This window comes from Cololabis saira, chromosome 14 (assembly GCF_033807715.1).
Source record: "Cololabis saira isolate AMF1-May2022 chromosome 14, fColSai1.1, whole genome shotgun sequence".
Classification (NCBI taxonomy): domain Eukaryota; kingdom Metazoa; phylum Chordata; class Actinopteri; order Beloniformes; family Belonidae; genus Cololabis; species Cololabis saira.
The window spans coordinates 37,125,764-37,197,852 of record NC_084600.1 but is presented as its reverse complement, the minus strand read 5'-3'; the positions used below and the strand labels follow the sequence as shown (position 1 = coordinate 37,197,852).

The 72,089-nt window shown below is 37.5% G+C and overlaps 2 protein-coding genes across 3 annotated transcripts; both read right to left on the bottom strand.

Annotated features, from left to right (window-relative positions):
• Positions 1–25,953: 25,953 nt before the first annotated feature.
• ponzr2 (plac8 onzin related protein 2) lies at positions 25,954–27,807 on the bottom strand. The gene is made up of 3 exons (XM_061739187.1): positions 27,694–27,807; positions 27,350–27,507; positions 25,954–26,129 (listed from the first exon to the last, which is right to left on the bottom strand). Exons 1-3 carry the CDS (start codon positions 27,797–27,799, stop codon positions 26,007–26,009), a joined length of 387 nt encoding a protein of 128 aa, XP_061595171.1. The 5' UTR covers positions 27,800–27,807; the 3' UTR covers positions 25,954–26,006.
• A 17,705-nt stretch (positions 27,808–45,512) lies between these two features.
• ap2b1 (adaptor related protein complex 2 subunit beta 1) lies at positions 45,513–71,528 on the bottom strand. 2 transcript variants are annotated; one of them, XM_061740580.1, is made up of 22 exons: positions 71,406–71,528; positions 65,540–65,594; positions 65,260–65,365; positions 63,981–64,116; positions 63,548–63,793; positions 63,097–63,287; positions 62,270–62,491; positions 61,999–62,119; positions 61,608–61,703; positions 60,591–60,706; positions 60,294–60,459; positions 59,358–59,456; positions 58,849–59,108; positions 57,679–57,871; positions 56,984–57,025; positions 54,331–54,483; positions 51,341–51,486; positions 51,083–51,212; positions 49,727–49,811; positions 49,357–49,443; positions 47,985–48,139; positions 45,513–46,639 (listed from the first exon to the last, which is right to left on the bottom strand). In XM_061740580.1, exons 2-22 carry the CDS (start codon positions 65,574–65,576, stop codon positions 46,565–46,567), a joined length of 2,862 nt encoding a protein of 953 aa, XP_061596564.1. In that variant the 5' UTR covers positions 65,577–65,594; positions 71,406–71,528; the 3' UTR covers positions 45,513–46,564. The 2 variants fall into 2 exon arrangements, with proteins under 2 accessions (XP_061596564.1, XP_061596565.1); XM_061740581.1 differs by lacking the exon at positions 56,984–57,025.
• Positions 71,529–72,089: the final 561 nt, after the last annotated feature.

The window sequence follows — 72,089 nt, the reverse complement described above, 5'->3', positions numbered from 1 at the left end:
CGTACGTGCAACCATAAATCAGGCTGAAGCGACACCAAGTGTACTGTTTAAGAAATTGATAACTTAAACAAAGAATTTGGTTGGTGTGTTCCCGGTAGCTTTAAACGGACAAGAATGTCATGGAAAAAAAGAAGAATCTAATCATCAGACGAGAGCTTCAAAGCTTCAAGAGCATCAGTTCAAATGTTACAGTATACGCATGAGCTGCATGGGAGACGCCACATTTGGAAAACATATAACTCAGGTTAGGAAATTTAAACAGAGTCAAAATGAAAAGAAGGTACAGAGCCCCTCTGGTGACATTTGAAAAAAATAAAATAATGCGTGGCCACGAGTTATCAACGCGTGGCCACGAGTTATTAATGCATGGCCAGGAGATAATTAATGTGTGGCCAGGAGTTATTAATGCGTGGCCACGAGTTATTATTGCGTGGCCACGAGATAATTAATGTGTGGCCACGAGTTATTAATGCGTGGCCACGAGATAATTAATGCGTTGCCACGAGTTATTAATGTGTGGCCACAAGTTATTAATGCGTGGCCACGAGATAATCAATGCGTGGCCACGAGATAATTAATGTGTGGCCCCGAGTTATTAATGCGTGGCGCATTAATAACTCTTGGCCACGCATTAATAACTCGTGGCCACGCATTAATAACTCGTGGCCATGCATTAATAACTCGTGGCCATGCATTAATAACTCTTGGCCACGAGTTATTAATGCGTGGCCACGAGTTATTAATGCATGGCCAAGAGTTATTAATGCGTGGCCACGAGTTATCAATGCGTGGCCATGAGTTATTAATGCGTGGCCACGAGTTATTAATGCATGGCCACGAGTTATTAATGCGTGGCCACGAGTTATTAATGCGTGGCCAAGAGTTATTAATACGTGGCCACGAGTTATTAATGCGTGGCCAAGAGTTATTAATACGTGGCCACGAGTTATTCATGCGTGGCCACGCGTTAATAACTCTTGGCCATGCATTAATAACTCGTGGCCAAGAGTTATTAATGCGTGGCCACGAGTTATTAATGCATGGCCACGAGTTATTAACGCATGGCCACGAGTTATTAACGCGTGGCCACGAGTTATTAATGCGTGGCCACGAGTTATTAATGTGTGGCCACGAGTTATTAATGCGTGGCCACGAGATAATTAATGCTTGGCCACGAGTTATTAATGCGTGGCCACGAGTTATTAATGCGTGGCCACGAGTTATTAATGCGTGGCCACAAGATAATTAATGTGTGGCCACAAGATAATTAATGCGTGGCCACGAGTTATTAATGCGTGGCCACGAGATAATTAATGCGTGGCCACGAGTTATTCATGCATGGCCACGAGTTATTAATGCGTGGCCACGAGTTATTAATGCGTGGCCACGAGTTATTAATGCATGGCCACGAGTTATTAACGCATGGCCACGAGTTATTAATGCGTGGCCACGAGTTATTAATGCGTGGCCACGAGTTATTAATGTGTGGCCACGAGTTATTAATGCGTGGCCACGAGATAATTAATGCTTGGCCACGAGTTATTAATGCGTGGCCACGAGTTATTAATGCGTGGCCACGAGTTATTAACGCAAGTTATTAATGCGTGGCCACGAGTTATTAATGCGTGGCCACGAGTTATTAATGCGTGGCCACGAGTTATTAATGCGTGGCCACGAGATAATTAAAGGAGCTTGAGGCTCCTTTTAAGAAATGAAACTCTCTAGCGCCACCCTTCACCACGACGGCTGTTGGGGGTACTGCAGCCAACAGCGAAGCCGGCACGGGAGAACGGGGAGAACGTGCATGCAGCGTCATGTGACGTCACATCCGCAGCCCAGCGCGGGAAATTTGGGCCAGAATTGCAGCACATTTTGCAGCACACAGCCTGTTCAAGGCAACGGAGAGATACACTAGAGGGCTCATTCTTTTGGGTTTGGAACGCTTCATCTGACATTATTACTAGAAAACTTAAAACGTATAAGAATTGTTTTCATAAATTCTGCCTCAATCCGGCCTCAAGCTCCTTTAATGCGTGACCACGAGTTATTAATGTGTGGCCACGAGTTATTAATGTGTGGCCACGAGTTATTAATGTGTGGCCACGAGTTATTAATGCGTGGCCACGAGATAATTAATGTTTGGCCACGAGTTATTAATGCGTGGCCATGAGTTATTAATGCGGCATTATGCGGCATTATTTAATTTTTTTCAAATGTCACATGTTATTACTACACCAGCCATGATAATAATCTTGCTCTTTAATATAAATAGACTATAATTACCATTATTAATGATGAATAACCATCCCACCAAGGAAGTTGCATCCACGAAGTCCAGACAGTAGGTTATAATGCCATCCACGAGTAAAATAATGCGTGGGCACGAGATACATAATGCGTGGCCACACATTGATTATCTCATGGCCATGAGTTATTAATGCGTGGCCACGCATCATTTTATGTTTTTCAAATGTCACCAGAGGGGCTCCGTAAGAAGGTGAAAAGAGGTTCAAAGATCTTACATTTTCATAGATGTCCACATTCTTACTATGAAAGAGTAACTAACTGCAGTATCAAACACCCTGCCACTGGACCTTTCACTAAAGATGTTCCAGTTCATGCACTGGCTGTGGAAAGTCATCATGCAGTCACTTCAGGAGACAAATGCAAATAGACATCGGCTGTGCTGCAGAAGCTCACTACATGTACACGCAGCTGGCCTTTCTGCAAAACCACGATCAAATAAAGAAACATCACGATCAAATAAAGAAACATCATGGTCCAGAAGAGGACTGGCTTGTTTTTAAAGGCCTCACATGTCAATGTTTAGGGAAAAATTTGCTAAATTTAAAAGTTTTTTTTATCTGATTGTCATATTTTAAATCATATTTGAATCATTCCTGTTTCCATTGCCTCAATCTTTTTTAGATCACTAACTCAATTTATCCAATTCAGCAGTCCACGCATGAGGTCCAAATGCATCTATTAACAAAAACATTCCCACTTACCGAAGGCTGAAAACACTTTAGTTGTTGAATGGATCGTATAGTTTAATTTGTCGTGAGGTTTTCAGTGTGGTTGTCTGTTTGCTTGTGTTTTGCAACTCAGATGATGTTTTCTTGATTTTCATCTCAGGCGTTTATTTGCATTTCTTTTCTTCACACCTCCAGGACACTTGAACATACACCTAAATACATCCAGGAACAAGTGCCCCTCATTAAAGCCAGTGTACGGTGATGTCATTTTTGTTGTTTTTGGTCTGTAGCTGTCTCCAATGTAGACAGGTTTTTTTCAACCCCTACTGTAGTTTGCTGCAGCCGTAGCCGCTGATTTTGTTCCACTGACAAGGCCAGCTCTGCCTCCGTCGACTCGCTTACACCAGTCAGCTTTCATGAGGGAAGTGGATGTAACAACCATGGAAACAAGCAAAGAGTTGAGTAGATTGGCAGAAAAGATGACAACTCATTTCCAGCACCTTGAGTAAAATAATTAGGGCGCAAGCACTGACAGTGTGAAGGCCCTATTGTGTCTGTAGGAATTACATTTTTTTTTTCCTTCTTCCGACGAAATGAGGTCCTTTTTCCCCCCCTAAACGTGCCCCAAAAGTCACCAAATTTTACACGCAAGTCAGGCCTGGTGAAAAATGTGATATTTAATGGTTTGCATTAATGTGCATGGCCTAATGGCTCAACAGCGCCCCCTAGAAAACTTTGTGCCTCAAGCCCCACAATACGGTTTGACGTACATGCACGAAAATCGGTACACACCTGTATGTGGCAAATCAAAGAAAAGTCTCTTGGCGCTATGGTCGAAACTGAACAGGAAGTCGGCCATTTTGAATTAATTGTGTAATTTTGGCGCAATTTATGCCATTTCTTCAGCCGCTTCTTCACCCAAACCGTAACGTGCACCCAGGTGTGTTATACATCAAAATGTGCATCTCGATCCTGCGACGATGCGCATTACTTTTCTATCAAAAGCGTTAGCTTGTTGGCGCCAGATGGGGTGGGGAGGATCCGGCCAGAATAACGTGATCCTTCCACGCGCTATGTCCGGCCGGAGAAGCCCTACCCTGTCTGGTGAAAAGATGCGGCCTGCTCACTCCTCAGGTTAAGGAGGAGACCTGAGCTCAGTGCAGGAACTCCCGGGGTTTGTAGAGGATGGCAATGCCCAGGACTGTTAGGTAGGAGCACTGGGTGATGAAAAATGGGGAAAAAAAATCGGGGATAAAAGTGTTACCGTGGTGAAGATAGATGCCAAAAAGCGCACCCACCCTTCTTCTGATTGGTCCATATTAGATAGTTTGTACTTTCTGCCATATTTTTTTAATGGTTTGACATAAAGAGTCATTGGTGGCGTCTTCGGACTTAGTTTTGAGTCTTTGACCTTTATTTGTGAAAATTGCACGCGCGAGGGCCCGTTAACTGGGATTGTTTTTGTTTTTTTTAAACAGATACCCAGTCTCCTCAGATATGTTTTTTTTAATAATAATCTCAGAAAATCAACACAAAAAAAATGCTTCTTGAGATGATTACTTGAATCATCATTCAGCTCTTCTCATTTTCTTGTACACCTGTTGAGTTCAGTAGAAACCAGTGAATCTACCTGTAGTCTGGCTGAAAGGGAGAGAGTGCATTGTCCCAAACCAGAGTGTGGAGGGTTGTCCAGGACGGCCGTGGATTTCCTGACCAAAAACAGCTTCACTGAGAGCTGAGAGTTCGCTGGAATGTAGTCACGATGAAGGATGCAACATTTTTCAAACAGCTGTGGCCTCTTTCTCTGACCTTTTTTCTAGAGCTTGTTTGTAATGCTGCTGGTATATTGAAGAGCATTTTTTTCACTCAAATCGAGTTCCAGCGGCATCTTCTATATTGTGTTTTGATGTAAATGTACTAAACTAACACTGAAAACGCTAAAAAAACGCTTAAAAAAATCATCAGTGTTATGTTTGTCACTGTGAGCTTCTATTTATCATAGTCTGCCCTGTTTGATTCATTCATGTTCTTCTTATCTGTACTGTCACTGAACTCTCAATTTCCCCTCATTATAACATTATTGTGGAATAAATACAAGATGCTCATGTACTCGAAATAACTAGAAATAAAGAGAAGTTCCACAAAACACTGAGTTGTGATAGAACATGACATTTCAACCGAGTTTTGTTTGAGAAAACAAATATGAATCCACTTAACACTGATAGATGTGTTTGTGCAAAGCTTTGAAACGCACAATGTACAGTCGTCCAAACCGGAGCTCATATTTTATTACCGAATGGATCTCATTTGATCGGATCGAGGATGTCGGTTAGCGAAACGAGTTGAACTCAAGTGCACATCGTACGGAGCTGCAGCAGTGGCCAGTTTTTTTCTGTTTATTTCAGCTCCGTGTTGCCGGCCGGCTGGGAGAGACATCAAAGCGGAGGCCAGCGTCTGAGACAGATCGATGTAGGTTATTTCATCTTTCTGTCTTTTTTCCCCAATTTTTTCTCCTCGGCACTGCGTCTCTGTATTTCAGGGGAACATGGAAGCTGTGTGACCCTGGATGATTAATCTAGACATTTCCTTTTTTTTTCTCTCCTCAGTTAAAGTGAATGACTGGTATGTAGAAAAGACTCTGGAGAGTCGAGAGGGGGAGCCGCTCTCCCCCCCCCCCCCGAAGCTATTAGGCCTCCCTCCGCCTCCCCCTGCGGAGAGAAGAAGATAAGGGAAAATTGAAAATGAAGAGGAAAGAGAAGGAGAGCGACATCTCTGTATCCACAGGCTGGCCTCCTGTTCTCCTCCACTATCTCTCCTTTGCTCCCTCCTTTGAGCTTGATTAGCCGCCAAGCTTAAGAGCCTTGTTATCAACCTTGGAGACGATAGAAGTTCATCGGCCACAGGACTTGACTGATGGAGACGGGGATGGGGGGCTTTTTCTGACCATGTGTGCATGGAGGAAGTGGCGTATATCTTTTTGACTGATGTGCAGTCTAAGTAGAATGCGGTCAGCTCATTCGTATCCAGGGCCACAGGGACTCCAACATGTCTGCTGGCTGGTTCTCATTCAGTCACATGACTCATCTGAACGCAGCCCAAGGAAAACTTTTTTGGCTCAGGGTCAACTCAGTTCTCCAAATCTTAATTTGTGGCCAATAATAGAGTTTTTCCTCTCATTAAGCATACGTTAAATACAAGGGGAAAGAAAGTTTGACCAAAACTCTCTACTTTCCGGACACAAGAGCCCACTTGCAGAATTTCCTTGCGGCACTCGGCGAAATGTTATTTTATCTTATCTCACTCAGAATGGCGTAGTGAAACTATCCATTTTGAAGCAAGTGGCTCATTGAGTCAACCACAAAAGGCTGAAATGTCTAAATGCCTTCCTGCAGCAAAGACATTTCATACTTTAAGCCTGTTGTCTTAAGTGCCAGACACTTTTCTCATCCACCTCAATATCCTCTTACTACATATAATCTCCTCTGTTGTTTCTTGAGGTATTTGTTATTTTGTTTTATTTTTCTTCCTTTATTTTTGTTTCAGGTTGGAAACTCAAAAATAATTCCATAAAGACAAGCAGTCATATGTAAACGAAACTTTGGCAGTTAAATTGACCTTTCCATACAAACATATATTTAAACGATAGTTTTTGCAATCTAAACCTTAATGACAGATAATATTGGGGTTTTTTTTGCTTTGTTTTAAAGGAATAAATTATTCAGATAGTTTACAATTCATGCTATATATTTAAAAAAAAAGTAAAAAGGCTAGGTGAGCACTTCAGTCTGCATATTCAATCAAACTAATCAAACTAAAGACTTGTGTTCTTGTCTGATAACAGAAAAATAGCCAAAAGCAGAAAAAACATCATAACAATATAGCTAGGACCATTGTAGTCTGATTGTCAGTAAAATAGTACGGTTAACATCAAGAGAACTAACTTGAACAGATGTATTCCTCAACTCAAACAGCAGGGCTTCAAAATATTGGTGCTGTGTTCAGGAGTCTGGAAAGTACCTGTAAAGGTTTATATTAGAATTTGAGATTGTTGCCTGTGCAGATGTTGGCAGAATGCAAAAGTCAGAAATTCAGCTGGATTTACGTGAAATATGAGCGTTTCAACCAAGATCAAACAATAATTTATGTTCCCTGTTATAACCTGCAGCGCCGTAAATGTCCAATTTATTCTTGTTAACTCGCACCCTTTCCAGCTGATTTCCATATCGTGTTCTGATAAATTCCTACATGTTCCTTCAATTTCCCAGACTTCTGCATTTAACTGTCAGCCACAAGATCTGACTTTGTTTCCATTTAGCTGCAGCCGTAAAACTACACTTGATTAAATTGGATGAAGTATAGTACGTTGCATGTTTTCACCTGAGAGATCAAGAAAAACTAAACTGAGGTACATTTGAACTTTTTGCGTCCACCACTTCAAAGCAAGCCCTGAAAGTTCATAAGATTTTATAGATGATTTTTATTTTGAAAAGGATTGCAGGCTCAAATCATACTGAAAGGAACAACACAGAGTGTTGTTCTACACTTCCCAGAATGCACCAGTAGCAGCAAGCAGGCTGCTGGTCAAGAAGAGGTAGACTTGACAGTAAGAGGCTTGTGAATGACATTGTAGACTAAGACATTTTAAGACATTAGATACATAACATTACTGGCTTCAGCAATCTAATCTGTGGATATTAATCTACTCAATAAATGTGTGACTTTTCAGTTAATTTCCTTTCAGGCGTGATGTAGAAAGTGATGGAGGGAGCACCAGTGTACAGGACTGTCTCAGAAAATTAGAATATTGTGATAAAGTTCTTTATTTTCTGTAATGCAATTAAAAAAACAAAAATGTCATACATTCTGGATTCATTACAAATCAACAGAAATATTGCAAGCCTTTTATTATTTTAATATTGCTGATTATGGCTTAATATTCTAATTTTTTGAGATAGGATATTTGAGTTTTCTTAAGCTGTAAGCCATGATCAGCAATATTAAAATAATAAAAGGCTTGCAATATTTCAGTTGATTTGTAATGAATCCAGAATGTATGACATTTTTGCATTACAGAAAATAAAGGACTTTATCACAATATTCTAATTTTCTGAGACAGTCCTGTATATCACTGGTCTCGTCATTTAGTCGATTTGCTGTTTTTTTGTTGTATTGCCGTGTCAAACACACAGTGGTTATGTAATGTATAGTGGCAGTGGACTGGAAAAGATTGAAATGACATGTTTCTACATATTTATAGTTATTTAACACTAAATTTCATTTGTAAGGAAGGATTTAGTTGTGCTACATTGACAGTGAAGCTCACATCAGCTTGAAAAATGCCTGATCTTACATGTCAAGTCAACCTCGACCTCCAAAAGCTCTGTAAGTCTGTTTAGAGTTACAGTTTTCTCTAACATGTTTGTATGTTTGTTTTACATTAAAAATATCCTATAAATCTAACACACATGAGTTCATATAAGTCTGTAAAAGCAATAGATGGAAGCTTTTTAAGAAAATGTTACAATCAGACAAAGAGCAGAAGCTCCAGCTGCAGCTCAAATGCATTAAAAGTGTTTTTTTTCCCGGTCCATTTGGCTCAAATCCTGAGTTTGAATAAAAACAACAGCAATTATTCAGTGCTGCTCCGAACGGCTGGAAGTGAAAAAACAGAGGAGAGTTTAGACAGCACTCAGACTGCCGCACAGATTTGCACTGTTTGGGGAGTGACGTGTACAAGTTACTACATCTGACTAAGTCAGACTTCTGTTACAAAACCACCGGGGGGCTGATTTAGACAAGACAATGACACATTCAGATGTCATCAGATTAATAGCGAGCAGTGAATGTCTGAGGGTGGATTTTCTGACGAGAACTAACTCAAGAAAAGGAAAAAGTTTAGAAGCTGACTCTTGGTTTCAAAAGATTAGAATTCCCGATGTAGAAACAGCTCCTGGGAAAAGATCCTGCCGTCATCTTTTCACTCATAAAATCTGTGATGGGTTTCTAGTCACTGTCTCAAGTTAAAGGCTCCTCTCATATTAACTCTCCACAATGAGAAGAACATGGATAAAACATCAATTTATGTTGCAGGGCTGCTAAGAAATACTCTCTGCTCTCCGGAAACGACAATACTCCCCATCCGGATCTTGACAGATCACTGGAACAAGCCAGATCATTACATTTTCCTTTTGTGAACAAATCAGACCGAAACAAGGTTTCGTATAAGAAATGAAAACTGCACTGCCGCTTGACAAGATCCCCCTCTGAAAAACACGGCAGTGGTGGGATCAGGGCTTTGGCTGGTTTTGTTGCATGTGGATTTGAGTGCCATCATTGTCACAAACGTAAATTCATGATTACCTATATACTAAAAGTCAGGATGTCTGTCTGTGAAATGATTCTCAGCAGAAAGTGGGTCATGCAGCAAGACGATCACTTGGAACACAGCAGCTGCAGACTTTTGAAGCCAAAGAAAACCTGACATACATCCCTTACAAACGTGGAGAAAGGACTTGAAGGAAGTGGTTCATGTGAGGAAACCACCAACATTCAAGAGTTGTAGCTGTTCTTCTACAAAGATTTAGGGTCTGAAAACAATCCATAGAGGGTTGTTCTTCAAACTGTCCTTGGGTATAGTTGGTTGCCGCTACGAACAATCAGCGTAAAGAGCAAGGTGACGAATTCAGAGCGACAAAAAACGAGTCAGTGGGAAAGTGTGTTGTGTAGAAGAACAAACTAAACCTTTTTTGTTGCCTGTTGGCAAAACAGCAAATACCGGTACATCTAACTTTTAAAAAAGGGATGACTTGAGTGCCATCATCTGTTCAATATTCGAAGAAAAAAGTCTGCATCTTTAACTGTCGCTTAACGACCGCTAATCCTCAACTGCAGCGAGCTACAGTACTGTTTACGTCCAGATTAGGTTGCTGCTCGGTCGTGATTGTGTTAAACCCGCCCAAAGACCCTCGCTACAAGGATAGACGGATTTCATTGGCTCTCGAAGATTTTTGGGTAAATCTAATGAGCTCCAACAGATGGTAGCCAGACGCACTATATGTATATATACTGTACATACACATATGCATATATATATATATATATATGTATATATATATATATATATATATATATATATATATATATATATATATATGTATATATATATATATATATATATATATATATATATATATATATATATACTATACTATACTATATACTATATATAATACTATACTATATATACTATATATAATATATATATATATATATATATATATATATACATATACACATACATACATACATACATGCATACATACATACATACATACATACATACATACATACATACATACATACATACATACATACATACATACATACATACACACACACATACATACACATTTTTTCATTCATTTAATTGGCTTCTCATTGTCTATTTTTTGGTCTTAGAAGCAGCAAAAAAAGGAAAAAGTTCATCTAATTCTATCAAAATATAATCATTATTTTAACCACACTGAATTTGACTTCAGATTTTATTTTAAGAAGAATATTACATTTTCAGTCATCTACCATTGCATTTGCATTTACATAAAACTGGTTTTTAGATTACAGCGACTGCTAACAATCAGTCATTCATTTTTTTTGCAAGATCAAAATCCATGTTCATGAAATTTGACATAACGATTAATATATATTTCGATATATATATATTTTCGATTCCAGGCGATGAGGCACAACATGGTCATTATTGTCATGCTGCTGACAAATGCCATTTCAAGTTTCTTCAGTCCACTACCATAATATATTACATACGGTAATCATTGGGGGTTTGGCACACTTACATGAATTTCTAAAGCAATATGCCATGATTTTGTGACAAGAAACGGATTATATTAGGACTTCAGTGATATAAACTGCTTGATATAATGTATAATCTTTTGTAATAACATGCATGTCTTTTAATTTTAAGAAGAATATTATATTTGCAGTCATCTAGTGATTCAGTGCATCAACTAAAAGTTGGCCTTTGGATTGAAGTAAGAGCTAATGATCATGCATTCTTTCATACATAATCTTTGTCTTTAGATTTCAGATGCTGAAGCGCAATGCGGTTTTTATTTTCATCACTTTGAGGAAAATCTGTTTAAGTCAGTCTCTCCTTTTCCCATAATTAGAGTCATTTTCTGATCTGTTCTCATTACAAATCACCTTGTTGAATGTAAGCAGCTGTGACCATGTCACTTACATGTGTAGATGCATAGAATAGGAAGGAAAACCATTCAAGCTGCATCTTGAAAGAAAGTGTTTGGCATATCGTAAGTTGCATCAGGTTCAGGGTTCTTTTGAGTATGAATGGGATCTGTCCATTTTTTCTCTTTCCTGCAAAAACGGTCTGAACTGCATAAAAGAGATGGGAAAAGTCGGAACTGTGGATTTGTTATGAAGACATGCATGTTATCAGAGGCGGTATCAGTTCAAGTGTATGACTTGATGAACATTGTCTCTTAGACATTTTATCTCCTCTCCGTTGTCTCGGCCCTGGATGAGGCCTCAGAGTGCGACAGGACCGTGTAAACATTCCCAGCTTTCCGAATCTGTCTGTCTGCCGAGGGTGATGCATCTGTCCGGTCCATTTGTTTACTAGCCAAAGAATGTTAAGAATATAGGCTTCAGTGTGTGTATGTATATGTGTGTGTGTGTGTGTGTGCGCGTGCGTGTGTGTGTGTGTGTGTGTGTGTGTGTGTGTATTTGTGTGTGTTTGTGTGCCTGTAATTGCATGTCCATGTGATTGTGCACTTAAAATAGAGAGTGTGAGGTCGTATGGGTGTGGGGGTGGGGCGGGGTCATGAGTTTTGTTTCCTTTTGTATCGTCTTAATGTTTGTAATGATCCAGCGGGATGTGGATCTGGTGAATATTGCATGCTGTTTAGTCTACCAATCACCACGGTGACAAAGAGTCTAGGTTTGGGGGTGGAGGTGGAGGTGAGGGTGAAGGTGGGGGCCAGTGGGTGGGGGTAGAAAGTGTTGGTGTAGGTCAGGAGGACTGCACTGCAGAAATATACCTCCATATATATAAAAAAATACACCGCTGCAGCAGAGAGAAGTTCTCCTCAAACTGTGACAGTGTTGTAAGTTTGCTTTTTTGATTTCTTCGTCTGCAGGAAGTGACACATTTCAAATTAAGAGGGAACAACAACAAACCATTTCCTTAAACAGCAGTGATTGAGCGCTGTTTATAGAGTAGCTAGGTTGCACATGTGAGCAATCCATGTGCTGCTCAACTGAAATTATATGGCAGGATTTCTGAACGCTCAATTTCAGATTTCGTGTGTCTTTGTATGAGAAGTTTGAGTCTTTTAATTATTTGTTGATTTGTAGGAAAACTGTTTAATGAATGCACGTTGCATGCCTGCGATCAACCGAAACTGAGATCATAGTGTACCAGATTCATGGGCAACATGTGTAAAAAAAAAAATTCAATTAAATAAAAAAAAAATCTAATTAAGTAAAAAGATGCAGAGGACTTTGTGATGCCATAAAAAACATATTTTCTTGAGCTTGAATATTTACATGCACCGAGGAGGTCTGGTTTGTTTTGTTTCTCTGTTTGTTGGCAGGATTACGCAAAAGATTATCGACTGATTTGCACAAACATTTCAGCAGAGGTAAAGCGGTCCAGCCTAGAAGTGATAAATTTTTATGTTGATCCAGATGTGGCTCTGGATCCTTGTTTTTCTTTTTCTTTTTTTCTTTTAATTTCAGTCTTACCAGAGGTATGCGGTTTCAGACTGATCTTGTTTAATCAGCATTGTAGCGTTGTATAGAGTTGAATAGGCATTGAGTCAAATTTTGAATACATCTGAATCACAACCTCACATACCTGCAACTCAACCTTTTTTATTTTTAATGTAAGTGTCTTGTGACTAAGACGTCCAAGAGAAACGACTGCAGATCAAAGACAACATCTAAATTACTTTGTCCAAAAGTTACAAAATTGTTACAAGTGTTTTTGAGACTAAAGTTATAATTGAGTGTTTTTAAATGACATAAAAGTGAACTGGTGATGAATTAAGTTTTTAAGGTACAACTTTATGATTAACCCTCTTAATCAAATATGGAGCTCTAATATGAAAATTCACTGGATAATCATGATGGTTTCAAAAGTCTTTTTTTCTCTAGATTTAAATATGTTAAGACATGATCAAACTTAAGTGGCCAGATGCAAGAAATAAAAATAAAAAAAAAAATGCACAAATGCCCTGAAAGCAAATCTATCAATGCAATAACTGATACTTTAAAAACTGACGTGGGTTCAAGACATAAAAACTTACATGTGCTAAAGGCTCACAAACTGTGATGAGGAATTTTTTGGAGCACACGCCGTTGTAAGAGTGGACAACGTTGATTTTTGCAGCAACAAACCCTCCACAAACACACCCCTGCAGCACCCCCACAGCTGCTCTGGACAGTTTAAACTCCTGATGATTGCGACAGGTAATTCTGGTGAGAATGCACTCAAACGCGCCGCACATGGATTCCCAGAGGTCCCCGAGCCTCAGAGTCCTGCAGGACGTGACATTCTCAGCACTGTGGGAGTCTATTGGGATGCTAAAGCACTTGGATTGGATTTGATTGGCAACTTTTGATTTTGCAAATGTTTAATGTTTATTGTCAATTCGAGAGAGAACACAAAGATAGTTTCTAACACTCTTTGTAGGATTGTTGATGGAATAAAATAATGACGATGTCAAAGTTACTGAGGCACAGTGAAAAAAATGTTTGGCAGTAATTTACAAACACTGTTTGATCTCATAAGTGTATGAAAGTGAACCCAAAAAAGGATTCATATCTCTCTAAGCAAGTGTTTACTGCATTAAATACACACACAACGCAGGAAAATTGCATTAAAACGTGTTTATGGTCTGTTTTCAGGCCAAATGGGGCTCAAACGTTTCTGGCCAACACAACAGAGGAGAGACAACATCTACACAAGAGTTATAGATCTTTTTCACTCGTTCAATGAACCTTGAGATGCACTTAGAGGTTGTTTGCAGCAGCCATATATCAAGACTAACAACAGTGCAGATCCTTCTCAGAGGAGCCTGGCTTTAGTTAAACTCCAAACTGCTGCCCACTAGTGGGCAGAGGAGTGAGCAACCGAGCCCTCACTCAACTCCATTTAGTCTCTCGGTGATATTACATCACTAACGTTCAAGTATGCACCCATTTACTGTTAAAAATGTAAAACAACGTCATAAAATTGTAGAAAAAGTGTGAAAATATATGTTACGAGTCCAAAATGAGTCGTTCAACTTATGTCTGCCTAAAATGCAAATAATTTAAAAGCTATAAAACCTTTATTTTGTAAATAATTCAAAAGTTGCATATTTGGGCCTTTAAATATTTAATCAAACGATTGTTAAATAAGCGAAGCTGTGAGTCCAAGTGTTCAAGCCCGGTGCTATCTGAATGACAAGGTTCGGTAATCAAAGATTTAGTTGACCCTCCCTTCCCTCCACTGAGCTCCCCTCTGCAGATACACCTCCCACTCTTCCCTTTTCTCATTTGTCTGGCTCCGTCTGTGGCAGGCCATACGTTACCTATACCCACTTCTTCCTATGTAGCTCAAGCCAAACATTTATAGACAGTATATCCCACATTAAACCAGGATTTTCTTGTGTTTTGAGCTGACTAACAGGAGGTTTGTGCTGATATTATGACTCCTCCTTTAATCAACAGGCTTTTTCTGCAATTTTTTTAAACAATTTTTCATCACGAGGGCAGCAATTTAGTGTCTTTTATGCTCATAGATATGTAGCTGAACAATACATGAAACAACTCCATCAGTGCTGCCTGACGGTTTTTACTCCAAGTGTGCAGGTGAGATTTTGGGGAACGGTCACGTGTTAAAACTCTGAAAACACTGAACGTTGTTGTTTGTAAGCCGTGTTTGAGTTGTCAGCATTTATAGAATTCCTATAAATGAGTCCTCCTTAAATTTTGTCATGCATTTTTAGTTGCTTGGACGTGTCTCAGCCGTAGTGATAAAGGTGGCAGAGCATAAATTAGGTGATTATGTTTTTGTTGAAGTTGTGACTTGTCTAGGGAGAGTTAGTTTTATTGTTGCAGGCCTGGGGATTTGAATACTTGTGTTTACAAATCAACCAATCTCTAGGATGCCACGTCTTCTGCTGTGCATCTGTGTGGTTAACGTCGGGCAACTAAAATACGTCATTCAATGACGATTCAATGATAAAATCAAAAATAGGAGCATTCTCCCTCTCATCTTTTTCATGTACAGTATACTCGTGCTGATTGTTTCCTTCAGTTTAAATTCTCATTTCAAACAGTTTGGTTTAAAATCTGTTTCTCTGTTTCTCTAACTGGTCACATCATTATTTTTCATATTACAGGTATTCAGAAATTTAGTTTTATCTGTATTTTTTTTTTTTTTTATATAACAAATGTGGTATTTTGTTTGCATCTCAGTATGAGTTAAACTTTTTGTCAAACTGCGTTGACAATTTGACGGTATTTTGGATATATCTGTAAAACCCCAGAAATGAGAAAATAATGCCAATAGCCAGGAGAAAAGGATCAATAATTTTTGACTTTTCAGAATAAAAGCTTTTATACGAATAATATATAAATGAACCTCTCTGCAAGTACCTTTAAATTATAAATAGAAATAACACTGGAATATAACTTGGTAGGACTGCCAAAGTGAATTATGGCCAAAGAAAAAATGAATAAACCTTGATTGTTCATCTCTATTACTCATGATCATAATGTAATTAGGACAGCCAATGATTAATTTTAAATCAAGCATTTGTAAATTATTCTGTAAAAACGTAATTAACATTAGATTTAAGATTAATTATTGGACATAATTTAATGAAAATGGCAGAATGTAGCGTAACCATAGAATAAAAAGAATAATATCATAGATATTATGCACAATTGCAGTGCCAGGTGGCGCTGCTCACGGTTTAATCGTTTTGTTCATAAAACAAGCGCCAGCTCCAGGAACTCCAGATAAGACCATCGAGTCACCAGCCCGGCTCTGTGAACTGCATTCATCACACTGATGAACTGTGCAACAGTAAGTCGTGGCAGCTCTAACCCAGTCTCCAAGAAATACGATCCCATTTTGCATTTCTCGGAAACAAATACATTCAATTCGTATGCTCCATAATATATTTTACTTTTTCAAAACACGCAGACAATGCACTGATTCGGCTGGCATTTAATACCAAACAAGCCCCCCACCCCCCTTTTTCTAGTCATAATCAGGCATTCTCTGTTTTGTGACCTTAAACAGGGATCTTATTTTCTGACCTGAACCAGGTGGCTTTAATGCACATGTGAAACAAAAAGAAAAGTTTAAAAATAAGGTAGGGAAAAAAAATAAAGACACTAAAAGAGTGTTATCAAAAGCTATAACAAGTAGAGATCTGTTTAACTCCCTAAAGATATTAAACAGTTGTCTGTCACCTAAATGCACACCTGAGAGAGCCACCCAACGTTCTTTTTGTTAAAGTTAATAAAAGCTGACGTTCTTGAGTTAAATGGTACATTTTTCTTGAGACTTTGTTGAACAGGGGTGCTGGTGCTCGTGTTAAAATTGGGTTTTCGCAGAACTAACACATAATAAGATATATATATCAATGTTTTACAATGCTTTTGTCAAGTTCTCCGTAATATAACCCCTTTGGATTTTGCACTGACGTGCAAACAAAGTATTTGCCCAAGGTAATGAGATGTGCATATGAAAAATGTGCATCGTGAAATAAAACACTCTTTTTCAAATGTAAAACATGAGCACTAGCTCCATCCAACGTTGATACGTGACTAATGAGCACATATTAAGGTGACAATTTACATTTTTTGATGCAATATTGTGCCACAGAGGAATTTTTTGTGGACTGTAACTTTAAAACTGTCACTCACGCATAAAATCACATATTTTAATGGAGACATTCAGATAATTCCTGCCCTGCAGGCACCTTTGCCCCCTGCTCCTTACCTCCCTAAAACCCGCTCTCAGACACATACACACACATCCACGCTGCACCATCATCATCCTCTACCTATCCGTCTCTCCCTATCAGCTGCTCCCTGCTGCTGCCGTTGTTTTGAGAGGTCAGGGCTGTTTGTTTGCTCAGAGGCCCTCCCTCTGATAGCGCGTTGGACTACGCCTCCCCCTCCTGCCTCATCTTAACCTGGGCCGTTATCAGCCGACTCCCTGGCAACTCCAACCTTGTCTTTTAAAAGGAACACTTCCCCAGGAAATTATGCAGAGACTGGCAGATAGACTGCATCTCTATCTGTCATGGTGGAAACCCCAGAACAGACAGGATGACACTCGGCTGCTTTGAGCAGATTTCGGCTTGTCCAGGTTCAAATCCATTTCATGACCTCCGTTGTCTATCTCAGGCCCTATTGGCGTAGCAGATAAATACAAGATTATCCAAGCCCATATCATCCTTTGGCAAAGAGATTGCCGTGACCCATAATACATTTGGTGTCGGACGGTAACCTGTTGTCAGAGGTGTCAAGTAATGAAGTACAAATACTTCGTTACCTTACTTAAGTAGAAATTTTCTACTGAATCTATACTTCACTGGAGTAATTATTTTTTTACGACTTTTTACTTTTACTCCTTACATTTTCATGCAATTATCTGTACTTTTTACTCCTTACATTTTAAAAACAGCCTCGTTACTCTATTTCATTTCAGCCTTTAAAAAAAAACTATCCAGTTAAATTGCTCCATCCGGATAGAGTGAATTTGGTTGTGGTTGTTTCAGATGTTCTTGTCCAGTTTTGTTCTTACATCCGTTCCCTCAGATTCCTGCAACTAAACTTGGATGTACATTCCAATAAAGGTTAGGATAAATGATAACATGCCTCTGAAGTTTGACTTTTTGCACCATTACAATACTTATAGGCAACTAGTCATCATATCTTCTGCTCTCTGAAACACATGTTAATGCTCAATAGTACACAAATATGGTTCTTTAATATATTTGCATTATACTAAGATGCATTCATTTTCAATGGCTTTTGTCCTTAATGGCTTTTTCCCCCTTACATTATTTTTACTTTTATACTTTAAGTAGTTTTGAAACCAGTACTTTTATAATTTTACTTGAGTAAAAAACTTGAGTTGATACTTCAACTTCTACAGGAGTATTTTTAAACTTTAGTATCTATACTTCTACCTGAGTAATGAATGTGAATACTTTTGACACCTGTCGGCTGGTGGGACGTAACAGGAAGAGGGTTACTCGGCTGGAGGTGAGAACAGCAGAGATGATCCAATCTTACCCCAGCATACTAAAAAGGTTGCCCAGTTATTTTGACTATAAGACTTCCACAATGCAGCTATGACGATAAGGTCCTGTGTTGGACTGACAATCTCTCCTCCAGTGGATCGGCTCCAATCCCCCCTGTGGCCCTTAAAGACTGAAGCAGATATAGAAAGTGACTTAGGTCCTTTATTATCACTCTACCCTCATCTTAAAGCTGATTCTCTGCCAAAATGTCCATAACCCCTTTACTTACCAGCCTGTTCTCTGGCTTCTGCTCTCCAATCACATGGTGCCCCCTGTACCGGGGGCTCCAGTAATCAACAGATTTGATATTTGTGGGAGAGTGTGGAGCTGGAGGGCGATAATTAACAACCTGGGGCCGGATTCACAAAACATTCTTAAGAAAAAAAACTTCTTAAGTGTCATTTTTTTCTTAAGTTCAGTCTTAAGAAGAAAAAAGAGAAGAAGTCATATTCTCCAAAAAAGTTCTTAAGTATTTTCTCAACTTTCTTCTTAAGTTTCTTCTTAAGAAAAAACTTAAGAATAAATGGTATTCTTGAGATGAAAGTTCTCAAATTTGTTCTTGACTTTTTTCTTAACTTTAAGACAACCTTGACCTGTCTTAAAATTTCTTCTGTGAAAAGGTAAGCCTCTAATATCACCTTTTTCAACACAAACAAAGACCCGCAATATTGTGGAGCGATGTAATGAAGTCTCGCTTCAGGTGCATCGACTGAATATAATGAAATTAATAATAATGATAATAGTAATATTAATATAATATCATTCTGGGATACTTGGCTGCTACTGCTGTGTGAACGGTCTGCTGGAGCAGCGTACTGAATCGGTCATTTAGTATGCAGTATACAGTACATACTGATGCAGTATGCATGTAGTACTTAGTATGCCATTTCGGATACAGCCATATTTTAAGAAGTAAGAAATTCGTAAGAAATGACAGTTCTTAAGACGGTTCTTAAGAAAATATTGAGGAATTGCACTTAAGAACTTTCTTATGAACTTCTTAATTTTAGATCTTAAGACATTTCTTAAGATCGTTCTTAAGAACATATTGGTGAATCCGGCCCCAGATCTTGAAATCTGATATATGTTTAATTGGATTATTCTTTACAAGGAAGCAGTAGCACACCGATCAGTAGAAATAACTATAAAACCAGGCATATACCTGACACTGATGGCTTCATCAGTCCATTAAACAACAGTTACAGTTCACGCTACTTCATTTGGTTGGTGATGTGTCAGAATCCTCCAAACAGCTGATTAAAAGTCAAGTTAACTCAGGTCCCGTTTCTGTCCGTTACTCAGAAATGGCTGCAGCATCCAGAGCAACATTTTAGATTTAGTATTCGGTGGGAAACGTTTTTGAATCAGTCAAGGTGTGTAAAAGTCTGTGCCTCATAGTCACATGTGGTATTGCAATACAAGGCTTTAATCATGTTCATTTGAAGACCAGTGACTATTTTCTTTACTTTACAATCTGTGGTGATAGCCGCAAAGTCAAAATGGAAACAACATAGCCACTGAAGGATAAAAAAAATCAAAAGTTGTGTCAAAAACAAAGTTCTCTTTTAGTAAGACCAGATTTTATTGCAGAAAAAAAGTGGCACAAAAGAACTTCTGCCTATAGCTAAATGAACTCCCTCCAATAAAATGTTAGACTGCAACCAAACAAACGTATTTGATCCCATCATAGCACTGAAGGTGGTGGTTGGACTCTTGACTTTTTCCTTCATTACCATATTGACTTGGTTTATTGAACGGCTTTGGTGAATGCAGGAAGATGATTGTGTAAATTATAGTTTTTGTTTTCTACCGCACAAGACGACTAGTAACAACTTCAGAGATCTCAGGTTAAATTATCCAACAAATCTAACCAATGAAGACATTTGAATTCCCCCGTTAACACACACACACACACATACATATATACACAGGAAATAAATTCTAATTGGTAATGTTTTCAGAAAAAAATGACTGACACTCGATTCCAATAAAATGATGCAATCAAACACATGAAAATGAGACTAGGCCTAACAAAGTATATAAATTAAAAGATGAAACCATGCATGCCAAAAGAAGAGAAACATTTTCCTTGGCTTTGTTAAAATTATGCTCATTTACTCAATACTTTTAGACAGTTAAAAATGACTAACAGAAATCCTCTTTGTTTCCCGGCAGAGTCATCTGGCTTGTCGAGGCGGAGGCTGCAGCCATGTGTGGCCGAGGGAGAAAAAGAAAAAGAAAAACTGTGATGAAATTACTCCCCCAACACTGGATCGAACCCAGCGGGGAGGGGAGCACCAACCACCTGATTAGGCAACATGGAGGAAATGAGAGAAGCAAAAAAGACTCCATTTTCTTCAGGGGCGGGAAGCAAAAAAAAAGTCAGAAGAAAGAATGGGAGGGGATGGACGGCGAGGTGGGGGAGGTGGGATGACTTTTCTACGTGTATGTGTGTTCAGGAGGGGTGGGAGATGGAGGGTGCGCGGGGTGAAAGTCACAGATTTTAAATCAGTTCTTTGGGCCTTTAACGGGCGCAACAGAAGCCCAGTATCAGAGAGCAGAACAAAGAGGGCAGCAGTGGCCTCGACCAATTAACATTCCTGCAGCTTTTATGAGCCGCCTGGACCCGCCCCTTCACTCACACCTCGTAAAAGTCACAAACATCAATTCTTACAAACCATAACTGTCATTATAATCCCATTAAAAACAACCCACTGAGCAATTTACAGTGAACGCCAGAGCCAAGTTTGCCAGCAGTGAGGAAGGATTGCCTCTGCGGGATCACAGAGTGGACCAAACAAGTGGGGAAGTTTATTGGGAGTAATTTGACAAAATATGACATGATAGTGACTCCAGAAGTTTAGCGTCTAAACTCGGCAACAGGAAAAATGGGCCTAGATCCTCCTCCCCAACCTATTTTGAACGCAACAGGTCTTTAGCTGACCACACAATACAGATGTGATTTCAAGCTACATTAGTTTCTAACCACTAGAGGGTAGAAGAGCAAAAGAGCAAAGCCAACAAAGGCTGCATTATCGCTGCAGGAACCTGGGGCTGGAAAAAAAGCATCCGGGGAGGTATTTTACCCCCCAAATCAGCCCAGGTGGAGCACGGAGAACTTTTTAAGAGCGTCCTAAACTGTAAAGGTAAGGCTTGAGGCAATGGATATTTCTGATAGGATTATTAATGCTTTATTCAACAGTAATAGGACACTTTTTTAAAGCTCATATGTAATTTGGGTGAGGTTTGTTTAATTTTATTTTGTCTTTTTTTTTTTCATCATTCCTTGAAAAGAAGTACACAGTGAATGCAAAAGGTTTTTTTGGTTTTCCAAGAATTAATAAGGTATAAGATGAAGTAGATGGAGTGGTGAGCTGTTTTATTTAGACCAACGTTTGTCCAGTGACCGCAGATACAAACTCCAACTCCTCATGACTGTGAATGAATCAAAGAATGGATGAAGGGTTAATAACAAAAAAAAAGACTTTTTTTTCAATCAAATTGGACTTCTAGTTCAGATTGTTAGAACAAAGCAGCATATGAGAGAAATAAGATGTTACTCAGTTCAAATCTTTAATAAAAATGCCAGCCCCCTGGCAGAGAGGTGCAGTGATAATTTTTGTGACTGTAGCTGAAGTGGACTTCCTCCTTTTTACTGCACTGTTTGCATGCACTGCAACGGCGAGACAGGAGACGATACTTTAAACCACAAATGCTAAAATCCCCCCATTCTGAAGGAACCTTTTTAGCTCCTTGAATGAAACCCCTGGAGGATAAGCTCGCTGGACACTTTTGGTTGAAATGCTGCTAAATTCTTGCTAAAAATGACAACCTGATGAACCGGAGTGCAATATTTACTCTCCTTTAGCTCTGTTATGGTTTAGTTTTGTCTAGAGAGACCAACATCTGGCTCTTAAGCTGCTAAAGAGCTCCGGCATGCTCGTCAATTATTCTCTAACTTTGTCTGTCTGCTGTTTGCAGCAGGACAGGTAGCATGAAATAGGTTTTAAGACTTGCTTTTGGATTTTTTGACTAGAAGCAGCGTCATATGAAAATACATATGTGCTGGCTCAAAGTCTCGTTTTAAATCATCAGCGTTAATGACTTCAGGATACACGCAATCCCTGTTAGCACTCAGCTCCGACCAAAACCTACACCAGAGATGAAACACTAACGTTTTCCAGCTCTCGCAGTCAAATGAGAAGTCAAGTTCTTGCAAAAGATAAACAATCCACACGAAGAATATGAGAAAAATACTAACTTATGTCAGCCCAAATAATTAAACTTGAGAACACTGTGATATTTGGACTTTTTTCTTATTAAAACAAAATTATGATTTCCGGGCTCTTCATTTCAATGAAAGAAAAACACATTTCTAGTTGTTTTTAATTGTGTATAACATTCTTTTTTCTTATAATTGTACAGGAAGTGGCAAAAAAAGCAGCACATTTCACTATATTGGGGACTTAAATATATTTCTGTGGGCTATTAAATATGCTGCATTCGGTGAGCGTTGGAACAGGGGTGAAAAATATTACCTTTGCCTTGAAAAACTGCAACAGGACGGACATTGAACTTGGGATTTTTAGCTCCAAAACTCGGGCAAGACCCATGTGGACCAATTCGATCTACGTCATAACACGGTGCACATGCGTGAAGTTTGACTGTTCAGTCTGTTAATGTTCAATTAACTTATACAATTTAAGTATAGACCAAAATTACTTTGTGGCTTCATCATTCATAAATCAGAAGAGCATATATTTACCTCCCTCACGTGCTGCTTCTCCTCAGTCATGGTGTTGTGGCTCCTCAAAAACATCTTCTTCTGCAGTTCAAATGCGAGCCAAACGAGAGTTAATTTACCGAGGGCATCCACTCTCCCTCAAATGTGGTTGAGTCAAAGTCTGTACAGATGTCTTGGGAATCTCAACTTCCTACTTGGCCCTCTGATGCAGCTTTACGCTCTTGTTTGCACAGGATGACAATGATTGACTAAGAGGCCTTTTTTTTTAAATTCTAAATATCAATTAAACTTAATTAATCTAAATTAATTTCAAGAACAATAAATAAATAATTTCAAATAATTGCTCCAAACCCCCAAGAAAATCTTTAAGAAAGTAAAGTTTTTTTTCTGTTTTTGTTTTTGCTTAGCAAAGAAGCTACTAGCTCCTTGAATGTCCTCTTTTCTTACCTTCACAACTCACCTAAGTAATAACAAAAGCTTCACTGTGGTGAAATAGCTGAGCTTGTTAATTATATTTCTCTCCTCTTGTAGATGGGTGGTGTGACTCACCAGGGACACTGAGCTCCAGTCTGGTCCTGCTGACCCACCATGACCTCATCCACGGGTCCTCTTTAGAGAGGCTATGACGCCCTCTGCTGGCTGTTTTGTGTTTGAGCCAAACTAAAGCTGAACAAAAAGGTTTACACCAGGGGTGTCCAAAGTCGGTCCTCGAGGGCCGGTGTCCTGCAGGTTTTAGATGCTACCCTGCTTCAGCACACCGTGATAAAAGTAGCTGTGTCACCAACAGAGTTGTCCAGACCTTGATGGCAAGCTGGTGACGACCAGTAATTTGAATCAGGTGTGTTGATGCAAGGAGACATCTAAAACATGCAGGACACCGGCCCTCGAGGACCGACTTTGGACATCCCTGGTTTACACACTTACCTGAAAGGGCCTGTTGTCACATGCAACATTTTTACAATGAGTTGAAAAATAAAGTTTAACCCATAAATCTAACTGAAATATATCAGCAGCATAAATATCAATTATATACAGATGTTGAGGGGGGATGAGGGGGGATGGCATCCCCCCTGAAATAAAAATGCTCAAAATCATCCCCCCAGTAAAACTGTCATTCCCCCTTTCCATCCCTTATGTCATTTCATCAATGAATGTGGTTTTACTGATATTTCAACATTTAGAGTCATCACCAGAAAAATAACACAAGAAAAATAACTTATTTGACAATTTCCACCTGTTTCAAGTATATTTTCACTTGAAATAAGTAGGAAAATCTGCCAGTGGGACAAGATTTATCTTCCCATTACAAGCAAAAAAATCTTGTTCCACTGGCAGATTTTTCTACTTATTTCAAGTGAAAATCTACTTGAAACAGGTGAAAATTGTTGTTTTTTCCAGTGATGAGTCTTTTTTTAAGTGTAATGAGATTTTTTTACTAAAATGAGACATTTTAACTAGAAATAAGACAAATATTCTTGTTAAGATTTTAGTGTTTTTGCAGTGATCCATTTTACTTATCCTGTGAAGGACAGAGTCATATTGATAAGTTCAGAAAACTGTTTTTATTGTTGTGTTTGGATGTATTTGATGTAAGCCCAGTGGATATTTAAAGCTTACAGAAGGCTGCATTTAACTGCTGCTATGTCATTCCTGCAGTATTTCTGCAGGTGTTTTGGTCAGTGCTATTATTTGTAATATATTATATTATTTGTAATCCGCACAAATTATCTGTCCCCATATGATAAAATCCACCATCCCCCCTGAATTTTTTTTTTACAACTCGAGTACTGGATGTATGTATGTATACATTTCTTTCTAAAAAGCTGGGGTGTTAAAAAAAGAAAAGACAACACACATGCACACACTTGTGCACTGGTTGGAATAGATCACAAGTGAGCTAAATTGATCCAAGTGGATCAATTTAGCGATATAATCATTTATACCAACAGCCTGCCAGAAAGTTTTTTCATGTGCTTTTCAGAGCAATCTTTGTTTTCAAATAGGAGGCTGAACACACACACTGATTAAAAAAAATATGAACTGAGGTAAAAAGTTGTCATTGTGTCGAATCAATCATAATCCTGGAATCTGTTTTGGAAATAATTGAAGCCGGATCTTCAAACATGAACCAGAGACGACTATTCTGCTTGTTATGAGCACACACTTTAAAACCTTCAGTGATGATATGGAGGTGGGCTCGTGCTCATGACAGAACATCGTTGAACGAACTGAAGCTTTGGAGGAAACCAGCTTCTATCATCCAGACGATGGCTGTTACTTCAGGGAAGGGGCTTGTTTATTTCTGAAAAACAACCTCACAGCACGTTCTGCACACTTTACTGTAAAACAGCATGACTTCATCGTGAAAGAATCTGACTGAGCAGCTAAAGAAATATTTATCAAGCAAGAGTTGGAAAATGTTCCCCTTTACGAACCAAAGCAGCTGACCTCCTCAGTTTCCAGGCACCTGTACACCAAGTTACACGTACAATCAAATATGCAAATAGAGGCCCTTTACATGATTTCAGTTCATTTATTGAACAGTATACAGTAAATTGTCAAATGTGACATTTGCAGACATAGACTCAAAAGAAATAAACTCTGAAAGGGTTTTAAATATTAAACACAAACAAGTTCAACAGACACACATAAATAAAGTTGTAATATAAAAATATGTTGGAAAAATAGAAAATATTTTACAGAGATTTTATTTAATGAATTACCAGATGAAACATGAGTTGTATGATTTATTTCCTGCAAAAATAATGATGGAAATTTTGTGTAATAGTAGTTTTATATTAACCATATACGTATACAATAAAGTGTTTTATAGCATCCAGAAAGAGCTTTGGTGTAGGGGAAGAAAACTGTTGTTTCTTTTATATTTCTGTTCTTCGTGTTTTTTCCTTGAAACACGTGGCAGCCCAGGTGGTGGACAGGTCATGTGTTTTTGGCATTGAGTAGGACAATTTGGATTTTCCTGCTCTTTATCTCCCTGGACATCTGACACCAGGTGCAGGATGTACAGAAGGTGGCGCACGCACAGTCCATGCACATGGTGCCCTGCAAAGGAAGGATCGCATTTCAAAAAAACAAAAACAGGGAAAAACCAGCCAGCCAGAGGATCAAACATGAGCATAAAAGTGGTGAGAATGAGTGATACAACTCAGAGCTCTGCGTTTAACTTTATCTAGAGCTTGTAAGGACTGGGAGGATACGAGGATGTGAGAATGACATCCCTGTAATCCATCACAGACATAAAAGTGACAACCACAAGACTCTTTTTTGGCATTGAATTAAAGACAGGACTTTATCCTGGAACAAAAACAATATTTCATCTCAGCTTTTAAAATAATGCCAAGATTAAAAGTTATGAATAGTTAGAAAGCGAAAATCGACAAAAAAAGTGTTAGCATGTTCAACAGTATTGGGTTTTCTATGGCTGATTGATTAAATTTAAGTAAGATAAAATAAAATATGAACAAAAGTTGATTACATTTTAAAATTAATGACCTTACCAGTTAATCATTCTACGTCTAATTTTACCACTGTATTTTCTTGCTCCATCTTCTTAAAGAGACCTACACATAACTATGGATGCCAATTAAAACTTTATTAAAACAAGACTAGGGGTGCCTGAACTTTTTGCATGTTGCTGTAGATTTTACAAAACACTAATTTGATGTTGTTGGCACTAACAAAGACAGAAAGAAATGTACACCTGCTTCTCTTTTACAAAAGAAGGCATATCCACAATGAATGATCTTGGACTATGAAAGACTCAAAACAAAATGATTCTTTTTGGGAGGGGGATCTTTTCTGGATCTTTTCTGGCTTTCAAACACTGACAATGAATCTTCCAAAACTAAACCCATGTGAATATACAGGACTGTCTCAGAACATTTTAATATTGTGATAAAGTTCTTTATTTTCTGTAATGCAAAAATGTCATACATTCTGGATTAATTACAAATCAACTGAAATATTGCAAGCCTTTTATTATTTTAATATTGCTGATCATGGCTTACAGCTTAAGAAAACTCAAATATCCTATCTCAAAAAAATTAAAATATTCTGGGAATCTTAATCTTCAACTGTAAGCCATAATCAGCAATATTAAAATAATAAAAGGCTTGCAATATTTCAGTTGATTTGTAATGAATCCAGAATTTATGACATTTTTGTTTTTTTAATTGCATTACAGAAAATAAAGAACTTTATCACAATATTCTAATTTTCTGAGACAGTCCTGTATTTATTTCCCTGAAATCCTGTCCTCTTACCTTGATGCCATAGCGCTGCCGCATGGAGGCCCTCATGGACATGGTGATGGGGGGGATGCAGCACCCGAAGATCTCCAGCAGGGGGAGACACAGATCCTCGCCGTATTCTTTGGAGGTTTTGCAGGCGAAGCAGGGGCAGCACCAGAAGGCCAAGCAGCCTTCAGTAGGATCAAGCACATCACATGTTGATGAAATAGTTAACACGCAGTGACCGAAACAGGATGCACTTGTAAAAACCTGTATGACTTGTTTAAAAATACACGTAATAACACTGCACAAAGGAGTCACTAATCACATAGTTACAAAGGGCATAGATAAAACATGACAGAGGCTCAGACACTTACATTGTGGCACGTCATCAAAACAGTCACACGTCCCAGACGCCCATTCCTCAGAATCTCGGGCTTCCATCACAGGCTGAGGCTGCCTGATCACCATCTTAGACGTCATGGTGAAGTCTAAAAGAGGAGAAATGAGATCATTAAGATCAAAATTTTTGTGGAAAGCACTTTGTGTTACATTTTTTGTATGAAAAGTGCTTTACAAATAAAGTTTGATTTGATTTGATTTGATCAAAATGCAAAAACAGTGAGACTATTGAACTATGATACCTGGTTTAACCCATTTACAGAACCCATTAAAATATTGTGATAAAGTCCTTTATTTTCTGTAATGCAAAAATGTCATACATTCTGGATTCATTACAAATCAACTGAAATATTGCAAGCCTTTTATTATTTTAATATTGCTGATCATGGCTTACAGCTTAAGAAAACTCAAATATCCTATCTAAAAAAATTTGAATATTCTGGGAATCTTAATCTTAAGAATGTATGACATTTTTGTTTTTTTAATTGCATTACAGAAAATAAAGAACTTTATCACAATATTCTAATTTTCTGAGACAGTCCTGTAAACCTGATTCAATGCATGTGTTCTTCTACTTGTCTAGTCAGATGAGCATCACATCCTAGCTTATAAGACAAAGCAATGAGGTTTTCTTGAGGACCACTGGAAGGATGGGACAGAGGGAGCTCTCTCTCTCTCCTTTATTGATGATTTGTTCAAACATCAACAAATTCAACAACTTCCAACATTTTCATGCCCTACTTTTAAGCTTCCAAATGGTTCCAATTTCAGTTCTGTAGCTTCATTTTAGAAATAAAAGCTTTTACTGGAGAGTTTGAAGTTTTTCTTGGAAAGGTACAGAGAGCTGTTTTCAATTAAGCTTAAGAGCCAAAATGGATTGCTCCAATTTTCCCCAATTAACTTTAGAACAAAGCTAATCAAAACTGTGAGATGGAAATAAGAGGTTGTACACCTTCCAATGAAATTACATTTTAAAAAACTATTCATGGCATGTACAGATATGAACACGAGTGCTGAAAAAAAGGGCTTCTCAAAACACACTTTTTTTCATATGTATATCAAGAATTTAATAACATCCCACTAAAATCAGTGTTTGCTTGACTCCTTTATAGTTAATAGAAAATAGATGGCTAATTTTGGCTCCCGCAAGTAAAACAAATACTTATCAAATTGCTGTAAATTGACAGAATATCATTTTGTCTTTTATTTCCTCTAAAAAAGAAGAACATTTTCACTTGATGTAAATATATCTTTACCTCAAATTGCTGATCAGACTCACCTTATGTTGTAAATTTATTCGATGATGAGGCTTCTCTGAGTTGGATATTCTGCCACAGCTGATGTTTGCACGGAAATGTCCTTCCTTGAGTCTCTTCTGAGAAACAGTCAGTGTGTCACCTACAACAACAAACAGGAAATACCAGTTATTCTTCTTCTTTTGTTTCATTCTGTTACCAAGATTATATTGTAAATGGTAATAGATGACAAAGAAGTTGTGACCATGCAACACATCATGGCAACTGTGACTTTCTGAAGTACAAAATCTCCAAAGGTGAATGAGAATTGGTGTTACTTACTGGTGCTTGTTTCATTTCCATTGCATTTTTAATTCCTTTTTAGGGCTTAACACCTTCTAGCTATGACAACATCTTGTGACATGAGGTTACATATCTATAAATCTTTGCTGTGGTCTGTGGTTTTCCTGTGGCTTTGTCTTACGGAAAGATCTCTCTGTGGCCATTGTTATAAGATGGGAGAGATCTGAATGGAGAGAATGGAGACTAACTTTTGAGATGAAGATAAAAAGACCTGACTTTTACAAGTAGGATGCTGGCCATTATTACTTACCTTTTATGAGAAATGTACCTGCTCTGTTTTTGTAGTTTTCCTTTTCTTAATTTTCTTTTTAAAATAACTTGACTGTAAAAATTCACCTGAAGAAAGCAGGGATCATTCCCAACGGACGCCAGTGGTTGCTTCTCATCTTTTCTTGGTGAAAACTCCTGGGGTTATGTAAAAACATGGTTGCTAAAAATAAAAGGAAAAGGGTTAGTGACCCAGGCATTTGTTGAATGCCACAGTGATGACTTGACTTTCAACATCCAATCAACGTCATCTCAAAATAAAACAAAAGGATTGTGAAACCTGCTGAGGGTGGATTAAGGTGTGCACCTTCTGCTCTCCTTACAGTGAAGCCCAGATACCAACTTTTATCATTTCTACCCTCTGGCCACTTTTTTGAGTTGTTACTTTGATTCCCTCTGTGGTTTAACCGGTCAAACTTTTTATGAGCTATAAAAATGACAAAACATGAGATAATTGATACAGAAAGATGGAAAATAAGATGCAGGGAGTATTCGAGCAATCAGACATTTTCAAAACTGCAAGCCCCACATAGGAAGTAGGTTATTTATGCTCTGAAGAAGGATTGTTTCCTGATCAGAGGATGGATCTATGGATCTAAACCACTTTCTTGGTGCTTTGTTTAGCAGCTGAGGCGCTTACTGAAGTGAAGACTTGCTAGCGTTTGAAGAAAGGATCAAAGCGTGGCACATGCGGAAAGTTTCTGCACTAAAAAACAAATCCAAACTGTTACTGGTGGCCTGAGGGCTCCAAACTGGGCACTCCTGTCCTGGTTGATGCTACAATGCTTGGGAGAGTCATCTCCCAAGTTAATCCCACTACCTGCATTTCAGACGAGGGCTTGAGTCTAAAGGATCCCAGGTTCAAGCCCCGGAATGGCAACCAAGATGAACCACCTTGGGCCCCTGAGCAAGGCCCTTAACCCTAATTGCTCCACAGATGGTGTGTGGTGTGGTGTGTCTCAGATGTAAGTTGCTTTGGATAAAAAGCATCTGCTAAATGACAGTAGTAGTAGTAGTAGTAGATCCAATGAATCCTTTTAAAGACGCCCTTATTAAACATTTTCAAAGATCTCCGGTGCAACCTGGACTCGCATAAGATTTTAGTGTCTGGATCTGGATCTAAGTCCTCTGCACTGGGAGGACTCGGGTTGATGGAGCGATGGCCCAAGGTCCGCTCGTCACTGGCTTGTGGTGGGGTCCATACGTCCAGTACTCGAGTTGTAAAAAAAAATCAGGGGGGATGGTGGATTTTATCATATGGGGACAGATAATTTGTGCTGATTACAAATAATATAATATATTACAAATAATAGCAATGACCAAAACACCTGCAGAAATACTGCAGGAATGACATAGCAGCAGTTAAATGCAGCCTTCTGTAAGCTTTAAATATCCACTGGGCTTACATCAAATACATCAAAACACAACAATAAAAAACAGTTTTCTGAACTTATCAATATGACTCTGTCCTTCACAGGATAAGTAAAATGGATCACTGCAAAAACTCAAAATCTTAACAAGAATATTTGTCTTATTTCTAGTTAAAATGTCTAATTTTAGTTAAAAAAAATGTCATTACACTTAAAACAAGACTCATCACTGGAAAAAACAACAATTCACCTGTTTCAAGTAGATTTTCATTTGAAATAAGTAGAAAAATCTGACAGTGGAACAAGATTTCTTGTGCTTGTAATAAGAAGATAAATCTTGTCCCACTGGCAGATTTTCCTACTTATTTCAAGTGAAAATGTACTTGAAACAGGTGAAAATGGTCAAATAAGTTATTTTTCTGGTGTTATTTTTCTGGCGATGACTCTAAATGTTGAAATAGCAGTAAAACCACATTCATTGATGAAATGACATAAGGGATGGAAAGGGGGGATGGCAGTTTTACAGGGGGGATGATTTGGACCGTTTTTATTTCAGGGGGGATGCCATCCCCCCTCATCCCCCCTCAACTCCAGTACTGCATACGTCCATCCAACAGAGGTGGTGTTTGGCCCTCCACCCCCCCTCAGGGCCCCCCACCTTACAGTCTGGCACCCAGGTGTAGCAGACGGCTGCCTGGGATAGTGTTTCCCCTCTGGTTCTTCTGTTTTCCCGGCAATGCTTTCCATGTTATTGTTTCTTTGAATCTTTGATCGTGTTTTAACATTGGTAGGGGGTAGGGTTGGTGGGGACGGGTGGGATTGATTTTGTTTTTTATTGTTAAGTACTTTGTGCTGCATTTTATTGAACGAAAGGTGCTATATAAAGCGTTTGAGTGAAAGTTTGATTAGTGATCGGAACAATTCTCTATTTCTTGAGCTCAAATTTTGTAAAAAATGGTCATGTAGGACCGTCATTTCCAAGAAATTAATGAAACACTGTGTTTATATCTCATATTAGAAAAAGAAAAGTAACTTTTTTTATATGCATATAAACTCCCACCTGTTATAACAGCTCCAACCCCTGATTGATCCAAGCTGGGCACAACCACATGCTGGAACCCCTACGGACCTTTGTGGTGCCTGAGAGCTGAAATTGTGATGTGTGAAGTGACAACAAACTCAACAAGAGTGAAAAAGCACCACCCTGTCCTTTTGTTTGTGGCCGACTAGTTTGAAAAATCTGTCATTTAATGTGCCATTCAGAAAACAAAGATGAATACTTTGGACTATAAAGGACTGTCTCAGAAAATTAGAATATTGTGATAAAGTTCTTTATTTTCTGTAATGCAATTAAAAAAACTAAAATGTTTTAACAGTTTAAGATTAAGATTCCCAGAATATTCTAATTTTTTGAGATAGGATATTTTAGTTTTCTTAAGCTGTTAGCCATGATCAGCAATAATAAAAGGCTTGCAATATTTAAGTTGATTTGTAATGAATCCAGAATGTATGACATTTTTGTTTTTGTAATTGCATTACAGAAAATCACAATATTCTAATTTTCTGAGACAGTCCTGTATGCCAGCTCTCTCAGTGCCATCTGAGGTCACTGGTGTCCAGTTTAGGTTTGCACTCTTTCCCTTTATACGCTGAAACTCAACCCTGAATCATTTATTAATGTTGTACACTGTAAATCCAGTACAATCTGTTTCTGACAACCATTTTTAAACATTTCAACTATCTTCTCATGCATTTGCTGACAAAATCGGGAGGCATAAATAATGAAAAGAATAATAAGGATGTCTTTTCAAAAACAGGAACAAAACTCACTGAACATCGCACGATTTCACAGAAAAATTAAAAGAGTAAGTAATTAAAAACGCAAACACTGGGGTGCAGAGAGCAAGTAGGAGAATGAGGAGCAACACAAGAGGTGTGAAGAAACAAACGGGCAAAAGAACCATGAAGACACAGGACTCTCTGCACACACACACTTTAGCTGAGGACACGCAAATGTAGAGAGTTAAGACAGAACAGACACACAAGTGAAGCTAAAACAGGAATTCAAGTATAACATTACACGTTAAACATGATGGGAAACAAGACTTCACCGAACAAAAGAACAATAATATAGTATCTTGCCTTTATACCAAATCATGCCTTAAATAAATTAATTGTTTTTCTTCTTTCACCTTCATACTAACTCTTAATAGTGTACGTGCCAGCTTTTGTTGGGGGGAATTTGTTGCTGACCTGAAATGGACAAAAGGCACATGCTGGCTGGAATAAATGAAAGGTTGAAGCAAATTAAATACATTTCTTTTGATTTCTTCTTCTTTGAAGTTCTTTATTTTCTGTAATGCAATTAAAAAAACTAAAATGTTTTAACAGTTTAAGATTTAGATTCCCAGAATATTCTAATTTTTTGAGATAGGATATTTGAGTTTTCTTAAGCTGTAAGCCATGATCAGCAATATTAAAATAATAAAAGGCTTGCAATATTTCAGTTGATTTGTAATGAATCCAGAATGTATGACATTTTTGTTTTTGTAATTGCATTACAGAAAATCACAATATTCTAATTTTCTGAGACAGTCCTGTACATATGTGTATATCTATCTATCTATCTATCTATCTATCTATCTATCTATCTATCTATCTATCTATCTATCTATCTATCTATCTATCTATCTATCTATCTCTATATATATATATATATATATATATATATATATATATATATATATATATATATATATATATATATATATGACAGTCTTTTCCTTTTCCCGCATTTAGAGGCAATAAAAAAGCTGCTAGACTGCTCAACAAAAAGAGGGAGAGAGTTTTATTTACAATCATGCAGCAAAAATGAAACTGCCCTACCCTGGATTCCGGTTTGGCACCTGAGTGCCACAGAAATGATCTGCTCTTCAACGTCACCTCAGACACGAGGTCACAGCCAGCTGGAGTTTCATGCTAGAAAGTCACCTTGAATTATGTGAATTCAACCCTATGTTGTTTTTTTTTAAGGTGGAACCGAAACACGTGGCTCAGTCAGCCTTATTACCAGGGAGCAGTTGCACAAATCACCATTAAAGCTTAGCTTTTTGGGGGGGGGGCAAACCATCAGTACAGGGAAATAAACACTCTCCATGGAAACTGAAATAAAAAAAAAAACTTTCTATGCAGAAAATGCTTCAATAATTTTCAACTCTCGACACCTTTTCACGAGCATGAAGTTCAGGATATCAAGGATATGTTCCACATTTGTGACGAGAGCTGCATGTTGTTATTTGAAGTTGTGAAATAGAGCAAACCTTTCTTAGATGGAATTTTCTATCTCTATTATTTATTTTAACTACATGAAAGAGTCAGTTTGGCTATACTTTGTCTGCATTTAAGTTCATTTGCAAATACTCTTTATGAACCTTCAGTTAATGTATTAATGTAGCTCCTGCTGTTAAAAATACTGCCTAGGTCTGTCCTGACACAGCTTTCATAGCTGATTAATAGATAGATCTAGAACGTGTTAACAAATGATCCTACATTACTGCTACAAACACGGTGGTTTGACGACTAGAAAATGTAAACAATCACCAATTTTGTCGTGTAACTTGGATGTTGACATAAATCTAGGTCAAAGGTGGTGGCAAAGCTTTATAAGCAGAAGCCACAGATAAAGGAAATCATGCTCTTCAGCATCCACGTTGTTTTTATAACCTCAAATCAGAAAAAATTGAGTGATATTGAGAGTGCAACAAAGAAGAAATCAGGGTTTCTTTAATTTGCTTCAACTTTTAATTCATTCCAGCCAGCATGGACCTGAGATGTTTGTCCACTTCATTTAGCTTCTTTTTTTTCCATTTCAGGTCAGCAACAAATTCCCCCCAACAAAAGCTGGCACGGGCACTATTAAGAGTTAGTATGAAGGTGAAAGAAGAAAAACAATGAATTTATTTAAGGCATGATTTGGTATAAAGGCCAGATACTATATTATTGTTCTTTTGTTTGGCGAAGTTTTGTTTCCCATCATGTTTAACGTGTAATGTTATACTTGATTTCCTGTTTTAGCTTCACTTGTGTGTCTGTTTTGTCTTAACTCTCTACATTTGTGTGTCCTCAGCTAAAGTGTGTGTGTGCATAGAGTCCTGTGTCTTCATGGTTCTTTTGCCAGTTTGTTTCCTCACACCTCTTGTGTTGCTCCTCATTCTCCTACTTGCTCTCTGCACCCCAGTGTTTGCGTTTTTAATTACTTACTCTTTTAATTTTTCTGTGAAATCGTGCCATGTTCAATGAGTTTTGTTCCTGTTTTTGAAAAGACATCCTTATTATTATTCTTGTCATTATTTAAATTATGCCTCCCGATTTTGTCGGCAAATGCATGAGAAGATAGTTGAAATGTTTAAAAATGGTTCTCAGAAACAGATTGTACTGGATTTACAGTGTACAACATTAATAAATGATTCAGGGTTGAGTTTCAGTGCGTAAAGGGAAAGAGTGCAAACCTACGCTGGACACCAGTGACCTCAGATGGCACTGAGAGAGCTGGCATACAGGACTGTGTCAGAAAATTAGAATATTGTGATTTTCTGTAATGCAATTACAAAAACAAAAATGTCATACATTCTGGATTCATTACAAATCAACTGAAATATTGCAAGCCTTTTATTATTGTAATATTGCTGATCATGGCTTACAGCTTAAGAAAACTCAAATAGCCTATCTCAAAAAATTAGAATATTCTGGGAATCTTAATCTTAAACTGTAAGCCATAATCAGCAATATTAAAATAATAAAGGCTTGCAATATTTCAGTTGATTTGTAATGAATCCAGAATATATGACATTTTTGTTTTTTAATTGCATTACAGAAAATAAAGAACTTTATCCCAATATTCTAATTTTCTGAGACAGTCCTGTATATCAATTGCTGATATAATTGATTGATTGATTTTTTATATGTATCTGACAGGGACAGTGAAAAATTTTACAATTGCACCAGAGCTAAAAGACGCTTTTTAAACAAACCTGTCTGACTCTCCATGAGTAGGGAGAAGTGAATGCCATTTTTCTTATCACCACATAGTTAAGGGATTACTTTGGAAACCCTTTGGAAAATAAGGAGTTGGGGAAGTTGCATACATCATAACACAATGAAAATCTACTGCAGTTACACAAGTCAGTATTCAAGATATATCTTCCCAAAGGCTGTGTTCCCTGGACTTAAGATGAAAACGACAATCTACTGTATACTTAATCCAAAAGGTGGAGACATTAATTCAGTATAAAAACAACATAAGCTGCTTCCAAGATGACGTTCATGCATTTTTCAACATGGAAAAAACACGAGAGAGAAAGAAGAAGGTGTGGGGACTGGACCGGCCTCCCTGCAGTCCTGACCTGTATGTCATACATTGAAATATTGAAATGAAAGACCCAACAACGATTCCATACTTTTGTACACCTTAAGGGTTGAATTAAGGACGAATGTAACTGAAATCTTTATCATTTGGTATGCTCAATGCTAGATCTTATGTGTCACAAGCAGATGTGTCAAGTAACAAAGTACAAATACTTCATTACCTTACTTAAGTAGAAATTTGGTTATCTATACTTCACTGGAGTAATTATTTTTCAGACGACTTTTTACTTTTACTCGTTACATTTTCACGCAATAATCTGTACTTTTTACTCCTTACATTTTAAAAACAGCCTTGTTACTCTATTTCATTTCGGCCTTTAAAAAAAAACTATCCAGTTAAATTGTGAATTTGGTTGTGATTGTGGCACAGATGTTCTTGTCCAGTTTTGTTCTTACATCCGTTCCCTCAGATTCCTGCAACTAAACTTGGATGTTCATTCCAATAAAGGTTAGGATAAATGATAACATGCCTCTGAAGTTTGACTTTTTGCACCATTACAATACTTATAGGCAACTAGTCATCATATCTCCTGCTCTCTGAAACACATGTTAATGCTTAATAGTACACATATATGGTTCTTTAATATATTTGCATTCATTTTCAATGGCTTTTGTCCTTAATTGCTTTTTTCCCCCTTACATTACTTTTACTTTTATACTTTAAGTAGTTTTGAAACCAGTACTTTTATACTTTTACTTGAGTAAAAAACTTGAGTTGATACTTCAACTTCTACAGGAGTATTTTTAAACTCTAGTATCTATACTTCTACCTGAGTTATGAATGTGAATACTTTTGACACCTCTGGTCACAAGAGGAATGGTAACTCCTGTATTAAAAGTGAGGGTAGATAAATTAATCCTTGTGTTTTTTCCCTATAAAGCTTAAACGTTTCCCGATTTGGGACCACTGAAACAACTGCGGGTACGGAACAGCACCCGCAGCACAATCTGTGGTTTGTGCTGACGAAGCGTTCCCACTACCTTTGACCTAGATATATGGTTGCAATATGAGCGAGCACAAACATGGAAAACTGACCCAGTTGAATCGCGTCCAGAACGTGCTCTCCTACTATGAACTTCACTTCAGACAGAGTGGAGCTTTGGGTTTACACGTGAGCAGCAAAGATAACGGGGCAACCATCAGGTGACTTTGTGAAATTGTCAAATATTTGAAAAACCTGACCTCAATTTCAACAGGGGTTTTCACTTTTAACCGATTTGATGCATGTGCAATATTTGAAAGAATGACGGAAAAGAGATCAGTAGTGCAAAAAAACAAATTCATTTGATGAATTGAACAATAAGTCAACTATTCAGACTCTTTAGATAAAAAAAAAGCACCTCCTTTAACCTTTTACTCCGAGTCATATTTGGCAGCATACTTGCAAGAATCCTTGTTTCAAATTCCTTGAATATGACCAGGAGAGTTTTTAGACGTGGCCATTGATCAAATAAAAGAAACACTTCAAAATCTCAAAATTAAATTCTCTTAGTGTTTTCTTTGAAAAGAAATGATGGTGTTGCTGCAAATGCTGGTCCAAACCCATGTCTATACTTTGACGGACATAAAGAAAAACTGGTTTGGGGATGTAAGATGCCACATTTCAACTTAATAAACTGCAGCAGTCTGAAATCAAGAGATATGTTTCAAATTAACTTTTCTAAAATCTGGCGTGAACATATGTGCACATCTCATGTTTTGTTGTCTATGTCATAATGTTTCATTTCTTATCGGGGGCCCAAAGCCACAATAAATAAAATTGCACCAGGTCGTAAGAGGTTAGAGAAGAAATATTATGGAAAACGTTTTTTTTCTGCGTTTGAGTGGATTTATTTGTGCATTTGAATTAACTGCCAACTCAAGAAGTTGCTGAAAGATTGTGATTTATTTAATATGTGTGGTTTTAGGTCAAGATCTGGGCATACCTTTAAAATCATTACACCTTTTTGTTGTACTGTTTTCCCCCCAAAATTAAAAGCAATAAATAAATCCCCTTCATCTATTAGCAATTATTGCAGAAACGTGTTGGTCTTTAATTTTCCTATTAGGAGTTCAAAAGCAGGTTAAGAACTGACATTGTAACTGTCGGCTGCTGACAAGCTTAATAAATCCTCGGGCTCTTCAAACACTGGTAAAACTCAACCGCTGGCCTTGGCAGCCGACTGCGGCTCTGGAAATGAAAAACTGCTGCTGACAAAGCAAGAGAAGAAGATAAAACATATATCAAAGCTTGCAATTTCCTCAGTCGGAAATATCATTAATCAATGGCAGTCAAAGGGAACTGTGACGATCCGGACAAGCTTTAGAAGACTAAGGAAACATTAACACTAACGGACTAAATTACACGTATTGGCAGGGGTGCCTTGAACCGTTTTATTTTGTTGCAAAAAAAAAAGACCTGTTTTTCCAATGTGGGGCCCCTCCTCCGGCGCACACAGACACACGTTTTTACCAGATGTCCAAGAACCTCCCAGTTACATCGAAAGCAGATAAACCTGATGAACTCTGGAGCTGAAGAGCAGACAGCGAATAGCTGATCAGAGCAGCCCGTTATAGATGGAGCCCTCCAGAGCTGCAGAGGTCACAGTCCATCCACTCTCAACAAGCGTAACAGCAGAAATCCCAGAATGATCCTGAGTGAATGAGTTCAGCAGCAAGTCAAGTGAGAGGAGAGAAGATTGCAAAATACTGTAAGTTTTCGGCTTTTCTGACAACAATCATGAGTTCTAATTTGTCTTTACTGAAGCATTAAAATACTATTTTACTATTCCGCCCACTCAGAGGCAATAAAAAAATGCTGTTTTACTTTATCTGCTAAATGTTTTCACAAGACAGCCAAGTCTTAATGTTACAGACTGTTAAATCAAAGTACCGTATTTTCTGGACTATAAGCCGCTACTTTTTTCATAGTTTTTGGACCGTGCGGCTTATACAAAGGTGCGGCTGTTCTGTGGATTTTTCTTCCACCACTCGGGGCGAAAACTAAGAGAAAATGAATGCAAAGAAGAATACACTACTTTTTCTTTAGAAGATAGAAGTAGGTAGAAGCAGATTTCAAACAGATACATAAATACCGGTTATTTTCTCTTGGTTCTGTCCCGTTTTAATCAGCAAAGTTGCTTCCGTGTTAAAAGACACTGTTAGAAAAGGATCTATTTAGGTACAAACATGTACATCATTTACAGTTCTAAATCCTTCTGTACATGTAGTAAATATCTAATCTAACATAAATATCCGTGGCTTGCATATCTTTTTTTTTTTTTTTTTAATAGAGCGGATGCGGCTTGTATGCAGGTGCGGCTTATAGTCCAGAAAATATGGTCACCTTTGAAAACTAAATGTCTGTGTCCTCAGGTGATGAGTTTGGCAATAGCTCTGTCTGTCACATCACATGCATGGATTCGATCCGGTATTTAAACATGATATATGTCAGCGCAGCATTAGTTTTTACCAACACATTAGGTGAGGTGGATGAAATTGTCACAGCTACAGCTGTAACAGATGTTTACATTTAGGGCCTTTGCTCATGGCAGCTGAAACGCAGAAAGGCTAAGGGGAGGGGAAGGAGAGAATGAAAGGGGAGGGTGAAAAGAAAGAGGGCAGTGAAGTGAAGCAGAGCAGTGAGCACTGGGCAAAGAGAAAGAAGAGGATCTCCACATAAAGTCAGGTATTTCCAGGATCTGCAGCTGCGGCATGCTCTGTAGCGCGTAGATAAGCTGTCGATGTGTCTACCTATGTATTCATGTGCTGCTAGGCTGAGTTATTTGGTTGTAATAGTGAAATGTTAGTGCGGAGGGTGGTGGGCAATCACACAAGCTAAAGAGCTGAGGCTTGAAAAGCTGCAGACAAATGGATGACAAAGTTCATTTCATGGGGTTTAAGGTCAGAAAGCCACGTGCAGAAAAGAAAAGGCGATAACAAAAACAAGAATCATTATGCATGAAATGTATTCTTATTCTGAACGGTTTTAGAGTACATATGTCAAATCCTATCCTGTAATGCATTTGATTTCCTGTGGACTTAAAAACTCAGATCTTTCCAAAAAAGTTGTGGATGGCAATAACTACACCACGGCTCAGATGGGTTTATGGAATTGCATCATGTATATTCAACAGCTGTGCAAAACATGCAATTTTTTACTTTTTTAGTTTGTAAGATACATCATAATCAGATTTTCAATCATATTTAAAGCAATTATGGGTAACCCATTATAATCCAATGTATAATGAGCACTTTAAGCTCATTATACTGTAAGATCTGGAGCAACGCTTGTAGTGTTTCACTAATATGCATAATAAGTGCCTTTTTTAACTTATTTTAAAGTGTAAGTGCAATGACATAAGTTTATAACAAAGAGGCAGAAGAAATTAAAGGTGCAGTCAATACCCTTTTTTGGTTTTAGGGGGCTATTTACAACAACAAACTTTTTAAAGGGTAAGTTAGGTGTAAATCAGAAGGAAATGTGTTACAGCTGGATTTATTTGTGAATGATAAAACAAGTTGGATGGCATTAAACTTCAAATACAACACTACTGTTAGACGGCTGTCACATCTTCTTCCTCTTTATGCTCTCATCTATCTTTTTTTTTAAATCTATGGATCTTTGTTTTTCCCCCTTCCAGGAAACTGCAGTCAGAACTGTCCATCTTTTTCCTTCTCTCTGGTCTGTAAAGCTGCCGTTTCGAAACACAGAAGCGGCGAGATCTTATCTTATCTGACCTTCAGCAACCAGGTCAGTGCGGCTCAACATGTTCACGTGCACACATTTATGCAAACTATAGTTGGGTTTTTTTGTCAGTGCTTTTTTTAATCAGAGGATCTGCTTCACCTTCCTGGAAAATGAATGAACACAGACTGATTCACGAGCAGCCACAAGCTCATCTGCAGTTTTTTCAACTCTGTCAAGCATTTTTACGTTGTTTAATCAAACTGTTTCCTTCTATAAAATAGATAGATTTTAGATGAATTAAGAGAAATCCTCTAGAAATCCTGAACATGACACAGCACTAATGGCTCCAGGTCTGATGGATGCATAAATAAACTGATCACGTGCATTATCACATCGGGAACCATGAAGATTGTTCTTTTACAATTTGATTTGCAGGCAGAGGTGTCAAGTAACGAAGTACAAATACTTTGTTACCTTACTATTTATTTTACTATCTATTTCATTTCGACCTTTAAAAAAAACTATCCAGTTAAATTGCTCCATCCGGATAGAGTGAATTTGGTTGTGGTTGTTTCAGATGTTCTTGTCCAGTTTTGTTCTTACATCCGTTCCCTCAGATTCCTGCAACTAAACTTGGATGTACATTCCAATAAAGGTTAGGATAAATGATAACATGCCTCTGAAGTTTGACTTTTTGCACCATTACAATACTTATAGGCAACTAGTCATCATATCTTCTGCTCTCTGAAACACATGTTAATGCTCAATAGTACACATATATGGTTCTTTAATATATTTGCATTATACTAAGATGCATTCATTTTCAATGGCTTTTGTCCTTAATGGCTTTTTTCCCCCTTACATTACTTTTACTTTTATACTTTAAGTAGTTTTGAAACCAGTACTTTTATACTTTTACTTGAGTAAAAAACTTGAGCTGATACTTCAACTTCTACAGGAGTATTTTTAAACTCTAGTATCTATACTTCTACCTGAGTAATGAATGTGAATACTTTTGACACCTCTGTTTGCAGGACATGGGTGACAAAAACTCCTGGAGCACAGCTGCACTGGAGAGGACAAGGATGGAGGGCATTAGCGAACAAGAGAACGTGTGTCCTTCATGGGTGAATGTGTCGGCCCTCTCAGGTCACGTGGAGAGGCAGTTCAGCCAGACAGACTCCTTCCTCACCGCGGCCCGGCTCGCCCGTCGAGGATGGCAAGAGGAAGGGAAGAGAACAAAGTGGCAATTTAATAAATCACCCAGCTCTCCCGGTCAACCCTCATATCCTAGCCCATCAGAAATAAAAGCTGTATATCATGCAGGGGTTTTCTTCAAGGACTTCAAGACTCAAGGACCCCAGAGAACTGAGGACAAAGAGACAAATAAGACAATTGAACCAAAACGGTCGAATGAAAATGGACTACCAGCTATGAAACCGGCAGAGAGACAGGCAGGCCAGAGAGATGTGCTGCGTGTCCGGGCATATGGCTGCCGGCTTACATGCAGGCAAGCCAGAAGGTTTAAGACCCCGGTACTACCAGCGATCGCCGAGATTTAGTCTGTATAACCGCTGTGAGACTTTTTGTAACTTTGTGATCAGATGTAAACTATATCCATTAAAATGCAATTATGTGAAAATGTAAATGAGGGTTTGTGTCCTGCTCTTATCAACCAGTGAAAACATGACTTGTGACACTCTGCCATCATTTACTGAGGAATAAAACTAAGTGCAGCTGTTATTCAATAGTTTATAGAAGTGGGATCCTTGTCTCATTTTAAGACAATTTCAGAAATACTCCCTCGTGCATTTGGCCTCACATTTTACTCTAGTCCAGGGGTCGGCAACCCAAAATGTTGAAAGAGCCATATTGGACCAAAAACACAAAAAAACAAATATGACTGGAGCCGCAAAAAATTAAGTCTTGTATAAGTCTTAGAATGAAGACAAACACATGCTGCATGTATCTATATTAGTTATAACTGGGAGAAGATTTTTTTTTTTCATTATGCACTTTGAGAAAAAAGTCGAAATGTTGAGAAAAAAGTCGAAATGTTGAGAAAAAAGTCAAAATGTCGTGATTAATGTTGAAGTACAATTTCCAGAAAAAAGTCGAAATGTCGAGAAGAGTTGAAATGTCGAGAAAAAAGTTGAAATGTTGAGAAAAAAGTCGAAATGTTGAAAAAAGTCAAAATTTCGAGAAAAAAGTCGAAATGTGGAGATTAAAAAGGAAAGGAAAAAGGAAGAAAAAAAGAGAAAAAAAGGAAAAAAAAAGAAAAGAGAAAAAGAGGAAAAAAGGGAAAAAAAGGAAAACAAAAGAAATAAAAGGTCAATCATTTTTGAAAAAGCTCCAGGGAGCCACTAGGGCGGCGCTAAAGAGCCGCATGCGGCTCTAGAGCCTCGGGTTGCCGACCCCTGCTCTAGTATAATCCGAGTTAACCATGAATTCTCTGTACAGTAGTCTATGCAAAGATGCAAAAGTTCGTTTTAACGGAACTACATTTCCAGTTTGTGGTTTAGATTCTCAAGCCTTCATGGGGTCCTAACCCAAATTTTATTTTGGGTCTCCTATACTGCCAATTATACTGACAGCTGTGTCTTGATAAGAGGTGTCAAAAGTATTCACATTCATTACTCAGGTAGAAGTATAGATACTAGAGTTTAAAAATACTCCTGTAGAAGTTGAAGTATCAACTCAAGTTTTTTACTCAAGTAAAAGTATAAAAGTACTGGTTTCAAAACTACTTAAAGTATAAAAGTAAAAGTAATGTAAGGGGGAAAAAAGCCATTAAGGACAAAAGCCATTGAAAATGAATGCATCTTAGTATAATGCAAATATATTAAAGAACCATATATGTGTACTATTGAGCATTAACATGTGTTTCAGAGAGCAGTAGATATGATAACTTGTTGCCTATAAGTATTGTAATGGTGCAAAAAGTCAAACTTCAGAGGCATGTTATCATTTATCCTAATGTTTATTGGAATGTACATCCAAGTTTAGTTGCAGGAATCTGAGGGCAACGGATGTAAGAACAAAACTGGACAAGAACATCTGAAACAACCACAACCAAATTCACTCTATCCGGATGGAGCAATTTAACTGGATAGTTTTTTTTTTTAAAGGCCGAAATGAAGTATAGTAACGAGGCTGTTTTTAAAATGTAAGGAGTAAAAAGTACAGATAATAAAAATAACTTAAGTAAGGTAACAAAGTATTTGTACTTCGTTACTTGACACCTCTGGTCTTGATCATTAACAAGATTAGTTCTCTTATCTGAATACACAATGATGCACAGGACTATTTAGCTCCATGATGACTTTTGAACATTTATTGGCATGAGATCTGTGGCACTGTAGCAACAACAAATTACTTAAAACATGGATACAGCAATTAGGCTCAATATGCTTAGTTTTATTGTATTTTATGATCGCTTCTCCTACACATGCAGCATCTCTGGGAAAACAGTTTTGAATATACTTCAACATTGCTGTGTGAACAAGAAACAAGAAGGATGTCTAGCAAAAACCCACCAAGGATAAAATGAGGAGGACCTCATGCAGCGGCTTATATTTGTTTTGCACCATCACATGTAAAAACAGTTACCCACACAATCAATACACTGAAAAAGCCTCGTCTTTGCTGAATCGATAAGGGAAATGCGTCACTTAATTTCCAGGGAGATAAGTTTATTAGCTAAACGAATCACAATGCCACTGGACCACACCACAACTCTAACTCCACAACTCTGTTCCTAAAAGTGTATACGCTAGAATATTTATAACACACACAACGCCAAAATGAGAGTTGTAGTGACACCATATTATTAAAACATAAAGATGGCATTTGATGTGCATGAATGCTTGGTCCTGCGAGTTTGGTTTGGCTGTCTTGCCTCAAGCTTGGATTTACATGAAGAATACAACATCAATGCTGGTTTTGAAAAGAAAAATGCGACAATAACTAAAAGCTCAGTAGAAAATAATAATCGAGCTACTGCAACAATTAAGCCAGCTGAAAGGAGACATGGAGGTAGATGCACAATAAATATGAATGATAATAGGTATATAAAGCCATGAACAATTTTCTGAAGACAGAGGGTTTTTTTGTCTTTTTTTTACAAAATGACTTACAAATGAAGTTCATATTAAAATGGAGTGCTACTGGTATGTTAAAGCGCGACTGTTCCGGCTTGTGTAGTGGTTGTAAAAATAAGTTTTATTATTTTAGACAAGGAATTTTCACTTGGTATTGTTCATAAATGTCCTGTGTTTTTCTCGTTACTCTGCATTCCCTCCCTTACACATCACTGCTCTTAACGCTTTGTATTTTCAGTTCAGACTTTTAATTCTGAATGTTTGATTACATCCAGTCCAGCAGAGCGTGGGTGTATAAAGTTTAAAATAAAAAGGAAAAAAGGCGAGAAATTCCTCAGTGTTAAGATATTGGATATATAGAGATGAACAAGAAAGAGTTACAGTGTTTGATGGTTAAGGTGTTCAGATGATAAAAATGGGACAGTCCTTTCAGAAGAACATTGAAGTGTAAATGCAATCATGAATCTTTACATGTCTCTATTCTGCCAGATCTAAAGAAAAGAAAAAGGAGGAATGTAAAACCGACAGGAAAGGCCTGAATTAAAGAAAGTCTGACCGTTTTTCCCCTTGAATAACCAAGTTTAGATGCCTTTAGTTTAAGCTTTTGGGGATTACTGAGAATCTACAGCAGCGGAGTTGCTACTTGTTACTTCTGGTCCACAGTTTATATTTGATTTTTTGTTTTTTTACCTTGTTTTTTGTTATATACACAATTGTTATGCAATGTTTTACACTAAAGGAGGAAAACTATGTGTGACATCTAAATGCTTCACAAACTTTGTGTCTATCCACTGAATGTGAAAGGTGTTGTTTCTTTAAATCATGGCAACAGAAAGAGACATCAGTAGCTTCTGGTTGTAACACTTACAACATGAAAAAGTAAAAGAGAAAAGAATAAAAGCATTGGCACCAGTTTAAGAAAAAAAAAAGTACAACACAAGCAAAGCCAGTATCAAAAATAAATCTAAGAGGGAGGAAATGTGAAGGACGTGATAAAAATGAACAATGGCATCATGGAAACTGAGGAGATTTATTTCCCCTCCTCATTCAGATTACTTTACCATCAGTCACAACATTAAGACACTCACTTAAGGATGGAATGGTAGACATGTTTTTACTGGGACGTAAACATAAACTGGGAGTGGATCTAAAGGATTCAATGACGCTTTTAAGTGCTGAAAGCAGGATACCACAAGTGTGTTGAACAACAAACTCACAAAATCTTTGCACTGACTAATGTCCACCCTTCTGAATCATCAGAGGGAAAACACGGGCAATATTTCAGATTAATAATCACCAATTTACTACTTGGTTGGATTTTCTTGCTCTGGCAGTTAACTGTATGTAGATACTGAAAATGAAAAAACACTGAAGTTTGCCATCAGGATGAAGCGAAGTTGCCGTCAAGCAGAACAAATCAGTTCTTCAGCACGGAGTCGTACATCTGGTAGACGTACTGAGAAACTTCAGGGGCTCGACACTTGAGAGACAACTGTGGAAGCAGCAGAGCACAAGAGTTACACAGGGGGATTTCAATCCCAATGTGTTATAAACTTCACCAAAAACAACAAAAGCAAGAAACAAATGGTGTGTTGATTCAGTACGATTACGGAAGAAAGTAAGAGTTGATTTATGTAGATGAGCAGGCTCCAATTATACACACAGAAAAGCAGCAGCAGATGACACAAGATGTAGTAACTCTGATTAATAGACAAAGAAAATTAAATTCACATGGTCTAAACTCTGTCCTGGGAACAATTAATTCTTATGAGTGTTTTGTAAGCTCATGTATTTGATGAATGCATTTCCTCTGCACTTTACCAAGTGCTCTTTTAATATATACCAAGATAGATATTTATTCTTGATTTTCTGTGAATACAAAGCTTTTATATGGAAACTTAACTGTATATAATGGCAGATTATAATGTCAGATTGGGCAGATTAAATGTGTCTCCCACATTCAAAGGTTTTACATTTTAAACCCTGATTACTTCTGAGTGTAAACATTCTTCACTTGTGTTCAAAATGAGCTTTTTTTCCTACATCTGAACTATGAGTTGAATGCAAAGGAAAATGTATACAGGACTGTCTCAGAAAATTAGAATATTGTGATGAAGTCAAAATGCAAAAATGTCATACAAACTGAAATATTGCAAGCCTTTTATTATTTTAATATTGCTGATCATGGCTTACAACTTAAGAAAACTCAAATATCCTATCTCAAAAAATTTGAATATGCTGGGAATCTTAATCTTAAACCGTAAACCATAATAAGCAATATTAAAATAATAAAAGGCTTGCAATATTTCAGTTGATTTGTAATGAATCCAGAATGTATGACTTTTTTTTTTTTTTTTTTTTTTTTTTAAATTGCATTACAGAAAATAAAGAACTTTATCACAATATTCTAATTTTCTGAAACAGTCCTGTATGTGATATAAAGTTGGGACAAACTGAGCTTTTTTTATCCACTGACAGCATTTGCAAAATGATATCAGAAAACAAGACACATTACAAAAACATGAAATGAAAATAACGCAAAATGGAGCACACTAGACAAACATAACACTAATTAACCCTCGAGTCATTATGTGAGTAAGGGTAATGGAATAGTAATAGAAAAGTAATTGCTGGGATTGCTGCAACACCCCCAATAGTTATGTGGCGTTAAATTACTTGAGATATGTTTTCACAGGTTGGTACTTCTGTGTTTTTCTAAAAAACACAATCTTTTAAGGTTAGTATGTTGTCTTGACAACACTGCATGTAATCCAAAAGTGACAATGATTTAAAACTTCCACTTGCATGACGTCAGCATCAACTCCTCCGTACTGTACCGTGTAATTAGGGTTCCCAGGCTGAATGCGGAGTTCAGCCAAGATCCAGATCCCATTGGTCAGTTTGAGGGACTGGTAGAGCATGTCCTGGCCTTCTACGTTTCTTTTGGCAATGGTGTAGATGTTGTTACTCTGGAGCTTCCCTGACACAGTGTCTGCAAAACCAGAATCAAGATTACTTCACGTCAAGAAAAAGAAAACTTTATTAAAAGAAAACCAACAACTGGTGCTACCATCTAATTACTGAACTAGGGGAAACCAAATGTTACACACAAACACACACCAGTCATCACTGTACCGCTAACACTAGTCTTCTAGTTAGATTACATTTAGGAAATTTAGACTAACACTCTTAACATTTCTGTTAGGTGACCAGCAGCTCTAACTCTAAAGAACAGCCACCATGGACTGCTGTTCACTATCCTGTTGCCATGACTACGATGGCTGATCTATAGGTAGTTTCTAAATGGGAAGAAGATGGAGGCGTCATTGAGTTACAGATAAAAGTAAAGGAGTTATCCAAAGATAGGCATGTTGGTGGAAAAAAAAGAAAACACAAAGAGAAGTGTGAGGTTTTTTTAAGGAATCATAGCCTTTTTGAAGTCTATAAAGAGTTATAACAACAGGGTTTATACAGCAATCCTTATGTTAAATTTAATACCAATTTAATACCTTTTTCACTACCTTCAGATTTTTTTTTAAAAACTGTCACAACATTAATTGTTAATCACGGACCTTTTAACATAAATACAGATTTTGAACTATAGAACACTATACAGAACAGATTTATAGACTCATTGATGTTGACCAGATGTTTCACATTTATTTCACTTTGTGAATGACAATAAAATAGACTGCTTAAAATGTAAAAGGTAAAAAATAATACCAATTTAAAAAAAAATAATACCTCTGACAGTGAATTTAACACTTTTAATGGCCTTAAATTTGGCAATTTTCATTTATCACTTTTTAATACTTTTTAAAACCCAGCGGAAACCCTGAACAATAGGTTTCATGAACACTGACATTCAGAAGGAAGAACTAAGTTATTGCAGCACCATAGATTATGTCACCACATTTATGATTACTGAAATTAAAATACAAAGGCTTGCCTAGTCATTTGTACAATTACTTCAGCTTAAGTTAAAATTTAATTTTCATTCACAGGGCATTCTTTTAGCATCACACAATACTTCCTGGAAAAAAAACTTCCTGCAAAGACTTTTAGCAAATAAGAGAGAAGTTAAAGGCTGGAATATGAAGAGGATTCTTTTGTTAATTAACATAAAAACTATATAACCCTTAGCATTGCTTATACACCACCCCCCCACCCTCAATTCTGTGATGTATGTTGTTGACAAATGTGCGTTACCTGCATTTAGGTGGCACTCCTTTATCTGGTACTGTAGCTCATTCTCATTGGGAATATCTTTCCAGGTAGCAAGGAAAACCTGTCGCTCTGCAGAAGGAAAGCAAATCTTTCAACATGACTCATCAAAGAGTCAGAGACAAACCTGATTTCAATGGGGTTTAATTACCTGATAAATATTTCAGTCTAAACAGTCATGTTTTTTTTTTTCGTCAATTCAGTAGTATAATACTGAAACATTTTTACTTCCCATGCGGCAAATGCATAAACATTTTGTTCCTGAGCTTTCTGGCTCTGAAGACGATGTTTTTAGGCATTGAAATGGTGTTCTGACATAACTATTGCTGTTTTAGTAAGATTTAAACAACCATACCCATTTTTCCATCCTCAACAAAGAATATGTTAAGAGGGATGAGTACACTGAAGTAAAATACATCAATGTTGTTCTTGACAGCCACCTGAAACAAAGAGATTTAATATCAATTAATTTCAACAATGTTTCAATACTTACACTAATAAAAGATAAACAGCAGTTTTCCAATTGAAATCATCTACTATTAAGAACTTATAATCAAATATTATCATCATCTCAAGTACCGGTATATGATTTATAAAAAAGTAAATTATTAATATATTTTTCTTTCTAAAAAAGTCACTTTTGTTACGATAAGGTCTGGCATCCACATTATAACACGCCGAGTTCCAGAAAGCTTTAAAAGGGTTTATATTCTATATTTCCTGGTTGTAATTAGCAAGATACGAGTCTATAGGGTATTGATAGATGTTGGTCAATGCTTTAATTTCATCTCAACATATTCATCAGCTGAACAAATCCAAGTGGAGGCTGTCACTTCTGACACCACATAATGCACCACAGAACATCTAAGTGATAGTCATTCACGTGCACTCAAAAGCAAATGTTCTAGATCAGGGATCAGCAACCCGCGGCTCTAGAGCCGCATGCGGCTCTTTAGCGCCGCCCTAGTGGCTCCTGGAGCTTTAAAAAAAATGTTTGACCTTTTTTTTCTTTTTTCCTTTTTTTCTTTATTTTTTTCTTATTTTCTTATTTTCCTTTTTTTCTCTTTTCTTCTCTTTTTCTGTTTTTCAAATTTTTTTCTTCCTTTTTCCTTTCCTTTTTAATCTCAACATTTCAACTTTTTTCTCAACATTTCAACTTTTTTCTCGACATTTTGACTTTTTTCTCAAGATTGTACTTCAACATTAATCTTGACATTTCAACTTTTTTCTCGAAATATCAACTTTTTGCTCGACTTTTCGACTTTTTTCTCGACATTTTGACTTTTTTCTCAACATTTCAACTTTTTTCTTGAAATTTTGACTTTTTTCTCGACATTTCGACTTTTTTCTCAACATTGACTTTTTTCTCGACATTTTGACTTTTTTCTCAACATTTCAACTTTTTTCTTGAAATTTTGACTATTTCCTCAACATTTCGACTTTTTTCTCAACATTTTGACTTTTTTCTCGAAGTGCATAATGAAAAAAACATCTTCCCCCAGTTATAACTAATATAGATTCATGCAGCATGTGTTCTCTTCATTCTAAGGTTGATACAAGACTTTTCATTTTTTGTGGCTCCAGACATATTTGTTTTTTGTGTTTTTGGTCCAATATGGCTCTTTCAACATTTTGGGTTGCCGAGCCCTGTTCTAGATCTTCTGAATGTGTTGCGATGCCGTTAACATGAGGCGAGTGTGTGCTCTAGTACCTGGAGATTATTGAGAGGGTCCATCTTCATGACTGGCCCAATGGTGTTAAGAGGCAAAGAGAGATCAATACTCTGATTGGGCATCAGTGGAGTGTGAACTGGCAGAGGACTGGTGGGGATAACCCCAAAACTGCAGATCGAAAAATAAAGAACACGCCGGTTATATTATTGTCAATCAGCAGCAGATTTTTGAAAAAAAAACCTGGTTAAAATGAAAGAAACGAGTGAAGACGATGTCCTTCCAGTCAGCTCACTGACCTGTTCTTGTTGAACTGGACAGCAAAGTCAGTCATGTGTTGCAGGGCTTTATTAGTGAAGGTCATGTCCATGTACATGTGGCCTTGGCGGCGAGAGTAAGTTCCAGAGATCTCCAGTCCCTTCGCTTTGACTGCAGGAAGCCAGACCTGGTAAAAACAAACAAGTTAATTGGCTTTACCAGCAACATTTGATATACAACCTGTAGGTGATCTGACATCTACATGTGAATGTTTATCAAGCACAGGGATTAAAGCAAAAAAAAATCCCAGGACGGAAAGTTTTCAGACCCCCCCCCCCCCCCCCCCCCCCCCCCCCGTTGCGATTGAAGACGTAAATTTATAATCCATTCCTGAGAGTTCATCTTTTGATCCAGTGGCAATATCCGTGCTAGTAGATACTTTTTATGTAATAATGACAGGGGGTTCCTAAACGAGGCACTGCACTACAGACTCGCTACATAACTTTGAACAAAGCATCTGAAATTAAAATGCAGATATACAAGCTCACAGCGCGTCACATTCGTAATGCAACGTAGGCTTGTAGCTCCGCAGTGTTTACATTGCGGCACACCGACATGCAACGAGGTCTAGCGCTGAGTTATGGTTCTGCGTTACACCAACGCAGACCCGGCGTAGGGTACGCGGCCGTACGCACCGTACGGCGCGCGTCGCCGCGTAACCTACGCCGAGGCCTACGGCGTCGATTTAACGCGGAACCATAATTCAGGCTTCACAGCGCGACTCCACTGTCCGCCGGCGCGCGCCCGGCTCCTCGCCACGCCGACTCCGCGCTCATATATTTAATACATTTATGAAGCCCATATATTTATAAAGCCCCACCTGGCCGAGCCCTAACACTGAGGCCATGGTAGATTTAGGTTACACACGGACACGCGGCACTGTTGACTTTTTTTCCCTGCCGGCTCTGCTCACTGCCGCAACGTGTTGCCTCCAGTCATTTCAATGAGAAGCACACCGCACCGCAAAACACTGCATTGCATATTCAGCGCCGCACAGAAGCTCCCAAATGGAAATGATTTTTGATTTCTGAATGGATAGATACGTCGCTTATTTTTTTGAATATTATGTTTTTCTTTTCTGGCCTGGTCCGTTGTTTGGGGAATTTTTTTTTTTTTTTCCCCGTTCCGCGGAAATTTTTTGCTGAGACCAAAATCCGCGGAAGATTCTGATGCCTGATTGCAACACACGGTGCTTTACATGCAGAATAAAATAACAATCAAAAACACGTCGACGCAAACCACATGCGTAGGCACGGCGTCGTTTTGACGCAGAACCATAACTCAGCCTAGGCTGAGTTATTAGGTGTCAGGTTACGTGCATCTAAAACCAGAGGAGAACTTTACTGTGTGTGCACAGCCAACAGCTGATTGACTGCAGTGGGCGCCGTTCGACAAGTCACCGCGGCGCTACAGACACCCCGGTGTTCATATTTTTTGTCGGATTTGCGCTGATCTCATAAAAAAATATCCCAAAAAAATCCCCAGGACGGAAATCCGTACCAGGTACGGAGAACTTTAATCCCTGCAAGCACTTGGTTTCAACCAGATTTACATCGCTTCAACAGCAGAAGTCATCTGTTCAGACTTACAGTATTACTGCGTAAATAAAACGTTGTATGCCTATGTATTTCATGGAGAAACAATTGCTATTCAGATTCAATACAATCTGCTGGCATCCTTAGCTTTTTCTATGATAACTTTTGCTGGGATTGGTACTGTACAAAAAATGAAAAAATGTTTTGAAAAATCATCATTGTGTTTTTTTTGACAAGCGGTTTACCACTTTATCTTAAAGGCTAGACTTCTCACGCAACTATTTTGCGTGCAGAAGTTGCAACTAAATTGCAAACTTCTTCAACGATGTGAAAATATATCAGCAGTTTAAAAAAATAAAATGGTAATAAATTAACCCCACAACAGAAAAATGCAGTTATGTTAGCAGAGTCGATAATGATATACAACAGAGGTCTTCAACTAGATTAGGCCGGGGGCCACATCTGCAAAAAGACGGAGAGGGCGCACAAAGCGCGCACGCGGAAAATTTGGGGGTTTTCAAAATGTAAATTGCACTCAAAGACGAAGATTTATGTATATATAATACATTTGTGCTCAGGAATGAGCAGGAGAATATATCTGTCTAGTTTACATAATACCGTAATTATGTATTAATTGTCTCCAGATTTAGTCATTGTGAATGTTAAATATAAGATTCAAATAAAGAAATATTATTTTAAATGCAAGTTCATTTTGAAACCATTCATTGTGCAAACTTAATGAAGTTGATATTGACCTACTTTTAATAAAACACGCCATAATGACAAAGCACCACTTTCCACCAAGATTTCCTTATTTGAATATTATATTAAGCATTGAGCACAAGCATTTCAGTCCATAGTAGCCAGTTTGATGTTATAAATAAGCAACCAAATTATTAACCATACGCTGCTTTATTTATGACACATCTGTGCATTATATCAGCAAAACAAAACAATCGCATTAAATTATAGGAGGCTTAGAAGCTCATCTGAAATGCAAAGTCCTCATTTAGATATTCAAATGAAAAAAATGTCAGGCCAATCCTAAAAGCCTAATGATGTAAACAAGTCCTCTATACAACGGAGGTTAATAACAAATAATGTGTCAAACATTATCATTGTGCAACACTGGCAAAAAATCCAAAGTAGTAGAAAACATCTCTAGCAGAGATTAACATGTACAAACACTGTCCAATGAATCATTAACCAACTGAAAAGGCTACCAAGCATCTTAAACTTTTATTAATTAACAAAATGCGATATGTAAACCATGTTAGTTTCGCTTGCCGTCCGGAAGTGACGCCGGCCGCCGACCGGAAGTGACACCGGACGGAAGCGACGGCGATCGGGACAACACTACTTTCCCCCCCCTTTTTTTAAATATGACCAGGGGCCACATAAAAGCTCCTGGCGGGAATTAAGCCATTAGCACTCACGGCTTTAGGGGCTGCGTGGCCTCCAGTGGTGATGGCCATGCCTGTGGAAAGCTCAAACAAGTCGTTGAGGCCACTGCTGACGGCCGGAGGTGCTGGAGTGGGCGAAGGTGCAAAAGTGCTGGGGACAGACGATGGAATGAAATTTTGTCCCACCTGAAAGAATTACACAAACGCACACACAAAACACTCAGTTTAAATCCTTTATGTGGGAAGCATTTCTGGCAGTCTGAGAAGCTTGCTAGAAACCTACAAAGAAATCACAGAGAATCATTAGATCAAGACATATCTTAACCATATTAACTGGCGTTAGCAGTAGGCCGAAGAGAAAGGTAAGAATCAAGTGAGGTTAAGTTATATGAAGTTTTGAGTGTTTCAGTCCATTAAACACAAAACTATTGCTTCAAAATAGGCTATGCCTGAGTAATATGGTACGTATGTTTACAGCAAACAAGTATGAATATAGAAACCACTGAAGAAGACTGCTTTAGGCTTTTAGAAAAGGCTATATGAATACAGTTTAAGATTAAGATTCCCAGAATATTCTAATTTTTTGAGATAGGATATTTGAGTTTTCTTAAGCTGTAAGCCATGATCATTATTATTAAAATAATAAAAGGCTTGCAATATTTCAAGTGATTTGTAATGAATCCAGAATGTATGACATTTTTGTTTTTGTAATTGCATTACAGAAAATCACAATATTCTAATTTTCTGAGACAGTCCTGTATAATTCAATTGAATTCATTGAAACTTTAAAATCAATTTAGTATGAAATATTACGTTTCTATAGATGAAACCCAAGCCAGTGAGATTTGGCTCAAAGTACTTCATTTCACATTAATACTACATTGCATAGTAATAGTAATATTAATAATAAAATGGGGTGCGGTTTAGGTGGAGCTGTGGAGCAGGCGTTCAGGAAAGAGCCCCAGCTGCGTCTCTGCTAGACTGTGATCTTTCTAATCCAGAAGTGGCTGGAACCAAGAGAGTACACATCAAGACTGCTGCATCTTTAGGGGCTCTGGAAAGAGTCATTCATAAACGCGCTTTCATCTACTTACACTGTGTAGCTGGAGCGTGAGCCCTTAATGGCTGGTTTGTGCAACAAATGTCAAAATTAATTTTGCACGATACTGTGCAGAAGGAATTTTGCAAAAAGTGTTAAATATGATGGGCAGCACGGCACATCCAACACATAGCACAGTAATTAAACAACAGAGAGTGGGGTTATTTTTCCCCAGAGGATTCTTCAGGTTTGCGTAAATACAGACCAGCATAGCACAAAGCTGCAGCCCACAGCCCACCAAAACCTTTTTACAATGACTACCAGGAGCTGACTTGATAACAATGGCTGATTTTTACTGCAGCAATATACATTTTCCTTCAAGGATCAATAATATATTATTGAATTGTAGACTATATCATATTTTCATAACAGTGCTGCTGCTCACCGATTGCACAAGTTCTTCTTAAGCACAACTGAGTTATTTAAATGTTAATTAATGCCCAACAAATCCCTGAATCTATGAGCTCCAAGTATTTTGTCATACACAGTAGTCCATTCCCCATAATGGATCAATTAAAACAGCTACTGCGCACCAGGGATGGGCGATATTTTACCGTTGACGATATACCGTCAAAAAAATACCCCATGGTAAGAATTTGTCATCTCGCGGTAAAAACGATAAATTCCCATTGATGACGTTTTTGTGTAAAGCCGGATTTATGGTTCTGCGTTAAATCCACGCACAACGTACGTGAAGGAAGGAAGGAAGGAAGGAAGGAAGGAAGGAAGGAAGGAAGGAAGGAAGGAAGGAAGGAAGGAAGGAAGGAAGGAAGGAAGGAAGGAAGGAAGGAAATGAGCCTGAAAGAAAGAAAGAAAGAAAGAAAGAAAGAAATGAGCAAGAAAGAAAGAAAGAAATGAGCAAGAAAGAAAGAAAGAAATGAGCAAGAAAGAAAGAAATGAGCAAGAAAGAAAGAAATGAGCAAGAAAGAAAGAAAGAAATGAGCAAGAAAGAAAGAAAGAAAGAAATGAGCAAGAAAAAAAGAAAGAAAGAAAGAAAGAAAGAAAGAAATGAGCAAGAAAGAAATGAGCAAGAAAGAAAGAAAGAAATGAGCAAGAAAGAAAGAAAGAAATGAGCAAGAAAGAAAGAAAGAAAGAAATGAGCAAGAAAGAAAGAAATGAGCAAGAAAGAAAGAAAGAAATGAGCAAGAAAGAAAGAAAGAAATGAGCAAGAAAGAAAGAAAGAAATGAGCAAGAAAGAAGGAAAGAAATGAGCAAGAAAGAAAGAAATGAGCAAGAAAGAAAGAAAGATAAATTCCCGTTGATGACGTTTTTGTATTGGTATTTTTTTTATCGTTATCGGGATAAATGCCAGAAATTATCGTGATACATTTTTCAGTCCATACCGCCCATCCCTGCTGCGCCCCCTGCATACAATTCTCTCTTTACGTACCTGTACTAAAATGAGTACAAGTGCAAACAGTGGGAGTACTTTTCCCAGTCTGTGAATGGGCTCAAACAATCAAAACATTTGCTAATGAATCTATATACAGAGAAAGAATTAAAAAGTTATTAGTTGAAGAGAGCGGTGGAAAAAGAACTGAAGAAGCGTGCAGCATGCAGATGGCCGAAGAGAAGGGCTTGACTTACTGCTGGACTTCCCCCAACACCTCCGCCCAGGTCTCCCCCCAGCTACAGGAGAGAAGAGGAGAGGCCCCCAAAGACAGACCAAACACAAACAAAGACAGAAAACAGAGACCTTCTTAGCAACCGCAACCCATCAAGAGGAAACCCTCACATTTTGGGAAAATATTTACTCTGCATGGTATGTTAAGCATCAAGAATGAATCCGCGAGAACACAAATTAAGAAATCCAGACATTCCAGCAGCTTGGAAAAAATGGTTAGGTAAACGTTCGCAGGAGGAAAGATATGTTTCAATATTATGAACCAATTTCAGTCATAATTTTAAAACATATTGCTGATATCTAATATGCACAATTTTCAGACTTGGAGTGACAATACCCACATAAACAAATCAGAACACCAAAAATGATCAAAGATACAAAAGAATTAAACAAATAAAACCTCAAAGTGACTCTTAATGAGTCACTTTGTATTGTAAAAGTATTGTGTTTTGAGGTACTGAAAAATTACATTCTTACTTCAATAATCTTAAGGGAGTAAAAATCAAATTCTATGATGTCTTGCATTAATAATTAACATATTGTCCTTTAAAAATCAAGCTAAATTTCTAATTAAAACAAAGGGATGGCAAAGCAGGGTGTGGTGAATGCTTCTACTCTGCAGTAAAATCAGTGTGCGTGTATTTGCATTCAAGCTCACCAAACTGTCCAGACCTCCTCCCAGGAGGTCCACGGCACCCATCTGCATGGAGGAGACCTGAGGGACGTTAACCGGGGGGCCCAGGTCCAGGTTCAGCAGGTCCCCCAGCAGGTCTCCCTGGCTGGGGATTACATGTGGCTGGTCCATGGCAGCAGCTGGACCACCACTCACTGGGCTTTCACCTGTATCAATGCTAGCACAAAAGAAAGGAGTTAGTCAGCACTGTATTCAATTAAAAGGATGTTTTTTAAGTAAAACAATTCTGAATTGCTGAATTTAAAATATCATGTCTCTGATTTAATGGAAATACCAAGTTCTATGAGCCATTTTGTGAGGCGTATCCTGAGATTTCAGATTTAAGCCTTCAACATTGTATTCAATTGTATTCAATTGTATTCAAAATATGTTTAATTTAAGACAAAGCCATTCCAACCTCAGAGGGGAGAGCATATACAGGAAATCAAAAATCAGAACCAACACCAAACTGAGATGCACTACAGTGGCAGCGGTGGATGTATGGAATAAGTTGGAGAGGGATTTGAAATGATGTAGAACCTTAACCTTATTTAAAAAAACATTGAAAAGAAGGATGATTTCTCTATATCAAATTAATGAGTGGTGATGCTTGCTATGTTGATTTGGGTATTCATTTAATTGGTGATTTGATTTGATTATTTAAGGATGAAGGAAACATGTAGACTGCACCTTTTATTTTGTATTTCTTGAGGAATCTTTGTTATCTCCATGGAGGCAATTTGTTTTACTGGCAGTCTTATCTCTTACTTCCTGCTTTTATTTCATTACTTTAAATAATCTTTTTGAGGTTAGGGAATGAATAAGCTTTGCTTCAGCCTACACCTTTTTCGGTCTAGATGTTATTTGTATATTGGAAACTTTTTTGTAATGTTTTTTTTTTAACAGTGTATTCGTTTCCTTGTTGTAATTTTTATTCTCTTTTTTTTTGTGATGTCATGACCGAAAATAAACTAAACATTTATTTGTGAAAAGCTTTACAAAAATAATTTCATCACTACTCTTGGATAATGTATGGGGAAAAAAACAGCACAAGGACAATCAATAGGAACCATTTGAGTAAAATCAAATAAATCACTAATACCAGCCTGAGAAAAATATTGAGAAATTATTTTTTCAAAGCTTTGGTTGTCAAACCTGCTGTGCTGAACGGGAAGGTGTTTCCGGTGGATTCCATGGCTTCCCTCCACAAAGGCGCTGGGTGGTTTGTGGTAGACTGACGCCAGGGAGCCGATGTGGCAGATGAGCTCGTCCAGTAAGGTGGGCTCAATCAGATCTGTCTCCTCTGAGATCAGGGGCTTTTCTGACAACACCACCTCTTTCGCAGTCACAGGATCAGTGGACAACAGGCGCCAGTAAATGTAGCCTCTGTCGCGGAGGTCAGGGTTGTCAGAGTCCTGGCAAGAAACAGAAGAGGTCAACACACAATTACAATCATATTTTTATATTTCCTTCATAAAAAAACACATGCTTGAACGGCCATCATTATAAAAAGTTATGACTGTAGCGGCATGTAAAGCTTCAAAGAGGGTCAAATCCTATACAATCATAATTGAGTTTACGTGCAGAAACACAAGCAGCAATACCTCTCAAGAGTATGTGAAACCCATGTAAAGCAGTGCTTCTTCAAAGAAGGAAAAACTCACCTGAGTGGCCAGGCTAAGGACCTGCTGCACGAGCTCTTGAGTCTCTGACGGCTTCTTAAGAAACAGCTTGACAATGGCAGTCAACAGAGTGAGCTGAACCTACAAAAACATTAAAAAGAAAATCACAAATACATTATATACGAGACTGAAAAGATGGTAGAAGAACCATAAAGAAAAAAAGACAGACCTTAAAATAACAGTGGCTGTCATTCAGATTAATTTGATTATTTTAGAATTGAAGAATAAGGAATTGGTGTGTTCACGAAAACCAGCCATAAGGATAATTCATAAGGCTGGTTTTCGTGAACACACCAATTCCTTATTCTTCAATTCTAAAATAATCAAATTTTTTGACATAGTAGAATTCCAAACTGCACAATTCATGTATAAAGCTAGGAACAACTTATTACCATCTCACTTGCAGGAAATGTTTTATGACAGAGAGGGGAGGTATAATTTAAGGGGTACTCTAAATTTTAAGACTCGTAGAACACGAACAACTATGAAAAGATTTTTTATATCAGTCAGTGGAGTTAAACTATGGAGCAGAATGGATTGAGAATTAAAACAATGTCCAAACATTAACCAGTTTTGTTTTCTTAAACTTCTCATGAAGTGTTGTTTTTTTTTTACATGTACAAAAATAAAATAAATCATATCAAATTTGTACTAAAAGGAAAAATTCAAAGCCTCTACTCAAGTATTTATTGGCTCCTATTATAATCCATCCCTTTCTTCCCCAGTCTAAGTTGCTCACTGAGCTGAAAAATTCACCAGCCAGTTGTTCCCCACATAAAAACACCTCCAACTCTCTTGCCAACTGTTACAAGTCATTGCACATTTTCATTTGTTTAAGATACTGTACATAGATGCCAGTGAATCCCCCTTTTAGTTACCTTTGACCAAATCATTGTGTGCCTTTTTTAGGTAACCCACCTGGGTACTCTCATCGTGAAAGCCCTCGAGGAAGCTTTCCAGCAACTCATCAGCATTATCGATCCGCTCAGCATACTCCCCAACGATCCAGATCATGGCAGCTCGGGCGTCAGGCTCGTCCAAAGAGTCCAGATTCTCACACAATGTGGCAATGATGCTTTCATACCTGAGGAATACCAGCATATCAGTGAACAGAATCAAAGTAAACAACAGCAATAAGCTCATTTTAGCCAAGGACTGATTAGATGGTTGTTGATATTTGGCAAGATGTTCTCAGGGGTTCTGAGGGAAACATACTTGTTAGGGTACTTGCGGAAAATGTCCCTGATGACCACTATAGCCTCCTGAACCACGTAGTTGACCTTGGTCTGGATCAGGTCCAGCAGAGTGCTGACACAGCGCTCAGCTGATTGCTGGAGAAGAACAGGACACATGTGCTATCTCACCATGTTGAAAAAGAGTCATAGTATCTCATACTGTAGCACAAATTATCATCAAATCACTATAAATATCCCTGTTTCAAGTTTTCTATTATGGCCCGGCATGAAATATACCAATTAAACTGAGCATGAATAAATGGATTTAAAGTTTTAATGAATTCAATTGAATTATATAGACTGACTACGTTTACATGCAGTCAAAATTCGGGTTATTGCTAATATTCCGGTTACTGAAACATTCGGAATATTCCGTTTACATGCGTGAGTAAACAGGGTTATCCCTGTTTACATGGTAATTAATCATTCGGGATATCTGGATCAAACCAGCAACGCGCGGAGAACATCATGACACAATTAGCGTCATTTCCGCTTCTTCTTCCTGTATCCAAATTCAAAACAAATGCTGCTTCGCGCAACTTTTCGCTCACCTTCTTGTAAATCTGGCTATCCCGGTACTTTCTACCGTCTACAAATGCCAAACTGTTCATATCCTTGATTACATTTATAAAATGATTAGTCTCTTTCTAACTCCAAAAGTGTGGCGTGGTCTTGCGTTTCTCCATGTTTATTAGTACGTCCTGGACTCAAAAGACCAAGATTCCTTGCTAACAGAGCATGCGCAGAAAACAAATTCCTGTTCCGTTTGATGGGGATATTCCGTTTGGCGTTTACATGACCGAATATTCGGGTTTTAAAAGGAGTAACCCAGGGGTCATATTCAGGTTTTTAAAAACCCGAATATGAGCAAATTCGGGTTATTCAAAAGGGGTTATTGGTGTTTACATGGCCGTGCAAACTCGGGTTATTGCCAATATTCGGGTTTTAAAAGGGTTATTGACTGCATGTAAACGCAGTCATTGACAACATTTCCTACCTCCACTTTGATGGCACAGCGTCCAATAGCTCGTACAGCCTTGCGCACAAAGTCAACATCCACCTCGGTTGCATATTCCTTCAATTCAGCCAAAACCTGCAAGCAAGACAATAGAAGTTCTTTAACCTTAATATTTGCACAAATGAAGGTTATATTACATTATCAACCACTTTAATGCAGCAGACATGCTGGTTTATATAAAACAGCGTAAAGCTGAAATCGAATATTCAATCCTATAAGAACTAAAAAAAAAAACTAAAAAAAGAAAAGAAAAAAAAGACACCTTTCTGGAGTAAGATATTATTCATCCAATTATGTTTGCATCTAACTTATGTTTCAGACTCTGAACTGTTTTTTTTTCTTAAAAGTAGTTGTGTTTCATGTAGGGTACCTGGGCAATGTTGGCCTGCGAGGCCAAGCGGATCATGATATCCAGTTTCTCCAGTTTGACGTAGATAGGGTCGTTATACTTAACGAAGAACACCTTTATTTCCTGCTTCAGGATCTCAGGCCTGCACACAATATTTTACTTCTCTGTTACTGTGCTGAACATTTATATTTCATTTGTATTGACCATTAAATGAATGTAATAATATTTAAAATACATAATTAAAATATATTTAACAGATATTGATGCAGCAACAAGTATTGTGATCACTCACCTCTTCTGAACGATGAGGTTGATGTTCCTCAGAGCCACATACTGGACCTCTGGCTCTCCAGAGAGCAAGGTCACCAGTGGAGGAGATAACTTCTTCAGCAGTGTATTGTAGTAGTCCGAGTCCTTGGGAAGCAGCTCCAGGAACTTCATCAACACCTTGACAGCTGACAGAACCACGGCTGAGTTGGCGTGTGACAGCCGGGGAGTGACACGCTCACAGATGCTTTGGGAAAAGAGCAAGGAAAGGCGACAGACAGTCATTAAAAAATAATTAAATATGCAGGGATGAGTGCCACAACTGCAAAAAATAAATAAAATACTTATGTAGTGGTAATTTTGTAGAAAACTATCGTATAAATCGTGTATCGTATAAAACTTTTAAGCACTACAGGACTGTCTCAGAAAATTTGAATATTGTGATAAAGTCCTTTATTTTCTGTAATGCAAAAATGTCATACATTCTGGATTCATTACAAATCAACTGAAATATTGCAAGCCTTTTATTATTTTAATATTGCTGATCATGGCTTACAGCTTAAGAAAACTCAAATAATATCCTATCTCAAAAAATTTGAATATTCTGGGAATCTTAATCTTAAACTGTAAGCCATAATCAGCAATATCAAAATAAAAAATAATAAAAGGCTTGCAATATTTCAGTTGATTTGTAATGAATCCAGAATGTATGACATTTTTTTTTTTTTTTTTTTTTTTTTTTTTTTTTTAAATTGCATTACAGAAAATACAGGACTTTATCACAAAATTCTAATTTTCTGAGACAGTCCTGTATTTAAAAACCCTCCAATTAAAAAATGGCATGACTGCTACCTCTGAGCTTCACGTTCATCCTTGGGGTTGTAGTTGGACAGGCAGTCCAGGATGAAGATCTGTCCCCACTCCGTGCACTCGTTGAGGGCCGTCAGCAGCTTGTTTATGTTCTGAGGATTCAGGTCCAGCAGATTGCTGTTGGGGTGGGACTCACTGATCTCTGACAGGGCAGCAACTGCATTGGCCACAACCTTGAGGACAGAGGTGAAGCTTTTATATTATTTGGTGGTTTGCGTCATGCTGGTTATTAATGGATTTTAAACAGCAGTCAAAACATTTTCTTATGCAAAATAATGCTGGAACAAAGTAACAGTTTCTTAACTTGATGTATTGATGATTAAACAAAACATTTGTTAAACTGTGCAAATGTTTCCATTCCTCTTTTATTCAGCAAGGACGTCAGGAAACGGTTTTTGTCTTTTGTTTTTTTGTTAAAACCAACAACACCTACCATGGGATTTGAGTCGGCGATTAGATCTCTCAGAGAGTCCAGGAAGCCCTGATCCTCCACCATCTGGGCATTGATGTCATGAAGTTTAGCCACACAAACCGCTGCCGTCTTCCTCACGTATGGGTCCTCATCCTTCAGGCACTTCCTCAGCGGCTCACACAGGTATTCTGTGATCTTATCCACTCGGATGCAGCCCATGGTGCGGACAGCCAGAGCCCGGATCAGAGGGTTGGGGTCTTCACAATCCTGTATGTGTAAATGAAAAACCATCCACTTTAAGTCTGAGCAGTTCTGCTTCTCTGAAATTCATGACACATTACACTACTATGTTTACAAAGAACATAATATAAAATATGAACACTGAGGGAATCTCAGTCTGGCATATAAATAGTCTGTTTTAAGTCAAAAGCAGATGATAATTAATACAACTTGCCTTGACAAAACTGTTCACAGCCATGATGGCCATGTCAGGCTGGCTCTTGGCGTAGTTCATCAAGTAGAGGTAGACCAACTTCTTCAGCTCCAAGTTGTCCGTCTGCATGCAGTTGACCACATCTGGAAACAAGGAACTGATGGCAAAACAAGAGCATTTTGTCAGTTTACAACAAAGAGTTTACAGTAGGGTTGCAGCTATCGAATATTTTAGTAATCGAGTATTCTACTGAAAATTCTATCGATTAATCGAGTAATCGGATAAAACATATTTTAGAGCAATTATAAATATACATAAGATGTTAGATGTTAATTGACATCAATAAGACTAAATTATATAATACAGTAGGTTCAGGGCTGTGGATTTAAAAACCCTGAACTTACACCAGTTGACCAAATTCACTGCCTTCACTCAAAAAACTAAGGATCTTACCAAGAAATGTTCTTATTTCTAACCTAAAAATGCCATTACACCTGATAACACACATCACTTAAAAGGTTAGGTGTTTTTCCCACATGTTTCAATTGAACTTTCATTTGTGTCAAGCAAATTTTAAGTTCTAGTTAAGTTTTAAGTTAAAGTCTTTAGGATTTTGAGTTTTGGAAGTGTTCAAAATAAAATGATGAGACCTGCTGTATTGGAGAACATTAGGCTCCAGTGCTGCTTGTTTTATCCATCAATGACTACAGAGATAAAATTGAAAACTACCCAGTTAGCTTTATTACGTTTTTATTTTTCTGACATGTTCTGCCTTTTCTTTTAGTTAAAACTGTAGCGGGAACAGATGTTTAGAGGAACCTATGTATGTACCGGGTTAGAGGGGGAACATATAGGAGAACGGACCAGAAGAATATAGCGTGGATTAAAAATAAAAGTTAAGCACTGAGCTACATGTGTCTCCCGCCTGGGCCATTGCAGACTGCCTGAGCATGGCATGTTACTAAAACCAAACATATCCTCCGCCTCTTTCTTCTTCCTTTACGTGGGTGGCGTCAGCGCGTTGTGCCGCATTAAACGTAGTCCGGGCGAAATACCAGCTTTGACCTGGAAAAATTAAACGATTCCTCGAGGCAGAGAAAATTCCTTGATCATTTTTTGTAATCGAATTACTCAAATTATTCGAGGAATCGTTTCAGCCCTAGTTTACAGTCAAACGTATTCACTTCCATCTTATTTAAACACTATGACCAAAGTGATCAAAAGTATCATCTGTCCACTTAAAAAGATAAATGAATAAATAAATAAATCAAACTGCAACAGGGTGAACTTTCTAGAGTACCTGACATCCTTGCCAACAGTCATGGCTGCGATGACCTTCTTTACAGCTTCCTTTCTCTTCTCCTTCTTCTCATTGTTCAGCTCTGCCTTCAGCTCAAAGATCTCCCCTGGAGGATAAATCATACCAAAATTTGACAGGAGCAGAGTTTGACTATACAGTTCAAAGCTAGCCAAAAGAAAGGAAATGATGTTAAGGGTGAAAATACTTCTTCAAAAGTCTACTTCGTTAAATTTACATTCATGTTGAGTTAGTTTTTCTTTCCCATGAATTCGTTACTCACCTTTCTTGTTTGTTGTGAAGTATTTGGAGTCCGTCATGACTGTGGTCCTTTAAGTCTACATGAAGGATATAAAAGGGAATCACTTAGCAGCCTTTTTCATACTGTAGAAATTAGGGCTGGGCGATATATCGAGTTTTAATATATATCGATATATTTTCAAACGCGATATGGTACGAGACAATATCGTTTATATCGATTTAAAAAAAAAAAAAAAAAAAATTTTTTTTTTGATTTTGATATAGCTTATTTGGTGACAAATTGACTTGAATGTTTTATTTGAGATTTGCACAAATGTTTTGTTATTTGCACAACTGTCAACCTCAGTGGAAAAGTCTGCCTGTTACTGTCTACATTGTATTAATTGCACATGTATTTTAATTTAATTGTTATGCAGGAAAGGGATATTTGTTTTATTTTATTCAAGAAGCATTTATTATTCTATATATGCAGGCAGTTTATTTGTATTTCATTTGTTTTATACATTTTGATATTGTGCAGACCTCTGTTAATAAAGGTACCTGTGTGACATTTGGCACGAGGCTTTGTATTAAAACTGACTGTTTTTTTAAGGGTTTGCCTCAGAAAAAAATGAAGCTAACAGAGATGCTATGCTATAATGCTTTGGGGGAAACCCCAATTATGGCACAGAAAAAATATCGAGATATATATCGAGTATCGCCATTCAGCTAGAAAATATCGAGATATGACTTTTGGTCCATATCGCCCAGCCCTAGTAGAAATTAATGACTTAATTGTGCCTATTGTATTGTACTGTTTTTTAAACTGTGGCTTTCAAAGTATTTTATTAACAAGAGAGTTCAGCAGTTTGGTTTATCTATTTTGTCTCCAAAATCTAACAGATTCCTTTTTTTTTAATCATTACCTAGAAATATCAGAAACCAAGAGTGACATAAATAAGGGGTGCACGATGATATCAGCACATTATCAGTGGTTTGTAGTGAATGCTCATCATCTGTCATGCAGCTAATTTAATTTGACTCATCTTAAGAGATATCATCACAGGCCATACAAGGAATTTGTCAAGGTCAAGCGAGAGAAAAAATACGTTCAACAGCTTGCTTCTCAATCCTCTTAAAAGGCAAAAACTATGAGAACGACCAAGCTAGGGCAAAAGGCATCACTCAGAAACCTCTGGAATTGATCTGGACAACCAGCTCTTCTCACTGTTGAAGATATTGGGTTTTGCAGATTTGCGGACTACACTGAGCCTTGCTACACAATAACCAGTCTGAGGTATTTTTCAGTCGTGGCTTTTCCTGAGCTCCAAGCTATCACCTGTCCTGTAATAACACACATACGCTCCAATATTGTTGTTGTTTTTTTTAAATCACTGCTTTCAACAAGTACATGCAAGCGTGTGCACAGGGATCACATGTTATCCTAACTAATTCGGAATCATTTATAAATAATGGGGACTATTTGAGCTCTTTAGGATTACATTAAAAGCTGAACGTGCATTGTGAACAGACATGGTTTGACATTTATTTAGTGTTTGCTTGATTATTGTCATTGTTTAAACTGTTTATGAAAATATCAAATATTGTTAAGTTTATAGATTAGTTTTAAACTATTACAAGAAAAAATAAATACAGTTTACTTCATGCTATTTAACCTTGTCAGTATCAAGTATTGCACCAGAAGCTTAGTCAGATTGGTATCGACAATTGGCAAAAACTTAATTCAAAGTATTGGCATTTTGTATATCAGCGCATATTCAATACCTGTTGTGAATTAATACTTAAAAACAGATTAGCGTTATACATCTACTATTACCCTTAAAACAGATAGATATAATACTGTAATAGCAATAATGTAAATCCATAGTGTTATAAAGGGGTAGGAACTAGGAAAAAGTGTACACTTCTTCCTACTCCTTTTTTTCAAACATATGAAGATGTAAATGTTTATCTTTTTATTATTATTTTTACTTTCATTTTATATACATGTTCGAAATAAAAATTAATTCATTCAAAACAGTAAATTCCACTAAAGAAAACGGAAACACACCTATACACTCACTATCCTGATGTTTTTTGTTAATCTTTGTACCTTCTTCATAATTTGTTCGGGAAATACACTGCACTTGTAGCAATGTTTTAGGAATGTGTGACATCCCTTTGTATTTCATTTACGTTTTTAAGCTAGCCATGCAACTGCAGTAATGTGGGTGACACTTCAAACAGATTTAGGAGCCTGAAGTTGCAGCACTGCCACAGACAGTTGTTTTACAAAAGATCTGCCGGATTAACATCTCTGCAGACGCCTCACACCCAGGACAGTCTGTTTGAACTCCTCCTCTCTGGACGGCTCTACAGAGCTCTGTATCCAAAAACCTCCAGACACAGAGACAGTTTCTTCCCCCAAGCTGTTGCTCTGATGAACTCTCATCACTCATAGAGTCTCAGAGTAATCAATCACTGTGGAATAATAGCCACAATCATATGCTGTAACAATGCACCTTAATATCCATGTCTACCTCATACTGATGCACCCTTCACTTAAAAAAAATTGTATATATGTTAATAAGATTCCATGATATAGTAGAGCAGAAAACTGTTTTAATTGCCTTTAAAGCCCAGCAGAAACTGCTACCAAACTACATTCAGGATTTGTTCCAGATAAAAGAAACCCGCTATGATCTGAGGGGGAAACTCATGTTTGAGATGACGACAGCAAGAACTAATATTAAAAAGAGATGTACATCAATTAAGGCTAGAGAAATTTGGAATAGTTGTAATAACAACCTAAAAATGTGTAGTTATATCTTCAAGTTTAAGGAAATGTTTAAAGAAAATACTGTAAATAAATATAAAACACTATAAATATAAAGTATATACTATCAAAAACATTCTAGAATGTGAAAAGTCAATTATATATTTTGTCTTACTTATTTTTGTCTTTTTATGTATTGTTTGTTTCCACGGAGTAATGCTAATGTCTCATATTTAAGCTGATCATAAGAAAAAAAGGGTAGGCACTATAAGCTACGGCTTCAGCTACACCTTTTCGGCAAAGGAAATGTTTTGGTTTTTTTTACCTTTTCATCTTGTTTTGTAAAAAGTGTGTACAAGCCGAAATAAAGATTCATAAAATAACATAACAAGAGCTGTCATTTGTCTATTTACTGTACAGTGAGCAAAAATAACTGACTCAAATTCCCTGTCTTGTTTGACTTGACTTGGCCAATAAACCTAAATCTGATTCTGATTTCTGAAATACTGGGCTCTCATGTAGTTTCACAGATGGGAATTTGAGGGACTAATAGAAATTCTTCCAGCGAAGCATCAGACCACAAGAGCTCCGGGAACTGGAGCCCAGGATTATGAATCACTGATAATCACTGGAGCCAAAACATCTGCAAGTTCCCACTTACATCGGGATGCAATGTGAGCACTTGGCCATGGGTTTCCAACGTGAAACTCTGTCACAAATGGGGATGTTGGAGACCAGAGGTGTCAAGTAACGAAGTACAAATACTTTGTTACCTTACTTAAGTAGAAATTTTGGTTATCTCTATACTTCACAGGAGTAATTATTTTTCAGACGACTTTTTACTTTTACTCCTTACATTTTCACGCAATTATCTGTACTTTTTACTCCTTACATTTTAAAAACAGCCTCGTTACTCTATTTCATTTCGGCCTTTAAAAAAAAACTATCCAGTTAAATTGCTCCATCCGGATAGAGTGAATTTGGTTGTGGTTGTGGCACAGATATTCTTACATCTTGGATGTACATTCCAATAAAGGTTAGGATAAATGATAACATGCCTCTGAAGTTTGACTTTTTGCACCATTACAATACTTATAGGCAACTAGTCATCATATCTCCTGCTCTCTGAAACACATGTTAATGCTCAATAGTACACATATATGGTTCTTTAATATATTTGCATTATACTAAGATGCATTCATTTTCAATGGCTTTTGTCCTTAATGGCTTTTTTCCCCTTACATTACTTTTACTTTTATATTTTAAGTTGTTTTGAAACCAATACTTTTATACTTTTACTCGAGTAAAAAACCTGCGATGATACTTCAACTTCTACAGGAGTATTTTTAAACTCTAGTATCTATACTTCTACCTGAGTAATGAATGTGAATACTTTTGACACCTCTTTTGGAGACTAAAACCCCAAGAACCACTGATGTTATCAGGATTTACTGTCAAAGACGGGTGTGATTAGAAAATGATGGATAGGGTCGTTTTTGTCCAATGTTTGTCAAATATACAACGTGATTTGTTGTTGATCTCTTTGCTTTAAAAGAAAAATGGGGTCCATAAATACAGGACTGTCCCAGAAAATTATAATATTGTGATAAAGTTCTTTATTTTCTGTAATGCAATTAAAAAAACAAAAATGTCATACATTCTGGATTCATTACAAATCAACTGAAATATTGCAAGCCTTTTATTATTTTAATATTGCTGATTATGTCTTACAGCTTACCGATCTTTATTCTTCAAAAAAGAGCGGTAAGGATTATCACAAAATCAAGTTATAGAGAACCATCAAATTAACTATTTATTAAATTAAGGGCATTTAAATTCATGGATTTAGTGGAATACAAAATAGCATTGATAATGTACAAAGTGTTCAACAGATTGTTACCTAGTAAAATTCTAAGCATGTTTAAAATAAGAGTAAGTAGATATGAGCTTCGAGGAAAACGTATGATTGAAAAACCAAAGTCTAGGACTAAAATTAAAGATCAATGTATTACTGTAAGGGGTGTAAATATATGGAATGCACTTGATGAAAAATTGAAGATGTGCCAGTCGATTCATGCATTCAAACGTTTGTTTAAGTTTAATGTGTTTGAAAGATATGAGGGATCCAGTAGATGATACTATTACGCTAGTATAGCTTCAGCCTATTCCTTTTCGGTTAGGTCTCTCTTTTTTTTTATGTGAACTAATGCTTTCAGTTGGTGTCTACATTAAGAATGACCTGACCGAAATAAATATATTTTCATTCATTTTCATTCATTCATTCATTCATTCAGTTTAAGATTAAGATTCCCAGAATATTCAAATTTTTTGAGATAGGATATTTGAGTTTTCTTAAACTGTAAACCATGATCAGCAATATTAAAATAATAAAAGGCTTGCAATATTTCAGTTGATTTGTAATGAATCCAGAATGTATGACATTTTGGTTTTTGTAATTGCATTACAGAAAATCCCAATATTCTAATTTTCTGAGACAGTTCTGTAAATGATCATCCAGGTGTGTCGGTGGGAAGGCCTTCATCACTTCAAATTAATAACTATATCTTAAAAGAATTACATCTATTCACCGTTTAAGATTGGCTATTGTCGGCCCATTCCCACTACAGACACTAAAAATAAAAGCCACAGTCGTGACACTGAACCTAAGCATGATAGGGTTTGTGAGGTTTGACCTCTTAATGCTTAAGCCTGATTCATGGTCCCGCGTTACATCGACGCAGAAATTACGCCGTAAGCTACGCGGCAACGCGCACCACTCTGCGTGGGTGTGACGCGGAACCATAAATCCGCCTTTACCGCTAAAATGCTACGAGCTACGTGCACCAGCTACTTCCGGAGACTCTGCAACTATAGACCTTTTACTGCACATCCAGTCAGCTATTATGATGTCCCCGTTTAAAAACAATCCTGTTTCAGATCCATCTGGCATTTTTCAAAACACATCAAAACGTTAAATCTGACGGAAAAGGGAAAAGACTCCAGCGGCCCATTTTTCCTGCAGCTCAAAGAGAAGCTAATTAATGCAGATAAACGAGGCTCTTCTCAACGGACAGGGCGGCACAAAATGTGCACACTGGTATCGATTATTTTTATCTAAAGATGTTGAAAGTACCTGGTTGAGTTTGTGTAAACGGGAGTGTATCCCTGCGGAGTTTGGTCCTTTGCCTGGAGAAAGATGGAGAACCGGAGTGGTGCGTTCACGGTCATCGGGCGGAGAACCCGAGTGGTGCGTTCACGGTCATCAGGGCGCTGCGCAACTTCCCTCTCCAACAAGAGTAGAGCGATGTTACGCGGTTCTTCAATAGACAAATGTCTTTTTATCTTTTATATTTAAAAAAAAGGCTATATGACTGTTGTTAAATTTCATATGGTTTGTATTAGTTCATGTTATTCAGAACAATAAATAGTGCCAATGACAGCACACGTACCAAGGTCCGCTAAAGGCAGTGACATCATATCACCATAACTCAAAAGTATCTCTATGCTGCTGTTTTATTGCTGTCATTTACTTTATGTATCTTATGTATCTGTAGGTATTTGAATTTTGATGCCCCTATTGTTATTTACTGATGTGATTTTCCATATTTTTATTCACTCACTTTTTTTTTCTTCAGTTTATCTATTTTAACAACATTGTATAATCTTTTGTATTTTTTTTGTATAATTGCCCTGTAAAATAGGTAAATAGGTTATGTTTATTTTTATTCAGAACTGTCCCTTTTTCTTTTCTTTTCTTTTCTTTTCTCTGTCTACCTCAAACTGCTGCACCTTAAATGTTTATACTGTTTATTTTGTA

Excerpts from the sequence above, each read along its gene's own strand:
- ponzr2 (XM_061739187.1), bottom strand. The coding sequence starts at position 27,799 with ATGACGTCTAAGATGGTGATCAGGCAGCCTCAGCCTGTGATGGAAGCC. Across the intron at positions 27,508-27,693 it reads TTTTGATGACGTGCCACAAT|GCTGCTTGGCCTTCTGGTGC; the intron begins GTAAGTGTCTGA and ends ATCCTACTGAAG. Across the intron at positions 26,130-27,349 it reads GGCAGCGCTATGGCATCAAG|GGCACCATGTGCATGGACTG; the intron begins GTAAGAGGACAG and ends CTTCCTTTGCAG.
- ap2b1 (XM_061740580.1), bottom strand. The coding sequence starts at position 65,576 with ATGACGGACTCCAAATACTTCACAACAAACAAGAAAG. Across the intron at positions 63,288-63,547 it reads TCGCCGACTCAAATCCCATG|GTTGTGGCCAATGCAGTTGC; the intron begins GTAGGTGTTGTT and ends TCTGTCCTCAAG. Across the intron at positions 51,487-54,330 it reads GCCACGCAGCCCCTAAAGCC|GTCTGGCTTCCTGCAGTCAA; the intron begins GTGAGTGCTAAT and ends TGTTTTTACCAG.